The sequence below is a fragment of the Hyaena hyaena genome, unplaced genomic scaffold (assembly GCF_003009895.1).
Source record: "Hyaena hyaena isolate Hyena2069 unplaced genomic scaffold, ASM300989v1 scaffold_23, whole genome shotgun sequence".
Classification (NCBI taxonomy): domain Eukaryota; kingdom Metazoa; phylum Chordata; class Mammalia; order Carnivora; family Hyaenidae; genus Hyaena; species Hyaena hyaena.
Window position 1 is genome coordinate 2,562,700 of NW_024080655.1, and position 69,772 is coordinate 2,632,471.

The following is a 69,772-nucleotide window of genomic DNA, read 5'->3' on the forward strand; positions in this document are numbered from 1 at the left end:
GTCACTTTCTTGCTTCTCACAGGCACCCTCTCCTCTCCCTCCATTACAATCGACTGAGTGGCTGGGGGCTTTCCCCAAAACCAAAGAATTCATTTAGGTTTGCTTCAGCTTTCTGCCATGACAATGTCCCTGCCGCAAGGATTTAAAAGCCTAAGGTTACCAGGTTGAAATCGGAGGGAGAGGCAGGAATATAAAAAGCCACAACACAAAATTAATAATATCTAAAAGAAATCCTGGTACGAGTTCGCTCTTAATGCCACCGTTGGTCCTCGTGACCTCCTACATTACTTCTCTGCTCTCCTGTTTCCTGTACAGACTTCCTCGGCCCTTCTACTCAACCCGGGTCTTCATTTAGTACTACTTTGTCTATCTGGTTAACAGATCCAACTGAGATACAATAGGGACAGAGCGACTTCTCAGCATTCCACCTCTCTTGCTTTTTGTTGGTCAAATAATTACCTCACCATGGTGAGATGCTACTTTTAGATTCAGAGAACCTCAGAAAGCGCTAGCCTTACACGTGTACGTAATCTAGCACAAGCTTTTCACATAAGCTGCTTTGCCAGAGACAATGTTAAGCATGCAATGTTGGGTCATTCCTTTAGACCTTTAGGGTTCCTTGTGATGATGGGTGTGGTTTCTGCAGGAGCTCAGGGGCAGAAGATCAGGAGAGGCAAGGTAAAGGGAATGGTGGGCTGAAGGGTGATGATCTCTAAACTGTAGTAGAAATATATCCACAACCTACTGCACAAATTCTACCCCACCCCATTACTATTATGAAGAAAATTCAGTAGTGACCACCTGAATCCAATTCTGGTGAGCCTCAAGGATTTCTCCTTTGGGACTACCATTTGTCTTCAGAGCTGTTCATGTCATTAGTCCGACAGGATTTACTCTGCACACTTGTGTTAAGGGACAACAGGGAAATATCAGGTATGATCCCCTTTCTTTCTCTACTGTCAACATTCAGAGCGTTTTGCTGGGGACACTAAGTGCCATTGGGCAGCTGACAGTCTGTCTCCTTGCAAGTCTTATTTGCAACACTTGAAGCCTCTTAGAAGTTGAATAGGATACGAGTTCAATAACCCTTAGGTTGTGTCACAGCATATGTTTAAAGATCTGATCTGCTCATGAAACGGAAGAATTCCAACTATTGTCTTGTAGCTTTAACTTTCTTTTTCAGTTCATCTATGTTCTGCTTTTCTTTCTGAGATTGCTGTAGTTGAATCAGAAGCTGTACTGCCAAGAAACAAAACTTAAACTTCTTATTCTCTGGGTGTCACACCTTAGTCCACTCAAGTTTCTTGAGGGTAGAGCCATGTCTTGTTGAACAAGTGGTGGGCCCGGGACTTTCAGCACTGAAGGTGTGGAGGCCTGGGTGGTCATTAAACATGGGGTGGCACTTCCTCCTCTTTGCCTTGGTTGAAACTACCTTCTTTTGGTTTTCTTTCTGCCCCATAAGCCACTTCTCTGTGGCCTCTGTGGGGTTAGGCTAGGTCCCAGGCATTTTTATTTTTTTCATTTCCGCACTCTTCTAGTCTCAGCCAGAGTGATGATTTTTGGATTATATGCCAATGACTCCCCAAGTTTATATCTCATGAGGTCCAGATTGAACTTTAAACTGTTTGGGTGTCTAGCAGGGGTTTCATACACATCACGTCTAAAACAAAACCCTTGATCTTTTCCAATTGCACCTTCAAATTGTTCCTACTGCATCTCCTCTGTAGTAATCATGAGACCTATGCTTGTTTAGAGCCCTAAGACTGAGTTTATGGTTGATTCGTCTGCTTTCTTTACACCTCCACATCCAAGTCATTATCAGTGCTGTTCATGCTTCCTCTAAAATACATTCCCAGCTTGCCTGCTTCTTCATTAGCGCCATTGTGACCACCCTCAGGCAAGGCCACCGTCATTGCCAGCCTTGATGATTGATCAGGATAACCTCCTAACTGCTTTGCTCTTGCTTCTAGTTCTACTCAGTATACAACAGCTGAATGATCATTTGCAAACGTAAATCAATTCTGCCTTACTTAAACCTTTCTCTGGTTGTCCTTTGCACCCGAAATCATATCCAACCTCCTTGCCATAGCCTGCAAGATACAGAGTTCACTCACCCCAGCCTACCTCTTTGGCTTCACCATCTGCCTATACGCTCTGCTTCATGCATTCTAGCCTCTAAATACTCCAAACGTATTATTGTCCTGTCAGAATCTTTGTTTAGCTGTTGCTTCTGTCCGAAACGTTCCTTCCTCTGATCTTTGGCCTGGGTCTTTCTCAACATTAAGGCATTAGTTCAAATGTTGCCTCTTCAGAGAAATTTCCCTGTGTCCTGTACCTAATACTCTGGTGCAGGACTCTCCGTCACGGCCCCCCTCCTTGTTTTCATAGCACACATCACTATCTGAAATTATCTTATTTATTTCCTTGATTACTGTCCATGTTCCCCATTGCCAAGTAGGTTACCTGAAAGCAGGAACATAGTCTTTCAAATATTCCATTGTATCTCTAGCATCAGGCACCTAGTAATTGCTCAGTCAATAGCTGGATGAATTCACTGAATTGTCGAGTGTTGGATGAGTGAGTGTTGAGTGCATTGGCAGTGCATGTGCAAATGGTGCCTTTGTAGAGATCCACTTGTCTCCTTCTACAACCCATGGTCATTAAACATCTACATTTTCTCAGTAACAAAGTCTCAAGGTGACCACCATCTCTACTTTCCAGGTGGAATTAACTTACCCTTATTAAATAAAAAGGCTAGCTTTGAATTGACCCACACTCGTGAGCTGAACAGGCTAGGTTGTTACCATTTTTACCCATTTTTAACCATAACAGTCTCAGGATGCAGAAAAGCTAAAAAATTAAGCATCCTTTAGAGTATGTTTTTGGGTCTGGTTTGATGGGAAGTGAAACATGGGCAGAAGGATATTCAAATCAATGCCTTCAGTGTTGCTATAAAGATCATAGGGCTTAAAATGTGTTAATAGTATATGAATGAGATGGACTGGGACTGCACAATAGGCAGTTTATTTCACTTGTGGCTCCTGACTTCATTCAAACTGGCTCACTTCAGGTCAGACTTAAATTTGAGAACTGAAATTTTCCCATCGGCTATGGCGTCTTCCTCACTCATGCATGTTACTTTACCCACATGTGTCCTTACCTGTATCCTTACCTTTCCAGGAGGCCCTCTGCTCCCAGACATACCTGCACTTGGCACAGATGGGAAAGATCTTAAATCTCCGTGGAAAACTTTGTTTCAATTGTGTTTTGTATGTTCTGTAAAAAGAAGAAGCAGAAGGATTTATCGAGTACCCTTTATATCTTAAGCAATGGTTTCACACGATGTTATCTCATATAAGAGATCTAGAACAATTAATAAAATAATTTTGAAAAAAATCTTTCTATCCCCTACGTCTGATGGCATTGCTGGTAGTAAGAGGCTACCAGAGAAGCAGACCAGCATTGCCAACAGATAGCATCGCCTCTAGTCCTGACTAACGAGGTTGCCTATCAGATAAAAAAGGGGCTGGCTATCCAGGTCAGTGAAAAAGGCTTCTTATCAGAAATCTGATCCTAGTCACAGGGGGATATGAGATCCTACAGGATAAGCACTGACACGGAGGTTGAGGGTGATGAATCATCTTGGGAGATCCCAATCTGGACACATTATTTGTGAAACACCGAGTTCCTGAGAGCCCACTCTGAAGGAGGCTTTCTGCCAGTGGCTGGAGATGTCTGTGAATAATACCCAAGGGTCCTTGTCTTCATGAAGTTCACTCGCAGGATAGGATCCTTCTTTGGGGGATGCTCAATGTTGAATATGAGACATCTGAAAGAATATATAGGGCTGATCCTGTTAAGATTGAGCCCGGAGAATACATCTGAAGTTCCTCCAGGGAAGACTTAGGTCTTACCCTTAAGGAACTTGTAGTCTCGGAGGAAGGACAGACAATACCTACTTGTACTGCAAGGCAAAAGTGCTAACAGGCTCTGCTAATGCCACAGTAATTCAGGGAGGAGAGGATCTTCAGACTTGGGGTGGAGGCGGTGGGAAGATCCAGGAAGACGTTTTGGACAAGGTGGCAATTAGTTAAGCTCAATCTTGCACCAGGGGTAACATTTGGGGGTGTGGAGATTTATGGAGTGGGGAGGCTCTGCCTGGTACAAACCAAGACTGAGTCAGGAGAGGAATTGTCTCCAAACAGCTAAATAGAGACAGCCTGGCAGATGAAACTTCACGGTTGAAGGGTTGTGTGCAGACCGCTCTACACTCTTGCTGTCTCCTGCTCTGCGAGGGAAAAGAGTTCAGGACTTCTGGAAATATGAAGGTTTAAGGGAGCGTTAAGACTTATCCTCTAGCTGGCTGATAGCCTCAGCAGGGAGGACTAAATCATTGGTGGCAGAGAGTGGTCACTGAGAGAGGAACAGCCTGGAGGAGAAGCAGGGGTGGGTGGGGTGGGTGGCTTTATGGAGGTCAGGATCAAGACAAAGGCATCATTAGCTTCTGTCTCCAAACAAAAATTCAGGGTGAGCTGATGAAGAGTTTAGGATTCTTGAGAAAGGTACTGAATTTTGTAACCTAGGCATTTAATTACATGAAATATGTGTTTATATAGTTTTAAAAATAAGGGTTATGTGATGTCTACTCTTGCATTTAAGTATTTTGATAAAAACAAGTCTTTTTTTAACAAATAAGAAGTGGGAAATTCCTGGATAAAAGAGAAGGGCTAAAGAAGAGAAGACCCAGCATCTGGAACAGAAAGGGAAAGCCATCATCCTGGGCCACATAGTTGTGGAATTTCTTCTACCATGTGTCATAGTATCTAAATATTGAAATTGGTGTTGTTGCCTTGTTTAAAAGATAATGGAAAAAAGAAAAAAAGTTTAATGGAGTAATTTATGCAGTGACTCACATCTCCCGATCCTCATCTGTGAAATGGTGAGATGGTGACAAAAGCTGTCACCTTGGCAAGGACAATGTGAAGATTAGATGAGATAATATCTGTAAAACACCTAGCGCTCAGCACGAAGCAGGCTTATGAAATGTTATTGCCCTTCTTTTCCTGTCTGCCTTTATGCATGCAATCAGGAACTCAGCTACCTTTCAGTTCTGACACTCATTGGAACTTTTCCTTTTATGGTCCCTTTTTCCTTCAGGCTTCCCCATCTGCTAAAACTGTTGTCAATCGATTCCAGCCTTTCCCTCCTTCCCTTCTTTCTTCCCTTCCTTGTCAAGTTCCACCTTGAAGACTCCCTTATTACTACAACCCCCTAGCTGTCCCACTGAGGTGGACACTCCCGATCATGGTGACCATCTTTTAAGATTACTGGAGTCAACTATTCTCATTCTTTGAAACCTAGAATCTGGGATTATAATGCTTCTAGTTTTGGAAATGGCCAAGTCTGAGTTTCTTGAGCCTTTTGACTTGGGCTGGAAAGGAGTGTTCAATGGGCTTACAGTACGTGCCTGCGGGGACATGGCCAGGCAGAAGCCATTGGCCTTTTGGGCTTGAGCATTAGCTTCCCTGCTGCCCTTCCTCTCTCCACCTGCTTTTCTGACCTGCCATCCCCACCATCAACATGGGAACCGCACAGATATCCTTTCTTTCCTGGTTAGAGTCTCATTAACATTCAAGCAGACACATAAATATTCTTGCTCAATTTCATGCTTAGTGAGCTTGTTGAGGGCCCACTGGCTGCCTATTGTAAGGTGGATTGTGGATTTCTCATTAATAGCCATTCAGTGCTGCCTCCTCACCTTTAGGGATGAGGCAGCAGGAAAGGGGGAATTATTATTAACTACCGTTTATGCCAAGCACTTTACATAAGTTATTTAATGTAATCCTTACAAATTGGCAATAACCCTATAAGTTGGGTATCTTGTCCCCATTTTACATACAAGGAGATAGAGGCTCAGAGCAGTAAAAAAGCTAAGGAAGTGGCATAGCTAAGACGTGAAGTCTTTCTCTTCAGAGCTCATGCTCTTTCAAGTCCTACTGCTTATTCTTCTGGTAGTTTTGAGGGGTGGGCTGGCCCTGTTTGCATATAACCCCACCAATGTTGAAGCATGCAATTTGGAACACCACTTCCCCACGCTGGCCCTTCTGCCCTAAGGCCCTGCCACCACCCTATACATTTTCAGAATGAATACCACCTGGCAGGATTGGAGGGGCACCGTGTGGTTTTGCTTGAGCTCAAATATGGCCTCTATTGATTTATATATCTTACTGCTTTCCTCCTTCCAATCTTCCTCTCCCAATATCCAAAGCATTTTTGTATCTTAAGATCTCACTGGATCCTCAAAATAACCCTGCAAGGTAGGCAGGGCCTAGCTTATTATTTTGAGTGTAGAGATGAGGAATTTAAGGCTCAGTCGACCTAAATGAGCTGCCCCATTTTACACACAGCAGCATTTTGGGTATAGTGTCTCTTTCTGGTTGCTAAGCCAAGTCATTCATTCTCCAAGGGGGTTGACTTGCTTGGGGTTGTCAGTTGGGGGCCAGCTTTCTGTAGGAAGGTTCTTTTGTACTTAATTGGCTCAACAGGTCCCAGGGAGGGGGTTCCTGAATATTTGGAAAGACTTCTAGACCAGTTCACCCTTTGGCCTTCCCTCTCTTGGTCACACTTCCTCTATGGACTTCTTTTCTTTTTTTGTGTGTGTGGGGGAGTTTGTACATATGTGGTTTCCTTCTGTCTCGTGCCACTGGGTGGGTGATGGATGGTCTTCCTCTCCATTGCGAGGGTAATGAGCAGTGTTCATTCTTAAGAGAAAATTGTAGACAGGAGAATAAGCCAGGGTCCCCTGTGGGAACAGCAGTGTAAGAGGAGATCAGTATCTTGCTGGGGCTCATTGTATAGCTCAGCTTGGGCCTGGAACAGAGGCTGCTGTGGGAGCAGATGGAGTCATTATTTTCTTTGTAGCTGAAGGTGCAGTGGGAGTGGCAGGTGGGAAGGTGGTTCTCTGGGGCAGCCCAGATTGGTCTGGTTGGAGGAACCAGACCTGAGATCTGAGAAAACAGACTTTAGTGAGTCTTGGAGGGGAAAAGGAGGAAAAGGGTGGACTTGGGTCCAAAATGGACCAAACGCAAAGGCTGGACAGAGGCATGCAGAATGAAGGGGACCTAACATGAAACAAAGCTTACTGAAAGGCAAGTTGTGGCATGTGGGAGTAACTCAAGAAAAGCTAATTTCCTTTTTGGTGGGGCAAAACCACAGCCAATTCAAAATCAGCCGTATACTTTTCATTCACAATAGAGTTTGTGCCATCCTTGCTCCTTACGTCCCGACTAAGGTAGACAGGACCTGACAAAGGCATCTGGTGTCTGAACTTGGAGTCAGTCAGATTGGGGTTTGAGCCATTGGTGAGTCTGGACAGAGTCATTTCACTTCTTCTTCATTTGAAAAATGGGGATCATCCTTTTTTTTTCAGGGTTAGAGCTATACATATAAGTGAAATAAGGTCTTAGATGCTCAGTAAAGGAATGATAAAGTAGTTAAGCTGCACTCACATGGACTGGCTTCAGTTGCTATTGAGACTGGAGGGAGACTGGTTTATGAGCAGCCAGAACTCTGCCTCTAGGGTCTGTGTTGAAGGCTGCATCTCGGGCTGGGTATTTCCGGGGTGGCAATCCCATAGGGACTTAGTGTCAGGAGTCCTTATAACCAAGTCTAGCATCCGATCTTAAGGGCTAGACATCCACCACGAGGAAGATTTTTGAGTGTGTAGTCCTGAATCCCTGGAGGTAGGATGACCCTCCAAGCTGGGAGCAAGCTCTTTGCACCCGGACAGTTTTGGCTCCCAAGACCTCAGCATCTCCTGTGGCAGCTGCATGGATGCTATGACGACAGGCTTCTATGGCATCTGTCCCATGAACCCATAGTCCTCGGACCCTGTTGCTACCCTCCAGATTTGTCACACACTTCCTCATTCTCAGGACACTCCTTCACCCAGGTCCAGGTGCCTGAAGGCAGCCTGTTGGATTATGCCTCTTAACTCTACCATGACTGGGATGAAGGGAATTGAGAAGCTGCATTCTCCCCACCCCCCAGCAGAAGGCGATTAAGCTGGCCCTTGGGGAAGCAACATTCCTGTTGGTACTTTTCTGAGACAAAGCAGCAGGGGATGAGGGTTCTGGGCATTTGGGGGCTCTCTGATTTGTTTTGTGGGGCTTTTCTGCTGCTGGTCCTTCTTCTAGATTCTTCCCCAAATCCTTTCTTCCTCAGAAATGACCCAGGCATCCTCCCTGTAATCAGGGTTGGGGGGGGGGGGTGTCTCTGCTTGGGTCTTCCTCTCACCCTTGTCTCTTCTGCCTGCGGAAATATCGCGATAGCTTCCTCGGTGGTGCTCCTTCCTCTAGTCCATTTGCTGCAATCCACTCTCCACATTGCTGCCCAAATTTGTTTATTCCAGCAAATATCCATCATCAGATAACCATCAAGTGCACAGTGAGTCCGCCAGCTTTGGTCTCCTGGCTTAGGGCCTAATTAACAGCCCCATTTCTGACTCTGCTTTTCTTCTTGCCTCCAACCAAGCTCAATAGCCCCAACCATCGCTCCTGTGGTCAGAAATCTAGTGGGTGCCCTCAAACCTCCAGAGGCAGGAGTATAGCAGGCAAAACCACTGCTCTACCCGCTGCCACTTCAGACCCGAGTGTCTTGGCCACCCCCCCGCCCCGTCATGCTCCTGGACTTGTCTTCACCTTTACTGATCCCCAGACATTTGCCTCTTAGCCTCACCTCCTGGGGCTGCTTGGGAATTTGATCATCTCACTGCCTGTTTCCCCTTTGACACCATTTGCTCTCTGACCATTTTTTCTTGTATCTTATTCCAGGGAAAGGCTTCTGGAATGTCTTTCCTTCTCATTGCTCACTTTGCAAATGGCTGCCCACCTTCCAGGCCTAGCTCAAATGCTACCTCCTCTGGAAGCCCTCTTTGGCTCTCTCGGATAGAGCTCTGTGCTGCTCCTCCCGGGCCACCTGCCGCTGTAGCCCACATTTACTCCCACTGCTGCAGTTGCCTGGGCTTTGTGGCTTCCACTAGATTGTGAGCTCCCTGAGCCCAGGAGCTGTGGCGAGGCTCATCTCTCTATTACCTAACTCAGGGCCTGGAATGCGTGTAGGGAATGAGTTCTCTTGTTTAGCTGAATTCTTCCTCTTCTCCACCTGGGTCTGAGAAACTGGAGGGAGCAGGAGATGTGGGAAGTGGGGTGGGGGAGCAGAGCGTTAAATGAAAATAAATAGCTAATTCTGCCTAATAATGCCTGATTTCCTGATTTGATATTCTGCATTAATTATAATTACTTGCTAGGAGATGGGGTATTAATCACCATGTGCGGTACTTCTGCAGAGTTGCAACATGGTGGCCGGCTGCCTGGCAGCTGGTATGCTAAGAACACTTTGATGAAGAAGGAGCAGGGGTCCGTCAAAATTCCCGGGCAGTGCCCTTATGCCTGTGCTAGGCTCTGAGAGGGTACCAAGACTGGTTAGAAGTGGACTTTGGCCCCAGAGAGCCTCCCGGGGGAACTGACTTGCACAAAATCTAAAAAATAAGGTCAGGTCTGGTTATAAAACTCTTGACTGGGAATCAAGAGGATAGGTTCTTCTTCTGACTCTACTACCAGCCGGTGGTTTGCAAGCTCTTCTATGGGTTTCGGTTTCCTTTCTTATGAACACCAGGGCAGGGGGATTGAGCCAGACTCCCAAAACATGAAAGGTGGAAGCCCTCTGCCCGAAAATCTCTTCTTCTCCCATCTGTGCCTGTCAAAATACCACCCATGCTTGAAGACCAATCGCCATGCCTTGGTATCTGTGAACCGGTCATTGTTTTCTCGGGTGGAGAGGGATGTTCCTTCTTCTGAACTAATTCCATTAGTAGTTGGTGTGTGGTTCCCTTACCTGGACACGCTACTGCCCCAGGGCCTTTGTACTCACTGTTCCTCCACCACCCCTACCCTCCATGGAATGCTTTTCTCCCAGATAGTCACACAACTGTCTGGTTCACTTCTTCAGATGACTACAGGTGACTCAGTGGAATGTGATGTCTTCCCTGACCATCTGATGTAAACCAGCTATTCCCTCTCTCCATGCTGTGCTTTATTTTATTTTTATTTTTTAAGTGTTTTATCTATTTCTGAGAGAGAGGGAAAGAGACAGCACAAGTTGGGGAGGGGCAGAGAGAGAGGGAGAGACAGAATCAGAAGCAAGCTCCTTAGGCTCTGAGTTGTCAGCACCAAGCAGGATGCGGGGCTCGAACCCACAAACTGTGAGATCATGACTTGAGCTGAAGTTGGATGTTTAAGTGACCGAGGCACCCAGACGCCCCAGAACTAACTACTTTGTACTGGACATCCGCTACAAGCCAGAAAGTGTTTCAGGGCTCGACTTACATTTTCTCTCTTTTAGCTTTCACACAACACTTTGAGGTATCAATCCCTCCCGTTTACAGATGGCAAAAGGGAGGCTGAGAGCATTTAAGTAATTTGCTCAAGATCACACAGCTAGGAAGCAATGAAATTGGGATGAGAGTCCAGGTCTGTCTGGATCGAAAGCTCTTTCCGTTTTCCATGCCGCTGCGGCCTGGAGGGTGGGGAGAAAGGAAGCTGCCTTCGGATACTCACTGCTATCAGATGTGACATTACAGAAGGCGGCCTTGCTCTGGGAACCGCCCAGTCCTATTTTCCATCTTGCTCATCTTCCTTCGCTTTATGTTCCCCCTCCTAATTTTTACCAGGCCTGGAGGGACCTGAGACTCCCTCCTGTTTTTCTAGGATAGGCATTTCAAATTCCAGGTGATCCCCTGGAGTTCGGGAGGCCCGTTCTTCTCAGTTGTTAATCTTCAATTACTGGGTTGCCAGGGAGGGATGGGGGGGCTGGGTTTAACTATAGTGACAGCTTGTCTCCGTGACGCAAGGGCTGCCACTCCTGCAGCCACACACAGGCTGGAGAACTCAGGAAACACGGGGCTGTGTCTTCTCGTTAGGTTCACCCTACCGTTTGAAGTAAGGTCCCATCAGTGGTGTGTCCCTTCTGGGGCTGCCTGAAGACAAAACAGAGGAAAGGTGGGGAGGAGCGGGTGTCCCCATGGCGGGCGGGGTGGTGGTGGTGGTAGTGGTGGTGACGGGGGTGGAGGGGTGGAGGGATGGAAGAGGCCGTGCTAAAAAGACACCTGAGCCCTTCCTTTCTGGGACATCTCTTCTTCCTCGGGACACCTACTCCGATCCGGGATGCTAGGCGGTCCCCCAAACAAGAGAAAGTAAGGGCCACGTGGCAGCAACCTTGCCTTAAAGTAGGTGAGGTCATACCATTTGTGGTTGTTTGGAGTTTGGGGATTTTCTAGGGCCCTCAAACATTTGTAGTGCGACTGTCCTTTAGAACCAGCCAATAGAGTTAAGTTAGAATCGGAGTTAAGCTTTCTTAGTCCTTTGGGAAGGCTGATGGGCTTCAAAGGGAAGTAATGGGAGAGGATAAGAGCTTCAGGTTGGCCCTGGTGACTTGGGGATGGAGATCTGTCTGGAGGGGGGCGGCTTGTGGGTCAAGCTGGCAACTTGAGTCTTGTCCTGGGCTCTAGGACTTATTTAACCCTCTGTGGCAATGCTTGTGACTTACCTGTGCAGAGTAGACGGTCCTGGGTGCCCTCCCAGAGCACCCTGGGCCTCGGATCTTGTGTAGAAAGATCACCCTGACCCTGTGGGGGCAGGAAGAGGGCTGTGATTGCTCTCTCTGCCCCAGGACCGTGGGGGAGCAGGACTGGGGGTGGGGGCGGGCAAAGGGGGGCTGGACTAGATGTCTACTGGGGTTTCTTCTGACTGTAACAGTTTCAGGGTTCATAGAAGGAGGCTAGAGAGAAGGGCAAAGTCTACACCATCTGTCTATCTGTTCAGTTCCTACTTTCCAAAAACAGGTACTGGATGGACACAGTGTGATAAGGAGTCAGGCCCTGAAGACTCTAGAAATTGAAAAGGGACACTGGTGGAGGCCAGAATGGGCAGCAGGTGGTGCTGAGAGATAGCAGATCCACTATACCAGGAATGGCCCTGCTGGGAACTGGACCCAGGGCAGGAAAAAAAAAAAAGAAAAAAGAAAAAAGAAACCAGACCTAAGGACCTGATGGTGGCGACCCGGGCAGAGGAGGAGAGAGGGAGAAAGGGGGTTGTGAGCTTTCTGGACCGGAAGCTGCTTACTTGCCAGCAAGCTGCCTTAACGGCCCAGTCAGCTTCCGGTTTTACAGCCTGACAGGGAGGGTCTAGAGAAGAGACGGCGGGGCTGTAAGACGGCTATGTGGGCGTGCATGTGCACGTGCGTGCAGGTTGCACGTGTGTGTGCGCACGAGTGTGTGAAGAGCCAGGGCTGCTCCATAGGGATGTGCTCTGCGCAGCTGGGCACTGGGTCCTGGTGACGGATGGCATTCTTGTCCTGGCATGGGACAAAGAGGAATAGATGCTGGGACACAAATGCTGCAGAAGTGGGGTCCCTGTAGGCTTGGGAATAGGCCCTGGCCACCGCCTTCCCGCCCTCACCTGTGATTCAGCACACCCCTGTGTTCAGACAGTCTAGTCCCTCCCACCTCCACCCCTGCGAGCTGAGCGGGGCCACAAAGGCACCCTGGTTCTTTCCCGTCACGGCACTCCGCTCGACCTCCCTCAGCCCATTCTTCCCTCTAACAATGATCCTCTCCTCCCTACTTCTCTCCTTTGCTTCCTTTTTATCTGATTCCTGTGTTGTAAAAGGAATATATGGTGGTTATAGGAAACTTGGGAAAGCTCTCACAGAAAAATGCACAAGAGAATAAATTCAGAAGCTCACTATGCAGAGACAACACGGCACTTCAATCTGGCTTCTTTTCCCTGGTCTGGTGTTGGACACAGTGACGCCAGTCTATACCGTGTATATGGTAGCGTGTCAAGCCTTTTCTCTTTATAGCATGTGCATTTCCCTCTGCCATGAAAGATTCTTCAAACAGATTATCAATAATAATCTGTCCCGGGGCGCCTGGGTGGCTAAGTCGGTTGAGCGTCCGACTTTCGCTTAGGTCGTGATCTCGCGGTTCGTGGGTTCGAGCCCCGCGTCGGGCTCTGTGTTGACAGCCAGCTCAGAGCCTGGAGCCTGTTTCAGTCTGTGACTCCCTCTCTCTCTCTGACCCTCCCCTGCTCACGCTCTCTCTCTCCTAGAAATAAATAAAAAACATTAAAAAAAAAAAGAAAAAAAAAAGAATCTGTCCTAAGGAGTTGCCACTATTTGTTTGATCATTCAACTCTTATCAGGCAGTTATTACATTTTTACAGTTTCTCATCACTGTAAGTTATGCTGGAATGAGCCTCATCGTACATGACTCTCTGTATTTTGGATAATTATGCCCTCCATTCATTTCTGCCTGGGAAGTGTTTCTACCTAACTGAGGGTAAATTCTAGCCTAGAGAGCCATCTACAAGGCTAGTTCTGGACAAAACTGCCAAAAATGTGCACACTTCTTTTAGTGTCTGGGGTATCCAGTGCTTTCCTGGGACCTGTCCTTCCTTGGGCAAGGAGCTAGGGAGACCCTTTGGAGACGGGGTCTGTATGGCACCAAATATTGCCCTGCACCACCCCCAGCCCCCAAAACCCCCAACCCAACAAAATCAAAAGCTTTCTGACTTTTGGTTGAGGTAGGTTCTCTTGGCTCTCATTGTGTTGAAGGTGGGTTAGCGAATATTATCTATGACCCGTCTGCCTCGGGCCCTGACCAGGCCCCAAAGTCTTCTGTGCAGCTGAACTGATGGACCACACTGAGGCCCAGGCCACACACAGTCTTCACTCTCAACCCATGCTGTAGGCGGAGACTCTTTTCCAGTCCTCCTGAGGAGCTGCTGATGGAGCAGAGCCTCTAGCGGACCCTGCTTACAGGTCAACAAGGGAGGGGCCTGTTGGCTCTTGGGGAGAGAGATATATACATTGTTAGCAAGGCTTGGGGTCCAGATCTAAAGGGTGGGATGCACACAGCCCCGGGCCGGGGGGCTGTGGAAGGGTCTGGGAGTCCTTTGTACAGAGAAGCGCTCGGTCCGGGTTCACCAGGGAAACGAGACTTTGCTGTTTGCTATTTCTGTGCTTATTCTTTTGCTCTTTCTCATTCACGGGACATATATTGAGTGACCACTATACATCCAGACCCCAGGCTAGATTATGGGCAGGTTTAGGAAAAGAGGGTGACCTCGTTTCTCTTGAAGAAGCAGATAGTTGGATGGGGGATTGGCAGGCACACAGATTCCTCAGGTAGAACCACGAGATGACCATGGGGTTTGTAGGTGCAGGTGGTTCTTTCCGCTTCATGGGGTGGCGGGGGGGGGGAGGCTTCTTTCGTTGAGAAAGCATCTGATTACAGTAGGGCCTGGAGTGGGAGCCGGGGTTTGAGTTGAAGAGGCATGGGAACAGGTATTCCCGGTGGTATGGGCCAAGGCAAGAGGAGGGGGTTGAGCCAGGGTGCTGTGGTGGGGCTGGGGTGCCCGGGGACGCTCCAGAGATAGTGTCCTCGGCTGTTGTTTTTGCAGTTTTTCTGAGGATGCACTTTCTCATAATACAGGAATGTGCCAGTGAGGGGTGACGAGGGTGAGGGGCAGAAGGGAATGTGGGAGGTGGATTTAAGCCTCAGTGACGAAACCCCTAGCAGCTGGCAGCCGGCCTCACGAAGTGCTTTCTGGGGCCGAGCCCCCTGTGACCTCTGGCACCAAGCCCTACATTGGAGGAGGTTGTTTTATGCGTAAACCGCAAGCGCTCAAGTAGCACTCCTACTCCGCTGCCACATTCTGCACCGGGAACATTCTGGGTGTCCCCTCGAGTCCTCTCGCTGACCCACCCAAGCCCCGTTTCACACGTGGGAAGCCAGGGCTTGAGTGACACCGTCTCACAGATGAACCCAGGTGGCTTCTGAGGCCCATATGCTAGTCGTTCGACGAGAGTGCCTCTCGATCTGGTTGGGAAAAACAAGGCCAGAGAAGCCAGGAGAATTACGGTCACAGTAGGGGACTTTCTGAATCCAGTGTTCTTCACACCCGGGGCAGGTGGGTGTGGGTGGGAGAGAGGAGGTGAGAGCAGGGTCCGCGAAGAGACAGGAAGTGAGGAAAGGGGAGGACAGCAAAGAGCTTTTTCCGCACGTGACAGTGTTGCCAAAGGCGGAGACCCTGTGGCATCTGTTCCGGAAATATTCAGTCTCATTGAACAGAGGCCACTTGATTCTGGACCTCAGAGCAATGACAGTCTCGATGTGCCTTCCACGGAAGTAGCATTGCCTGCTCTGTGAGGAAGGCAGGGTGGGGTGAACTACGCAGCCTGGGAGGAGGTCTTCTCTGAGGTGACAGGGTTGCACCTGTGGCTGAGAGCGTGGTTTCAGGCACTCGGCTTGGGTTCGAATCCCGGCTCTGCCACCCGCCAGCTCTGTGGCCGTGGGTAAATTATTTCATCTCCCTGCACCTGTTTCCTCATCTGTAAAATGGGGATAATAGTACCTACCTATTGGATGCGTGCAAAGATTAAATGAACTAATGTGTGTAGGGCAGTCGGAATGGTGTTGCCTACCCTGGAGTAAACGCTGAATGAATGAGCTTTGCTATAATTCCACGACTCCCCCCCCACCCCCCCACCCCCGTCTGAGTGCTTGCTTCTTGCAGAAATACCCTCAGGTTTTTCAAGGTGGCTGGCTCGTCTCAGCCTTGCCCTTGCCCTTGTACCTGGAGTGCCTTCCACCCTGCAGCCCTCTGTCCTGAACTACCACAACAGAGTATGAAAGCTCTCCTAATTCCAGGCTCCTAGACCCAAAGGTTTCCTTAAGGTCATCCGTGTAAATTCTTTGGTCTTCAGGGAAGGAGATGAGGGACATGACTTCCTGGTCAGCCCTGGGGCTTTTGCTGCTCTAGACCTTAGTCCCTTGATGGGGCTCCCATAACTGCAGACCCTTGGCATCAGACGTGCCATGGGGCGCTGTGGGTAGGAGGCCTCGGGTTGGAGGGAGGCCACCTGGGTAACCAGCAAGGTCCAGTTAGGTCAAGTGGGCCCCTGGAAATGCTGCTCACGTTGGTTTTATAAGGCGTGTTAGCATGCTGGTGGGTGGGGCCCAGAGGAGGAAGAGAGTCACTTCTTTCTTTGTCTGGGGGAGAAAGAAGCTATTGAAGTCAGTGGAGGAAGAGACCTGGCATTTTAGGGCGGGATGGAGAGGCTGACTGAGGGCAAGAGCAGCTTTGAGCCCTGCTGGGCTGGTGGGCCGGAGGGGAGGCCAGGAGGGAAGTGCTGGGTTGTGGGGGTGGGGCCAGGATGGATGGGGAGGTGGCGGGGAGGTGGCTCCTCTGACATGGTGACGTGCTCACGGGAAGATGAAGAGGAGTGCCAGGGACCCGCAGGGGTGGTTAGCAGGTTCTATTAGGGCTCCCCCCCGCCCCCGCCCATCTCCACCCCCAGCGGCTTAGGGGAGCAGCCGCGATACTCTTTGCTGCAAAAGGGCACTTGCTCTAGAGTTTGCAGAGCTCGAGGCCAGAACATGGGAGGCCCCTGGAGTTAGCATGGCCCAGAGGTTCTGGGTCCATAGGTCTGGGGCGCGTCTGGAAACCTGCGTCTTTAACAAGTGTGCTGGGTATTTCTGCGGCCAGTGGTCCACGGACCGCATTTGAGAAGCCTGCTTCTGGAATCTGTAGTGTCGGACAGACTCTTTGGGGACGGGCAGCGGGCCGCTGCCTGAAGGAATGACGGGAGTTTTATTCAACACCTCACGGAAGCTGTCATTTGTCGCATTTGTTGACCCTGTGTTTCCTGCTCTGTGCCAGGCCCCCCAGGAGCTGCGGAGGCGCTCTGCCCCCCAAGGAGTTTGGAGATAAGCTGGGAGGAGTGTGACTTAGAAGGAGACAAGTGCCATAAGAGATGGACTGACAATGACCAGATTTAGGGCAGAGTGTTGGGGGGGGAGGGCAGGGCGGAGGCGCTGCTTGGGGAAGCCGGGGCCTGCACGGCTGAGGAGTCGAGGCTTTGTTCTGTGGGAGGCTCAGAGAGGTCACACTCAGTCCCATGGAAGTCAAGTGACTTGCCCAAGGTCACACAGCTCGTTAGCAGAGTCCAAACCCGCTCATGAGAAATCTCTCAGGGAACTCCCGTAGGGGAATGATAGGATTAAAAGTGCTTTGGGGACCTTCCTCTGGCATGTAAGATGGATCAGGAGTGAGGGTTTTTTTTTTAATTAATCATGGAGGATGGGCGGGGGTGGGGGGTTGAGGGTGACTTTCGGGAATGATGGAAAACGCCCCCATGCTGGGGCCTTGGGCTGTAGCGGGGGGAATCCAGTGGTGTTAGACTTCTTTGAACCGCCCCGTAATACCTGGTATAGGATGAGCAACCCTTTGCTGAATGACTTTTTAATAGGATCTGAAGAGAAATCTTGGTCTCCCGTGTTTATTGGTGGTGACAAGAACAGGTGGCTTGGGATAGGGGAGCCCCCTCCCCCCCTCAGGCGCTGTTGTGCTTCTGAGGTCAAAGCAGCTTTTAGCTCTGCCTGGGACACCCACCCCTCCCCCACCGTCTCTTGCCCCAGTGCATCCTCAGTGGTCCACTGGGAACTCTAGAAAATTCATGCCTCAAGGTTCAGGCCCCAGGAATCCAGTGTCTAGGTGGAATATGCATGGGTGAGGGAGAGAAAGAGTGCCAGTGATAAAGAGCTGGGCTGCTCACTTCCTCCCTCCCCTATGAAGGCCCTGGCAGCTATGCGGCTGTATGTGGAGAAGGGGGCAGCGAAGTTTTCCTCTTGGCTAGCTGGAGCCTCTTCTCCCCTTCCAGAAGAGCCTTGGTCATGCAGGCAGTACCGTATGAGGACAGCAGGGAGGTAACTAGTGCCCTGCTCCTACTGTCCCTGGAGGCAGGTGAACTTGTTAGGGATGGCTGGGCCAGGCGGGCGCGAGCCTGGGTCTGGGGCAGACCTCACTGCAGCCAGAGAAATCGGCTCTTCTTCCAGCTCTGAGTTGAGTTCCAACCAAGAGCCAAAGTGGTTGATTTGGGTTTGAAGGCTGCTGTTAGCTACCAAGTAGCAGGGTGACCTTGGGCAAGTCGCTTGAGCTCTATGGGGCTTAGTTTCTTCTTCGGAAAACATTTGAACAAAACCTAGTAGCACTAAGAGGGGAGCTTGGGGCTCTTTTTCTCTTTTCTGGAGAGGATGGGTCCCCCACGTAAGCTTGGAGATGTGCTGTGGGAGCTCGGTAGTGAGGGGCTCTGGCCACTGGCGGGGGGGTGGGGAGGCGGTTGGAAAGGTGGTATGGTTTCTCCTAGGAGTCTCACCTTCTGATCAGGGGCCTAAAGAGGAAAAAGAAAAGGAAAAAAAGAACTTGCAGGTTTTACTTCTGACATGCCAACCTTGAGCAAGGGTCCGCTAGCTTCAGCCTTGTGCCACACTATCCCTACCCCTCCCTGTAAGGCTCCTCCCTTGGAACTCTGGTGGGGAGGCTCAAGGAAGGGTCAGGAGCGGAGTGCCTGCGAGACCCTCAAAAGCAGAGAAAATACTTTTGTCTCACCCAGGACATGTGTTGGTATAATAACTGACTTTCCAGCTGCTGCTGAGTTTACTCTGCAAATCTATCCTGTGCACCACTTCCAGATGCATCTCAAAGCCTTGCTTTTATGATGAACCTCCCCCCATACCGCCACGTACACCAAAACATTTTCGATTCCTTGCAAAAGCAAAACAAAAATAACCTGTTCTGGTTCACAGTGCCTGACACTGAACTTCTAAAACACTCACTGTCTGTCTCACTGGTTTGGCACCTTTCTACTCTGCAATCTATAATTGTCTCTTCGAGGTTTCCAAGGAAGTTGGAAACCGATCGATTCGTTTTCTTATTCATCGCCTTGACAGACACGTATTGAGACTTTATTGGGTGCCAGGCAGGGTGCTCTGCAAAAAATGCCTCTTGTGCTCGAGGAATAGGTCTCCTCTAGAAACAATAACAGACACACAGTGAGTTAGAAAGTAGTGTGATTGACGGACACCCTGCAAGGGGGTGCAGGGGACGGGAAAGGTGCCGGAGGCCAAGGTGGTTGGTGGTGCTGATGGAAGTCTCGTAGGGGGGACATTGTAGCCGGGCTCACCTGAAAAAGTGCATGAGGACTTGCCCGGGTGGGGCGGCAGCCAAAGGGGGACTTGGTGACTAAATGGAATATTCAAAGCCATGGGGGGTAGGGGGTGAGGGGGGGCATCAAAAGGGAATGGTCGATATCTGGAGCATATGGCTTCTAAATGAACACAGCAAACAATAAACCCAAAGAGGTGAAGAGGGGACCACATTCTTAAAAGGGCATGTCTTCCTTTCCCAGAGCTCAGGTTCTGAAGGCAGTGGGGGCCCTTGAGGGGCGTCTTTAGTTGGGTGTTGGGGTGGGGATTGTGGAGGTTCATATGGTACAGGCTTCTTAGTGGACCACATTAGCCATCCAGGCCAGACATGATGAGGGATTGAACTACCTTCAACGGTGGGCTGGGAGGGGCCAGGAGGGGCCCAAATGGCAGGAGTCAATGTGACAGAAAGGATCTCGGCCGGCTCTGCCTCTTTGGAGCTTCTCATCCTACCTCTTAACCCAAGTCATAGAATCATAGAGACAGAAGAGAACCTGGAGGTCATGTGGATGAACTCCTCTCCCCTTACACAGAGGGGGGAAATGGAAGTGCGGTCAAAGGCCATGGCGTCAGCCAAGGTTAAGAAGAGAAATGGCTGCTAGAATTGCGCGGGGCCCACGATTACGTGCCGGTTGGATCTGGAGGTTGACTCTACCTACTGGTGACACATTTGCATCTGAGGGCCGCCTCCTCTCCAGTTCTTGAAAAAGAGTGAGGCCTCATTCTATTATGTGGGTGGGTGTCCATCTGAGGCCTGGTCACAGGAAGCGGGAAGTTGGATAACGTTGAAGTTGCTCACCTGGTGATGCTACGAAGAAGGTGCCATCTTGCTTCTACAAAGAGTGAGGCCCAAACTCGATTTTAAAAGGTGACTTTAACAGCAAGTCCCCAGAGCCCTTTAGCTCTGTCTGGTACTCGGCATAGCAATAAAAAGGACAAGTGTGAGCTTTTGAAACTACTATTTAGAAATACAATCTGAGGTTGGCCAGATACTTCCAGAAAAACAATCTGGGAATGAAAAACATAATAGTTCCCTGACGGTCCGCTGCTAGAGAGTCAGGAATTTCAAAGGGACACCTCAGCACCCTGCCATAGTCCTGGTGTGCTTTGGAAAATACATTCTACAAGCGAGGTGGTCATCAGCTTTCAAAGGTACCTGAAATAGTGCTGCGGTGTGAGAAAAAAATCCGGGCTGGCATGTGGCTTATGAAGGTTTTAAATGCCTGTAAGGCGTGAATGAACAGACCTCTCAGAATCCCTGGAGAAGGGCTCTGGCCCACCCAATGATTTAGTTTCTTGATTACCGTAATTATGAATCCATAATGCATGTTATAGGAAGGGAAAAAGGCAGCCGGGTCCTGGACTATAATAGTCTGGGTCGGTGTAAGCTGGGTGCAGCCTCTGACATGTTTCTTAATAGCAAAGGCGTTGGACACACTGTAGACTGCTTACCTAGGCTTTAACCTGTGTTTTTTCACCCCGCGTTTTCCAACCATGTTATAACATGACAAAGAGAAGGGGAGCCTGTCCCCATCTAGGCCCCGCAGGGTTTAGAAGCTGTAGTGGAGCTGGGGTTACTGGAACAGACCCACAAATGGGGGATCTGGGGTTAGAGAACCCGGACTCGCCAGCGGGGTCCCGTCGCTAGGCCTCAGTTTCCTCATTTGTAAGACGGATATTTGTTAAAAATGAGAGCTCCTTCGGCTTCAAGGTCATTTGACAATCAAGTGCAAGCGTTCTTTAGTACTTGCTGTTTGACAAGGCGGAGATGAAGACAGGAAGGGGGGTAGGTAGGGCAGGCCAGCAAATGGGTCTAACGAGGTGAAGTGTCTTGTGATGCTTGGGTGTTCAGGGAGTTGTGTGGTGTTTGTCTCTCGGAAGAGGAGAGCTTTTTGTTTGGTGGGTTTTGACTTGTCCTGTTGACACCACAGCAGGCATTATCCCCTCTGCCTTCGCCCCACTCCTGGGAATGTGTTCAACGTTCCATCATGATAATGGTTTTCTCCTTTCTTTTCAAATGTGCTCTCTCCCCCACGCCCCTGCATGCTTCTGGTAACCTTCTTACTTCCTGCTTCTCAAGCACGGAGCCCTGCAGCCTCACTCTCTGTCAGTCCCCGTGCCGGTGGAGTGTCCCCTCTCTGGCAGCAGCAAGGGACAGAGGGGCCCCTGAGGAGGCCGAGCGAAGGGCTGCCACGCCCGTCTGCAAGAAGAGCTAATGGATCCGAGGAGACTGGTCTGACCAGTCAGAGCAGAAGATGGTCCTGCTTGGCACTGAGCTCCCTGAGCCCTTGGGCTCGACATCCTCTTTCTTCCGTCTGATCCCAGCCCTTCCCCGAGGGATCCCAGGCATTGCCCTCGGTTCAGATTCCTTCCAAGCACTGCCCTGGGCTCTCTCACTCTGTGGCCTTGCTGGGACAATGTCTTCCTCTTCCTCATTTCTAGGTCCCCAATTATCTCGCTGATCAAGACATGTTTTCTTGGCTGTCTGGGGATTGTGCTTAGGTAGCGCAGTCTAGTCTCCTATTTCTAAAAAGCAAAGCAAAACAAAACAAAACAAAACAAAACAAAACAAAACAAAACAAAACAGAAAGCAAACTCCTCTTGCCACAACATGAGTGATCATATCTAGCAATGCTCACGAGATACCTTTCTCATGCACGGTACTTAACGATTCCTCTCTATAGTAATACCATTTCCCCCTGGGCGAAGCTGTGTGTCATAGCATGTAGCAACTCCTGTCTCTTGTCTATTTATGCACTGACGGGGTCCATGTCCTCCAGCCAAAGGTCAGCAGAAGCACACCTCTGGTTGAACCAGCTTGGTTTATTGACTCACTGCAGCAAAGGAGAAATGCACCTTATGGAGAATCAGGGCAGTTTCAGTAAGAAGATGTTAGAAAGGACTTCCAGGATTTGGGCTTAAGTGATCTGGGGAGGAGGAGGGCTCAAGGAGGCGGGGCTTTTCTTTGCTTTTGATGCTGGCAGAAGAGACGCTGATAAATCTTACCTAGAAGGCAGGCGGAATGAAGTGAGATTCAGACCATAATTGGGATAGAAGCAGCACACGCTCAGATTAGCCACGGTACGATGTCTGGCCATTGCTGTGGCTTGGAGAATACACAGGGCTAAGTGATGTTGCCAAGTCGGGAGCTGTCACGGGCTGCCCTGCCCTTCCTTAGTCCTCCTTTTTGACCCAGGGCAAAGGAAGTACCTGAGACACTCCTCTACGATACCCAGGTCTTCACCATTGCCAAAATTTTGCCGCTTCGGAGGCTGTGGAGAGAACGTAGCCTGTAGTTGGATAAGAGTTAGTCTCTCCTACTCCTTCGTGGCAGGGAGAGTTTCTTAATCTTCTGATGTGACAAGGACTGTGTAGGAACTTTGAAGACTCTGAACAGAACACACCAGGCAACTGTACCACAGGCAGGGACCAGAAACAGAACTTGTTAGCTCTCGTAATTGGCCCCGAGGATGGGGGGTGGGGGTGCTGGGTAATCAAATCTAGGCAATGGAAATGTGTCCCCAAACCAACTTCTTCTTTTTTTTTTTTAGTGACCTGGGTGACTTCTTCTTGTAACCTACTTCTAGAGTGTTCTACTTGAGCCTGTAGCGTTTACATAGGGGCAGCCAGAGGCTTTGCTGCAGTGTAGACTCCCCTGGGCTATCAAAGAAGAAATTAAGGGCTATGTGATCATCATGACAACTCTGGTTAATACATTTAAATTTAAAATGGTTGGTTTGGCTTTCAGAGCAGCAGCTGTATCATTGATGACATCCAGTAGGGTCAGGGGAGGTTGAGGCCATCTTTTCCAGCGGAACCATCCCTACTGTGGGGACTGCAGTTCGCAGAGCACACACGGAGAGTGAGTCTGTTGCTCCCCCTGGCATTTTTCCCAGGTAGTTTGTGTTTGTCTGTCTTTGGAAGTTTCTGGACATTTCAGGGAAACACGATCTGTGGGAAAGCTGGTAATTTTAAACATCTGAACCAGGCTTCTAAAATTTGTCCAGAAACAGGAAAACTTAGTGTGTGGCAGGTGGTATGAGCCTGATGGTCACATAAAAAATAATGTCCCAGTGGGGCACGGACCATATTGGCAATGTCTTTTATCCCAACAGGAGACAGCCCCGTATTTTTTTTTTTTTTTTTTTTTGCCCTCAGGGTGGGAAGCTTTCCCAAATGAAGCTAAACAGCTTTTGCAAAGCAGGATGGAATATCTCTAGAGAGAACAAACTGTTGCAGCAAGAAAATGCCCAGTATTAGTTTCCATTTCTGATGGTGTTGTAATGACCTAAGCAGAAGTGTATTCCTGGTCAGGCTCGAGGTCCAAGTTTTTAAAAAATTTGTCTGGAATGAATTATGTGAGTATTAGAAGGACTTGTAGATGAAAGTCAACCTTCTGTAGTACTTAAAGGAACAGTAATTGTTATCTATCGTCAGCAGGAATTATGGGCTGAGGAAAACACGAGCGAGTTTTATTTTTTTCTTCAGGGGCAGAAGACCTCAGGGGCTCAAAAATAACAGGAGTTAGATAGGGAGGTCATGTTGAGACGACCTTTAGTTAGTTAATAGAGGGTGTCAAAGTATAATCCTAGACAAGGTTAGTGGTAGAGGGAAAGAAAAATGGTGCTGCAGAATCAGAATTAATGTTGTTTTGTGTCTCAGGTGGAAGTTCAGCACTTCTCTGGTCCGCAGCCCATCTGTTGTCTCAGGCAGAAGCGCTTCCTTTTCTGCAGGCAGCTCACTCTTGAGGTTTCATAAGAACCCTCAATGTGACGTCTTCCAATGGAACGTTCGGTGACATCTCTCACCGTCTCACAAAGCTGGTGATCGGCGGCTTGGCCTTTTCCTGCTGTTTTAGTTGTTAACAGTACTTGATAAGGTCTTTTAAGGCTCCAAGGCTGTTTTTGTCCAGATATTTCAAAATACCAGCACCCCGGAAGTCCTGGCGTTCAGGTCCCCCAGAGGTTGCTTAAGTGGGGCCTCACCTGGGGTGAGACCCAGGAGTCCTCGATGGATGCTCTATTATGGAGTCCACAGTCCTCGGCCAAGGCAGCAAGCACTTTAGCTGAATCTCATTGGAACCTCTATTTCTGTTAAAACCCTGTCCCCAACATTCAAAGCTGGGTTTATTGACTCATTGCAGAGAAAGAGAACACACACCATGGACAACCGTGGGACTTCTCAGTGGGCTTTTTTTCTTTCCCTTAAGTCCTCCTTGATTGATCTGGAAGCTTTGATAACAGAAGCTGTGTGTGGTGTTCCTCATTGTGTTTACTGTTGCAGCTGGCACAGAGGGGGCGACTCAGCGGATGCCATTTAAATTAGCAGCTGGGTATGGACTGAAGGGATTTTAACCCTTTACCTGGCAGAGCTGAGAAATCACTGTCCTTCCTCTTTCTCTGGAAGCCAAAGGGACGGAAAGGAAGATAGACTCATCAGCAAGGAAGATGAAGATAGCACTCCAGAGAGAGCAAATCCCAACGTGGAACTTCCTTTCTGGTTGTTTTCCAAGAATGGGAAGTTGGACTTCTACCTCCTGGACTGAGCTGGGACCATGGAGACTGTGGGGGGTGGGGCTGTTATGGGAGAAGGGAGGCCGTGCCTGAGAAGGAAGAGAATTCCCAGAGCTGCCTTTCTGGCAGCTGAAGAATTGATGTGATAACGCAAGGATCATTACGGTACTTCTCACTTGTTCGTCTTGGCTTCAGTTGCTCTTTTACCTCCTCTGTTCTTGAAAATCAACAATGCCATAAAACATTTGTGGCACTTACATGCCAGGCATTGGGACAGGGTTATAAAGATGAGCAAGGCGTGATGCCCCAGGCTCACTCTTCCGTGATTAATGGGGTTGGGGGCAGTGGCGGAGAAGTGGCGACCGAGGTATAACTTCCTGTTCCAGACTCTCTGAGTTCTGGATGACTTTTGGCTCCTTCTTTGGTTCTATGCAAGTACATAGACAAAGAGGTGTCATTTTGCTCCTTGAAAGCCACAGTGAGGCTCCTGATAGTTACTTGTGGCCATATGGAAGGAGAGGAGAGACCCATATACTGGAGATGTGGCCTCAGCCGGCCATTTCCAGTGGCCCAGCACCCAGGGGTCTATCTGAAGGAATAGGATGGAGACAGGGTTGGAACAAGGGGTAGAGAGGCTCAGCCGTGGTTCAGGTTGAGTCAAGGCCAAAGTCATTAGGCTGGGAGTAAAAAATGGGGCAGCAAGAGTGGTCTGGCAGCTAGAGGAAGATGGCCCTGTCCCAACAGCCCACAGGGCACCTGAGCCTGTCCCGATCCTCCCCCACCCCCCTGAAGTCTGGAGAAGCTGAGCCTGGTGGTGGGGCACATCCCTTTGGCCCGAGATGGCTACTCTCCCCATGCTCTGCAAGACCCTCGCAGGGCCCCTGGGCTTCACTTTCTCCCAGGGCAGTCGTGTCCCTCCTCTCCACCTTCTCTCCCTTCAAATCCATCTTCATTAGTAACTATAAACGTCAGAGTCAGAGCCGTTAGAAGGCTGCTCCTAGATAAATAATGCTTTTCATATTTAATTTACGAGTAGTTCTGCAGCCTCTTTGGGGTGTGCTGGGTTAATTAAGAGCTGAATTAGATGGAGCTGCATCTCCCTATGGAGACTCAATTAAACTCTTTGTGACCGAGAGAGAGAGAGAGAGAGAGAGAGCGAGGTGTCCATTGGAGGATCCCCCCCCCCCATCCGTGGTCATAGCCTCAACCAAGGGCTGGTTGGAGGGGAGCTCAGGACGCTTGTAGTTCAGCCTTTCCTTCTTTTATAGTGTGGAGCCTGCTCCAGCTCCCGAGACAGGTGGTCCAGTGTGTGGGAGGTGCAGGGTACTCAGCACGGCGAGCCTGGTCCGCTTTTCTGGCTGGCATGGGGTTAATGCCCTGTAGCCAGGTAACCAGCCTGGAACTGGGCCAGATGCCCATTGGACACTACTGGGAGCTGGAGGTGGTGCTGGGGGAGCTGATCCCAAGTCTTGGGCCAGGACTGTGACTCTGAAATTTCAACCCCGCATTCCCAGTCCCCTTTGCTGGGACTGAGCAGATGAGGGCTGTGTTTGTAGCGAGCATTGCATCAGGCAGTTGACAAAATCTCACAGAGCTCTGCTCCTCCCTGGGACAGCTGCGGTTCTCGCTGCTAGGGGAAGCTGGTATGGCAGGGGCCCGGGGAGGGGGGCATTCCCCCACCTCCACCCCCACTTTGTGGGATCAGACTGCAGGGCTTCAGAAGCCTGGTCCACCTCTCCCATTAAGGGGTGAGTTGACAGAGGAGGACTCAAAATCCTAGGCTGCTGCCTGCTACCCACACACTCAAATCTGCATGTGTGTGTGCGCCTTCACCTGCACACACACCCCTCTCACGGGCTCATAGATTCACAGAAGGCTCTTAGGCACCACCAATCTGGCACCCTTCGAGGGCTTGTGGGGACAGATATACAGCCCTAGATCACAAGCATACTCTCTCAGTCTCCCGTTCACGCTCGCTGTACAGAGAAGAGTGTCCCCACATCCCCGGAGACCCTGTCACATAGTGTGTGCTCAGATAGAGTCTGCACACTTCCAGAGTGATAAACACTGCCAGCACCCCCTGGGTCCCCAGACATGGTCGCCAAGCGCCAGACCATTGCAGCCTGTCTCCTGACCGCATTGCCACATGCTCGCTCTCCTGGTATAAGCCTCAGGCTGTGAAATCAGGCTCTCCACCAAAAATGCTTGGACATGCTTGTGCCTAGGCAGGCGTGCGCGTGCACAGGCACACACATAAAAGCACTTCAGCACCGGGCTCGAGCCCAGACTGCTGCTTTGTACGAACAGATGGAACGCTCTTTGTGACTGTCCCTCAGCCCTCCTGAGCAGTTCGTTGTAGGATCTGGAGCAAATGGAAAAGAAAGCAGCGTGAGTGGGGCTCAGCCCTCCGCACAAGCACGCATGCGGCGCCGCTCTGCTCTGCTCTGCAGACGCCGAGTGTGTGCCGTTTGCTCCCTCATCCATCACGCCTGCCACTGTGACATGTTGTACTCTGAGCACCTGTTTCCCTCGAAGGCCTCCTCCAGCAAACCAGGCCGGGACGTGGCCCCTCCCTGCCCCTCTGCCTTCACCAGACCTTCGTACCGTAGCAAGAGGCTAAAACTCGAACGGGTGGGGCTGGGATTCCGAGACGTGGGCAGAGGGGCTTCTCCGGCGCGCTCTGCATTTACCTGGCTTCTGATTCATAGCTTCCCTTCCAGTGTCACGGCCGGGTTCATATGCCGGTGTGGATTTGGCTTCTCCGGTTGGTCCCGTGGGGCTTCTGCGTGGGCACAGTTTTGTCCTTCCCCTAGATGCCTTACAGGTGTTCGCCTGGGGATGGGCTCCCCCAAAGCAGCGTTGGGGACTTCAGTTCTCACCTGCGGGCTGGGAGGGCCTCAGAGATTGTCTGTCTCCTCATCCTCATGTACAGAGGAAGAAGAGGGACTTGACTGGCCACGCAGCAGCGTGAGGGGCAGATGGGCTCCAGACCCAGGGCTCCTGGCTCCCGTCTGCCTTCTTCCCTGCCCTTGGCTGCACACGCCATGGCTCTTTCTCATCTTCGCTTTGCTTACCTTGTCTCGTCTTTATCTCATATCAGTGTATCTTGCCTTATACCACAGATAAGTTCTTCTAAATGTCTGTGAAGAGGGATTTCCACATCAAATCATGCTATAAAGTGCATCTTCCCTCCCTAGGGGAGTTTCCTCTTTAGGTCCCTAAGTTTGTAGAGCTCTAGTTTAAAAGGGGCTTTCCATATTTCCTTTGATCCTTGTAAGAGCCCTGGCGACGGCAGAGAGGGCTGAGAAATGACCCCAGAGAGCTACATCTTCTGCCTCTCGTCTGCTTTTTGGTGGGAAGTCTCTGTTCCTCTCACCTGATCATGGAGTTCCTTGTGAGACGGAACACTCAGCTTGGAAACTGAGTTCTATTTGGTGTTCTCCAAAGCATGTTCCGCAGAACACTGGTGCTGGGAAATCTCTGTGATAAAAGGTTCCTTGATCAAAACAGTTTGAGAAGCGCTGCATACGGTTTCTTCCCCTGGCAGACCTGCCATGCATATTAGCGCATCAAAGTCTCTGGGAAGTCCTGCTATGAAAACCTGCTTAATCCTGCTTTTGCTGAAACGTATTTGGTATAGAATCCCTTATTTCTGGAATGCCTGCTGTGTGGAACCGATGATGGGAACATTGGTCTGGTTCATTCTCTGTTATTCTGGATTTTCCACCCCTCGAGTTTAAGTGAGGCCCACTGCGGTACTCCCCTTACTGGGCTTCTCTCCCTCTCTCCCTTGGGCACCCGCATACAACCTCGGGGGGAGGCTGTAGCTGTTTTCTCTGGCTCCTTTAGAAGGGGCAAGAGTGGGGGGTGGGGGGGCTCACCGTGGGGCTGGTCAGAGTGACCTGGAAAAGGTCAGGAGACTTAAGATGGACAGCAGGCCATTGGAGGTGAGACCAAGCCACCCTGGGGCAGTGGAGGGGAGGCCTGGGTCCAGCTTGCAGGCCCTGAGGGTCTGGCTGTGGCCCCCGGTCTCATGCACTACGCAAACCCCAGCTGCTCCCTTCCCAACCCCCCTCTGTCCCGTGTGCTGAGCAGGCTTGGTCACTTGTCATTCTCTCGGGAGCTGTTAGACTTACCTTAGGGGCCATCCTCTCCTCTGCTCCTTGTGTTTATCACTTCAGTCATAGTTCAGATTTCTTTCTTTCACCTCCTGCCCGGACCCGCAGCTGGGGTGCTATGAGAAATCAGGTTTTCCTGTCACCTCCTTGCCCCTGATCATACTGTTCAGCCCCTCCCCTGCAAGGGCCCGCCCACCACGTCCTGTCCTTCGGGTGCCTGCCCTGTTGGATGATGGGAGCCGTGCTCACTTTGTGACTCCGCAAGTGAACCCAAGACTGGCCCTGCAATCTGTCCCTAGAGAGGAGTAAACGGTCTTGCATCTTTCCTGATACGCCTCTTTAAGTGCATAAAGGCTGAGCAGCCCTCTGCTAGAGCCCCGTGTTGATCGATCAGCACTTAAAGCCAGCCTGGGCTCAAGGCTTCTTTGGGGTAATGTCTGCCCAGCCCTTCCCAGGGTGTCCGCAGTTGGCGTTTTGAATGCAAGGGCTGGAGCCCACTTTACTCTGGTGACTTACGATGGTCAGCCCACTGTTCCCTCCCTGTCTGGCTCGGCCACCTCCTCAGCCTGGCCCTTCATCACGACATACGAGAGGGCAGCAAAGAGTCCTGGATGTGACACCAGACAGTTTGGTCTTAGAGAAGCTACTTTATGCCTCACAGAGTCTTAGTTTCTTAGTCCTGAAAATAAGGGAGACTAGGGCCTTCCTCACAGAGATCTAGTGAGGGTGAATGCAGTGATAGGTACAAACAGCACTTTATAGACTTTAATAAAATAAAGGCAGCTTGTCAATTCCCCTGGCTGGGAATGGAGGAAGCCTCCTAGAGGGTTTCTGTGCAGATGAAATGTTGATGCTTGGCCATTACAGGCATTTGGTAAAATTGAACGTCTTTTGATTGCTCTTTCAGAGCCTTCCTTCCACCTGACATCAGTCCCTAGAAAACCTGGGTCTCCGACTTGGACCAGAGTCAGCCTCAAGTGTCTGTGTATTCTTTTTTTTTTTTTTAAAGCTTATTTATTTTTGAGAGACAGAGACAGAGCACAAGTGGGGGAGGGACAGAGGGAGAGGGAGACACAGAATCCAAAGCAGGCTCCGGGCTCTGAGCTGTCAGCACAGAGCCCGACGAGGGCTCGAACCCACAAACCATGAGATCACCACCTGAGGCTAAAGTCAGATGTGTAACCGACTGAGCCTCCCCGCCCCAGAGCCCCAGCTTCTGCTCTCCTGAAGCACAGGCTGTTCGCGTCTAGGACAGTGCTTGTTCCCTTGGACAATGACCCAGGGCCGGGATTGTGACCCCCCCCCCCCCATCTTGGGCACTTCTTCTGTGTCGAAAATGTGGATGATCCATCCCGAAAACACAGTGCCCACTCCCTGCCCGAAAACAGGGTCTTTCTCAATTTGTCAGCCCTGGGAATCCCAGAGTCGCCAGCTGAGGCTCTTCTTGGGGAAGCGGTCGGTGGGCATGGGGGCACGCTTGGGTTTTCTCTCGCGTTTCACTGCAGCCTTATTCCCCCATCTTGCCCTTGGACACCCCACCTTCTAGTAGCCTTGTCCCCTCTCCCTCCCTGCCTCCTCCTGCTGGTTTCCGTTTCTGGGCAAAGGGTATGACCCAAGGTCCGCACAGGGCAGCTAGCCCCCCCCCACCCTGCTTTGCAGGTGGGTCAGAGGCCAGCCCTGCAAGTCCAGCCCTGGTGAGGAGGGTGGCAGTGTGGGTGAGCGAGTGCTGTTTGGAGAACCGGAGCCTGCGTGGGGTTAGCCGGGGCCCCGGAAGAAAAACCATGCAGATGCTGGCATTGGGTCTGTATCTTTACTACCTCCCTGAAATGAAGGAGGCAGGGGTCGGCATGGCGAATAATCAGACAGGCTTATTTACCATCCTGTGTGTAGGGTTCTGTCCCCAGGACGGGAGAGTTTCTCCCCCACCAAGCGTCAGGCTGGGATTCTCAGTGCGCTGACGGATGGACAGACTGGAGGGTGTGCTGGGTCAGACCAGGATTTGAGCTCCCAGTGTTCTGTGTTGGGGTCAGTTGGAAGGAGGCACGTACCCGGTCATGTGGACCTCTCGTTCTGAGGCCATGTTCCGCAAGTCATTTGACAGCATAGTGGCTGCTTACCGTGAGCCTGGTCCTGAACGGGGTCTGGGGTTCCCAGCGATGAGGAGTAAGCGAGGGCTCTGACCTGTGCTTCTAGTCTAGCCGGAGAGGCAGACACAGTGGGAAGACTTTCAGTGCAGACACTGAAAGGGGCAAAATGGTAACAGACGGAGGTGTGCAAGGTACAATGAATTCTACTCTTAGGCGGGAGCTGGGGCAAAAGCCCAGAAGGGGAGGTGACAGGAAGCAAGACATCAAAGGTGAGTAGCTGCTCTCCAGGGAGAGGGAGAGGTAGACACAGTGGGAAGGCATCGGGCCAGGCTACGCTGCCTTGGTTGACCCAAGGCAGGGGTGGCCTGGGGCAGGAGGCCACGTGGTAGAGCAGTGGGCCAGCCTGGACCCAGCCCTGACCGAAGGGCAGCCCTGGGGGCTCTATCAGGGTTAGCCCAGGGTCAGAACAGCTGCCAAGGTCACCACTGAAAGCCAGAGTGCTCAAGCTAGTATTTTAAAAACGCAGGTGGAGCACGCAGGCTTGCCTGTGGTTTATTCTGGTCTCTGGGCTGCTTCACAGGTTAGATGGGACTTTGGATTTGGCCTTCTGGGGGGCTGCCACCCATCAACAGGCCCTGGGGTCCCTGGGCTGCCCCAGAGCGCCAGAATGAGAGCAAACCAGCCTGCCTGAAAGAGTGTGCCATGAGAGCTCCCAGCCCACTGCCTCCAGGAATGGGCCTGGCGTGGAAGGGCCAGAGGTCATCGAGGGAGCGGCAGGAGCAGGGCTTGGCTGAGAGGCTCCAGCAAGGCCCCTGTCCCCAGGCCCCTTGTTGTCCGGCCGTCAGCAGCAGGTGCTCACAATTCTTTCTGTGCAACGGTAACATTCTCCCCCCATGTCGAGGCTCGCTTCTTTCCTTGCCCCTCCACGCAGGACAGACTTGAGGCCAAGGCCTCCGCTGGCGGTGCTGGAGTGCGCCTTTGGGCGCGGGCCCCTCTGACCTGGCTTTGACGGGTCTCCTCATTCTGTTGCCGCCTCTCTCACATACACCTGTCTGAGCCCCGCTCTGCTCGCTCAGCTCTTGCCTTGCCTGACGCTGGCCGTTATCTGCTGCCTGCAGCTGTCCCTGGGGACCCAGGCTTCCTCCACCCCCACCCCCCGCTCTCCTCCACTCCCCCCCGCCCCACTCTCCTCCACTCCCCACTTTTGGCTCCAAAGACCTTGCTCATCTCCAAGCAGGGCCTGAAATCCCTGTTCCAGAAGCCCTGATTTCTTGTTTGTTTGCAAGGCTGAGCAGACATGTCACTGGCGGAAGGCTTACTAATTGGGAGGAAGTGGGGAAGGGGGTGGCAGAGAGATGCTTTTCAGGGAGTCTGTTAAACAATAAAGCTAATAATGATGATAACTGGCAATTATTGAGTATCTACTATGTGTTTGCTACTTTGTTTGATGCTTTATTTAATACATTTATTTCCCTTGCTCCTCTCAATAACCCAAGGAAGTATATACTATTACCGTCCCCATTTAAAATGGGGGTCCAGAAAGGCCGAGAAGAGTGAGCTGTCTACCTGCTTCCTTGTGGGGAGGGCTTCTGGCCCAGGAGAGCACTCTCTACAGGCTGGCGAGTGCCTCCCTCTGCCCCTGCGGAGGCCTGCTGGGGAGGGCTCTGGACCAGGTCGGGAGGTCTTGGGTAAAAGTTGCTTCTTGACTACTTCTTGGTGTCCTGTTCTGGGTCCCTGTTGGAAGGTTGTTCTTGGGACCTGACACCCTTCCTCCGCCCCCAGTATGTCCCTGCACTATAGGGAGTGACAGCAGCAGCTCAGTTTGGCCACTGGAAGGAGAGATGGCATTTTTTCCTGTTAACACGTTCTTGACTTAGGTCCCCACCTGCTCAGTGGGTGGAAGCAGGTGTCTGTACCTCAAAAACCTTTCCCAGGGACCCTATTTCAGAGGGGTCACCCCTCTGCCCCAGTGTCCTCCCTCTGTGGCAGGAGCCGGATCCCAGGCCTGGGGCGCCTTGGCCTCTCCACACTCATGTGCCGCCAGTGGGCCAGTCCTGGCTCTTTGGCCCAAGGAGGGGGGCAGGGAGCTGCCGGGGCAGTCTGTACCCCGCAGCGTGTCTCTCTGCTGTTTCTACAGCCTGGCTTAGGGCCCCCTGGGCTGTGGTCAGAGGATTTTGCCCTTTAAAAAGATGTCTTTCTTTGAGAGGGCGAGGAGCCGATCATTGATGTGAAGAGATCCTTGTAGGACAGATGTGTTCTGGGCTTGCTCGGACAATGGATGAGCAATAGCAGTTGAGCCACGTTGGAGAGGGCAGAGATAACTCATCTCCAGGGGAGGTGTTTTCTGGAATGCCCAGAAAACCAGGTGGGCTGGCTGAATAACTCTGGATGTTCCCCCCACCCCCATCCCCGGCCTCTAGGGGGCTGCTTACACCTAGTGAGAGCCTCCCAGGGTCGAGGCATGCAGTGAAGCTTGATGATAATCATAACGGGTCTTTTGGAGCCAGCATTTCTAGTGTGGATTTGAGCAGGGGAGTGGGTAAGGGTGAGTTTTAGGGCCTGGGGAGACTCACCCCTGTGAAGGGACTGCCCACAGCTTTCACCTGCCAAGGAATGACCTTGGATGGGTGGGAAGTTTCTTACCCATACAAAGGAGGCAGGGCCTGGCCAGTGGGGGTTGCGGGGGGGGGGAGCGCAAGGAGGCATCCTGGGGTGGGGATGTACCAAGTGGCCACAGGAGCGGGAGTGGCCACAGGAGCGGGGGCTCCGGGCACCCGTCTCTGTGATGAGCTCCCCCTTGGAGTCGTGGGGTGCTTCCCTATAAAACAGAGGTATTACTATTTGTCCCTCCTTCCTGCCTCCACTTGTGGCTACTGAGGGTGACGTGAGCCACGGATTTGACGCTCAGAGCAGACCCACGCCAAGGAACTTGGGGACCCTTTTCCTTAGCAGAATGCACCTCTTTCCTCTACGTTCCACCTTTGATCACGGTGTGGCCCGGTCTGTCACTTTCTGGCTCGTCCCCAACCCGCTGCCCCCACACTGGAACGTGAGCTCGTTCAGGGCAGGGCTGTCCCCTGGCTGTGGCTGCCTCCCCTGTGCCTGGCATACAGCCGGTACACACTACACAGAGGTGGTCCTTAATGGTGCCCAGAGAAGTCTGCCAAGGGCAACGGACTTTGGCCTCTTATAGGGATCAGATCTAGGAGCGAGGGAGGCAGGACATCCGTGTGATCCTATAGACAGGAAAGATGGGGTTCAGAGATCCAGTGACTCGCCCAAGGCCACTGAGCTTTCAGGCTAGACCTGCCCAGGTCACGTCCAGCCTGACCTGCGGCAGGGTCTAATGCGGTGGGGGGAGGGGGTGTGTGCACAGGCCCCAAAAACCCGGAGCGCAAAAGATCAGGTAAGACAAAACCAGGTAAGACAAAATCAGGTAGGTGACATTGTTGAGACACCCTCCCGAACTCCCATCTTTTCTTCCTTGTGGTGACCCTTGGAGACCTGAAGGTGGCCCCAGCGCCCCACGTGAGCCCTCCTACCTCTTGGCCTCAAGATCTAGAACTCAGTTTTTCAAGCCCCTCGACGTCCTCCCTCTCAGTCACCCCCTTCTGGGAGGCAACCGATGACTTTTTGTAAGGCTCTGCCTAGAGGATGACATTCAGTGGTGGTGAGCAGTTCTTTTTAAGACACCTGCGTTGCTCCAGACTCAGGGCTTCGGCTCCTCAGCACCTCGTTCCCCCCACAACCATTCTGACGGCTGGGACGCATCATCGTTTTCCATTTCGAAGATGAGGAAACCGAAACACAAAGCGATGAAGTGACTTGCCTGACGTCCCACAGCCACAGCCAGGAAATGGCAGAGCTGGGATTTGAACCCAGGCACTTGTTGAGAAGCAGACGCTCAGTGGCAGGGGGCTACAGCCCTGCATTTCTCTGTAGGGGGCTGCCTCTTGCTGCACCCCCCCTCCCTGCAGCCAAGTTGGGCAGATGTCCTGGGCGCACCTGCTGGCCTCCTTGTGCTGGAGATGCCATGGAGGGGAGCACGCGAGGCAATGACAGCAGAGCAGGGAGACTGGGCTGGGTGGGGGCCTGGACAGTAGCCCTCAGCTGGAGGGCAGGCCTACAGCGCCCGACCTTGTTCAGAGACCCGTGGGGAGCTGGGCTGTGATGCCGGCTGCTACTCCGCAGCCCTGGCTCTGCCGGCCTCCTCACTCTGAGGCCACTGTGGGTGTTGCACATGGTGGAGCCCAGCCTTGAACTTCTCCCAGCTGGGCCGCCACAGCCACATGCTGTCTGGCAGAGTTTGAGGTGTGGAGACAGGCCGGGGCCGCGGCCGTTTGACTTTGGAATTAAATGCACCGAAGCAATGGACATAATGGCTTGGGACTCGACAACTCTGGCACTCATGCCATTTGTTTTAATTTTTGAGTAAGCGACTCCCATGGGTCAAGAAAAGGGTTTATTGTGAAAGGTCTTCCTCCAGCTGTGTGTCCAGCAGTGTGACTCCCCTTCCTGGGGGCAGCCGTGGTTTCTGTGTGTCCCCAGAGATGATCTAAACACACACAAACAGATATGCATAGAGAGCATATTAAAACATGTTTGCGTACTATCTGGAAAATGTTTTGCCCACTGCTCTTTTTCATTTAATAGTGTATTTTGGCAATCTATATTGGTATACAAAGAGCTTCCTTAGTCTTTAATCATGGTGGGTAATGTACCATTCTATGGATGTACTGCCATTTAAAAAAATGAGATATAACTTACATACAGCAAACCGCACAAATCTTAATCGGACAGTGCAAAGAGCGTTTGCATATGTCTACACCCACGTGATTGCAACCCAGAGTAACTTCCATTGTCCTGAAAGTCCCCTTGTGCCCCTTCTCAGTCAATGCCCCCACCAAGAAGTTCCCATTATTCTGACTTCTAACTTCTCAACTCACCTCAGTTTCCTTATCTTTAAAATGGGCACAAAGTTGGAACGGACTCACTTGCCTGGCACATAGTAATTTCCCAACAAAGGATGGATGTCAGGCTTATTTAAATCCCTAGTCGGTACTCTTTCTCTCATCTCTGTCGGGGCTCACCAGTGACCTTCAGATTCTCTCTCTCTCTCTCTCACACACACACACACACTCACTCACTCACTCACTCACTCACTCACACTCCGTCTAGCCACAGAGATAGACCAAGAGGGTCATTGTGCAAAGCCCAGGCTATGTGAATGGCTCCATTGTTCCAGGGCTGAGTTCCCAGAGCCAGCCGGTACGGCACTGACCAGGGATGGGCTGTCCCGTGGGAGGTGCCCCTGGGCCCCCGACCAAGGGCTGACCACACCTGGCAGGACACCCATTTCCCCGCCTTCCCCAAAGTGGGGAGGGAAAGAGCCTCCGTTTGACCTAGGGCTGGTCAGGGGATGCCTAGAGCATGCCTCGGTTCTCTACTTGGCCTCCTGGCTCTGGAATGCCAGGGCCTGGGGCACCTGCACGTGTACATTCTGAGCTGGCACCTTGGCTCCCGCTGGGGGTAGATGAGGCTGAGGGTAGATGAGGAATGGGGACAAGGTGAGAAAAGGGAAGCGGACCTTGAATGCTTACTTACCGTTTCTCCTTTCCTGGTGTGCGTGAATGTGGGCACCCTGAGGGTCTGAGGGCTGCACTGGCCCTCGGGGAACCACCCAGAAGCAGGCCTCCCCTGCCAGGTGGCTCACACCCCAAGAACTGGTCCAGGAGGCAGGACTCGTGGGTGCCTTTGAGCCGGACTTCCTAGTGCAGGACTTCCGTGTGCTGGCGTGACGGCGAGTCTGCACCTCCCTGCTGGGCTGTTCCCAGTTTCCTCAGGGGTGACAGTCTTGGCATCTATCTCCTGCCCTTATGCCCTTTAGTGCCCACCTGCAAGATCCAGTGCAGGGCCCACTCTCTCTCTCTCTGCTTATCACCATCGGCCAGCAGGGAATGTGCCAGAAGGCTTCCTACTTCCTCGGCGCCAGCCAGGGCTGGGGAAGGGGTTGCCGTGGGGGCTAACGTGAAAGGAGCGCCCACGAGGAAGAGGGAATGGGGGCTTCAGGAAGAGGGTGGATGAGGGATATGAGAATAGAAGGCAGAACAGGGAGGGGCTGGCCTGGAGGCAAGTGAGGGGGTGGCGGTGGGGGTGGGGGGACCCTGGAGGGTGGGGGCAAGGGTTTACCAGACAATTTCTTCCTGTCTCAGTTAAGAGGCCGAACTGGAGTCCCTGGGTATGTTCTAGGCAGCCCACGTCCCTAGAGTCTGGGCCAGGTTCCCGGTGGCCTCCCTAAGTCCCAGCACATCCCATCAGTTGCTCCCTGGGCCCAGACACCTGCCTCCACGGAGCTTGGGCCCCGACCTGTGCCTTGCCCGGCCTCAGCTGGGCCATGTGCCCTGTGTGAACTGTCCAGTCCAGGGGCCGAGGCTTCTGCAGGGAAGAGCAGGGGAGCGAGCCCAGCCCCGCCAGGATCCTGTCTTCTCTGCGCCAGCCTCCCTTGCCATGGAAACAGCCCAAGAGCGGCCTGGGGGTTACCCAGGATGGGAGTTTTAATTGCAGCCCGTGATCCTGTTCCACCCGCGGGGGCTACCCTCCCCGCCCCCCACCTTCCCAGCCCCAGGGCCCGTGAGATATTCCCCGAGCCCTATGTTTAGATCAGACACAGGGTCTGCAGCCCTCCTTAGGCCCTGTTTGCGTTTGGTCAGTCTGTCTGTCTGCTAGTAGCTCTGTGGCTGAGTGTCTTGGGTGGGGTACTGTTGGGTGGGGAGCCTGAGGAGGAAGTTTCCAGACGAACACGGGCCCCGTGGCCATGTCTCTGCTCCCCCAGCAGGCAGGCTCTGGGAAGCACCGGGGCAAGCGTGGGATCCCGAGAGCACCACCCGATTCTCCCCAACCTGGGCCACACTCAGCCAGGGTTGTGTGCGGCAGCGGCCAGCAGAGTGGCTTGGGGGACGTCCACGTCTATGCTGGACCTCTTCCTCAGAGGGCAGCCGAGGCAGGCTCCTCCCTCAGCAGGAAATGGACATCTGGCCTTCTCTGACCTCTCCTTCCTCCAGGAAACTTTGGGGGACTTGGATGAGACTGGCCTTGACCAGACCCGGGCTGGACGGCGTGAAGCCGGAGGAAGGACGATGGAGCCTGGGGGGACCGGCTGAGGACCAGCGACACAGAACACTCCTGCCTCCCGCCCACCAGGCCCAGAAGGGCCAGGGCCCTGGGTTGGCCAGGGTGGTCTGGGCGGCAGGTGTGCTGTGGCTTGGCCACTTCCCAGAAGCAAATCACCGCGTTTCCCCGTCGCCTCCCCTCCGGCCAAGATTTGTTGACATCCTCTGATTTACTTGGGGCATTTTGTTCTGTAACCGGAGAAGGAGAGGGACTGTCTGCTGGGAGTGTTTTCCAGAAGGGAAGGAGGCATGAAGGAACGGTGCCCTCCTCCCCGGCCCCTCGGTCTGCATTCAAGGCCAGAGGTTAGACAGTGCAGCCACCAGTGGGACAGCCTCTTGGTCGGGTAATCCTGGGGCCTAAGCAGATATGCTTCAGGGCCCTGGGGACCGACAGCCCCTGTGTGGGGGAAGACGCTGCTTCTCCCCACCCTCTGACAGCCATGGGTACATCACTCGGCCTGCATTAGCTTCCCCACGAGGCAGTGGGTGAAGGGGTTCCTTCAAGCAGTCTCATGGCCTCGGGCAGGCTCTAGAGCAAGAAGAGACACACAGGACAGATGGCCAGTGGTAACCGCAGCAGACAGGCTGGTCCGGGAGTGACACAACATCCTTTTGAGGGATTCACAGAAACCCTGGGGCGGGGGCAGTGGGGTGACTTTTCAAGGGGCTTCGGCCAAGGAAGCCAAAAAGGCAAGAACAGGAACTCTGAATATTTGCCAAAATGAGCTTGTCTTTTGAATCCAGGAGCTGGCTGGCAAGCCAAAGCCCAGCAACCTCCGGGCTCAGTGACCCATGGGGAGCTTATGAGGAAGAAGTGGATCCTATATATCTGAGGGACCAATCATCTGACCCGAGGTAAGGTCCTCAAATATTTGTGTTATTTCAACCACAAAGAAGTTCAGGTCCCATGATCTATCCAGAAGAGGAATTCATCCAGAACAGGGCAAAAGTAGAGGAGAAGAGGTCTTCTTCGGGCAAAGTAAGGGGACCCAACGGAAGGCTCAATTCACTTCACTGTGTGGCCTTGGGTGAGTCACTCACATTTTCTGAGTCTCAGTTTGCTCATCTACGAAGTGGGGGAGTTGGTGAGCTTGCCTCTTAGGGTTCCCCCACCTCTCTCTTGAATGGGCTTCCTCCGCAGGAGGCCTTCCACATCATCTGTAGGGAAACTGAGGCTGCAGAGGGAAACCGAGGCTGGGCCCGTCTACCTCTGCCCACATATCCTGGTCAGAACTTTCTCTACAGGTGCCATGGGCTCCGAGGCCTGCAGTCCGGGGAAGAGCCAGGAGCCATCTTCTCTGAGCTGGCTGCCTTGTCAGCATCACCGGTGAGACAGGGGAAATTGAGGACCCCAGCGGCACATCCTAAATCCAAGCCCGAGCCATCAATCTCCCAGAATAGACTGAAATCACAAGGTGGGTGGCCCAGCCTGCCACTGGATGGACAGGCAAAAGATATTAAAAAACGGAATTCTTGAGCCCCCAATTCCCTTAACCAATTTTCAAATACCCCAGAGGCCTGCACGCCGAGGAGAGAAAAGGGCATGTTTCATATCAGAGTCCTCCAGGAGGGTCTGGGGGCCCTATTTCAGGAAATTCCTCTCTGTCTGGGCCGCTTGGCCCCTTCCTTTTCCCTGAGCGCACCCCCACCAGCCAGACTCACGGCTCAGCAGAGCCGTTAGTGTACTCAGCTAGAGCGCTCGCTCCAGGGCTGGCCGCATTGCTCGCTAGCGCTGCAGACCTGGGCGAGCTGCCTAAACTCTTGGGGCCTCAGTTTCCTCATTGGTAAAACGGGAATGGGAACACCCCCTTCATCTCATCCATGTTTTGTGGATGAGACAAAACAATCCATGGAAAACAAATAGCAGAGTGCCTGGAGCTAAGACCTCCAACTTTAGCCATTCATATTAACCTTCCTGTCGTGTCACACATTAGCTCAATGTGGCTGCTGCTGCTTCTCACAGGCTCTCCCGGTCTTTTGGCTTCTTACACCCTATCCATCCCTCCAGCCTCAGTCTGACTGCCACCTCCTCCAGGAAGCCCTCCCTGAACAACTCTCCAAGGCTTCATCCTCCTCTGACTTTCATGGCTACGTATTTTGTACTTCATCTCATTTGCGGCAATGGCTCTTTCCCACTTCACCGTGTAGGACCCAAATTCCCTGAGCAAAGGCCTCTACTTCTGTTTTCTCCCTCTTCTTTTCCCCTTACTGCACTCGCCACACTATAGGGCACATAGTAGGTGCTCATGAAACAGTCATGCTTGTTATCAACCGGGAGCTTTCAGGGAATTGGAAACAGAATCCTGGTGTTCCCAACACCAAGACCTGTGTCTATTTTTAGAGTTTAAATATTCTTCAAAAAAAGAAATCCAAATTCCACTCCATCTTTACATTACAACCACACCAATCTTTTCATGTCAGCCAGATGTACGTTTCCCTCCTTTCTACCCGAAATACACCAGAATTTGAAAAATGAGGCGCTGGATCTGAGAGTGTGAGATAGAGAAGGTGTTCTCTAAACCCTGACTATTCTTGTCAGGCCGAAGTCTTGGGGAAGGATTAACTCTGGGTGAAAGGGAACGTTCTGATGGCTCAGCGCAGGACTGTTAGAGGTTGGTTTTCTACAGAGGGACAAATGGGATTCTGAAACACGAAGCCCTTGCTTCTAGAAGGTCAGCACTCTTGTTAGGCATCCAAGAGCACTGCCACTCCGTGGGGGGCAGGCTGGGAAACAGATCTGGTCACCTTGAAATCAGGACGGAGGGGTGGCGCTGTCCTGGCTGCCTTGGGAGGAGGGCAGGCAGGGCAGAGGCAGGGAGGGAAAGCCCACTAGAGGCGATCCTGGACCCCTCTGGGTCACACCTTGCCTTGATGGGGATCCGCTGCCAGGTTCGAGGTGGGGCAGGGGAGTTCACAATGAAGGATTTGCAGTTGTGACCAAGGTAAATGGCCGTTTGGTCTGACGGGGCCTTGGGGGCAGAGGCCTTCCTACCATCTGGTTCTAGGTGGAGAGAGTTTCTTGACGGTGTGAGTCCTGATATGCCAGAGGAGCACAGGACCCACATTATCGCCATGGCTACCCTGAACACCAACCAGCCAATAACAGTAACAACAGGGTGCAATTATTAAGCACTTACCGTGTGCCAGACACTGTGCTGAGTGCATTTACATGCAATTTGCCATCTGGTGTTCCACAGCAGCTCCGGAAAGTGGGGACTGGTATCTCCATGAAGACAGGCACAAAGCCTTTCTCAGGGCGCCTGAAGTTTGCAAGTCCCCCATGGCTCTCTGGCTGGTCGGAGAGTGATGGAGAGGCTACAGCCGCAGACCAGAGACTCAGATATGGTTGCAAGGGAGGCCACTGTTTTTCCTGGCTGGAAAGATGACTGTTTGGTCAGAGTTGAAGAGACGCAGGAGTTCGGGCACCGCAACCACCCAACCCTCTGCGGATAAGGAAGCAGGCCTCCCAGGTGACCGGGCCCTGGCACCGTCAGGCCGGGTGGCAGCCGGGCAGGGAATGTCTGCCGTCCTCTTCCGCCCTGGGTCCGCTGATCACGTGGTGCTCTGACTGCTTACCCTGCTTCTCCATTCCACTCCGAGAGGCCAGGGGTCCGTTTGTCTTGTCACCAGTGAGTCCCTGGTGCCCACATAGGCCTGGCTTGCGGGAGATGCTCAGTCAATATCTGCGCGGAGAACAAGGACCGAGGGGCTTGGCCTCCGGCCCTGGCCCTGAGGGCAGATCTCCCCTCCGGCTGGGCGGCAGTGGCGGCACGTTTCCACCTAGGGGTGCCAGTGGGAAGTGGGTGGGACTGCGTCCCCAGCAAATCCACCTAGGGGCGCCCCCCGCCCAAGAGGCTTAACTGGAGCAGGGCAAATTATTCATTTCCACATCTGAGAAGCAAAGATGGGGGGGTTGATGGGCTAAGGGTGTTGGGGGTATTGGCGCCTAAAGGTGGTTGGCTTCCGTTCTGGGGTCTGGAGTCCCTCCTTTGCGCTGGCTGGGGAAGGGGTAGAGGACATGTGGGCTCGGGGCCAGGCGGCTCCAGCGGACTTAATGGGGGGGGGCACTCGGTGAGCACCCTCAGTGGGAGGGCTGGAAGGGTATAGGAAGAGGTGCCAGTGGGCAGCCTGCGCCCTCGCCCGCCCGCCGACCCTCTCAACCTCGGGGCGTGGGTGTGGCTCCCTCCGGGGAAGTGGGTGGGGGTTGGCACCGGAGCCGGCCGGCGGAGGGGGCGTCCGGGGCGCTGGAGGCTGGGGCAGCGCGGGGCGGCGCGGGGAGCGCGAGGGCGCGCGCTGGAGGGGTGGGGAGGAGAAGGGGGCGGGCGGCCGCCGAGGGGCGGGCGGCTTCGGGGGGGTGGAGCCCGGACCGCAGCGCCCGCCGCTCGCTCGGCGCTATAGCCGCCGCCGCCGCCGCCGCCGCCGCCGCCGCCGCTCCCGGCTCGGGTCGAGAGGCGGGCGGGCGGGCGCTCCGCGAGGCTCCGGCGCCTGCGGCTGCTGCTCTCCTCCGGCGCCCCGGGCTGCGGCGCGCTGGGTCCCGGTCCCTGGCCCCGCGCGCCTCGGGCCCTCGCGACCCCGTCCCGGGTCCCGCGCCCTGCCCGGGAGAACGCTCTGCGCTGGCCAGGCCGCCCCGGGCTCGTGCCCCCAGGCCATGAAGAGGGGCCCGTGAGGGGCGCGCGGAGGCGGTGGCAGAGGAGGGAGGAGGGAGGCCGAGGAGGAGGGCGCGGAAGGCGGAGGATGCCGCCGCCGATGCCGCCGCCGCCGCCCGCCGGCCCCCGGCGAGCCTGACTCCAGACCCGAGGATGGAGCCGGCGCTGGGCGCTGCAGCGGCTCCCGGTGCGCCCCCCACCAGGTATTAGCCGGGCCCCGGCGGGCCCCGGGCGGGCGGGAGCGGACCCTCGCCGCAGCAGCGGGAGGGGCGCGGGCGCGGTGGGAGACGCCCCTCCGCCCGAGGACAGTCGCTACCGGCTGTGCGGGCCGGAGGGGGAGGAGGACGGCAGCGCGTTGGGCGCTGGAGGGACTCCCCGGGCCGGTGGCGGGTGACCGCCGCGACCACCCCAGCCCTCCCCGCCCCCGTTCGGGGAGGGCAGCAAACTTGAGACGCGCGGCGGCCCGGAGGCGCCCAGCTTCCCGCGGCTGCGGAGCGCACTCGGGGGCTGCCCCGGCTTTACCGTCCCACAACCTGCCCGGCTCCGGGCTGCCGAGACGCCGCGAGACCCCGAGGTCCCACGCCTCCACCAACTTTCCAAACCAGAGCTGCATCCAGAGGCAGGGGGCTGCCCGCCGCTTCCTGCCGCCCCCCCCCCCCCCCCCCCCCCCCCCCCCCCCCCCCCCCCCCCCCCCCCCCGCAGGGCACCCATAGGGCCTGGGCAGCCAGATGGCGCAGAGCCCCCCATGGGAAGGCAGAACCGCCCTCTTGCTCTTCTCTGGGTAGGATCCCCGGNGCTGCCGAGACGCCGCGAGACCCCGAGGTCCCACGCCTCCACCAACTTTCCAAACCAGAGCTGCATCCAGAGGCAGGGGGCTGCCCGCCGCTTCCCCCCCCCCCCCCCCCCCCAGCTCTGCTCCTAGCCCGCACCAATCACTCTGTGATGAGCAGGGCACCCATAGGGCCTGGGCAGCCAGATGGCGCAGAGCCCCCCATGGGAAGGCAGAACCGCCCTCTTGCTCTTCTCTGGGTAGGATCCCCGGAGCAGCCCCTCCCAGGCTCTAGGAACCCAATGCTTGCTTTGACAGTAACAGCCCAGGGTGGCCCTTGCTGGGAAACTAGGGGTTAAAAGGTAAGACCTGAGGATCGTCCTAGGGTGGCACCTTGGCCTGATTTGCCATGCCCCAGGGTGCCCCTCCCCCCATCCCAGGCCTGCCGTTTCGCAGGATTAGGTACCTCACCTCTGGTGCAGGTTTCCTTCCGATGGACTTAAACACCGCTCCTAAGCAGGAGGCTCCGAAGGACAGACTTGAGCCTGGCATCTTTTGGGTGGCTGGTAAGGCAGAGAGCAGAGAGGACCTAGGATTAGGGGCAGGGGAGCAGGCACTCTGGCTGGGACAGTAGCTGCTTTGGCAAGCCAAAGGGAAGTGTAGACAAGCAGGTGGGGACCAAGGTACCAGGTAGCTGCCTTCAGGGCTTTCCCAACCCCTTACAATTGGGCCAGCTGCCTTAGGCAGAGACCTTACCTGGGCAGGCCGTTCCCAGGCTCCAGTCCTCAGCAACCGGGGACACTCAAAGGCATCACCATGACCCTGTTTCTTTTTCCAAGTGTTCTCACCGTCATGACTCACACATTGGATTCACCAGGGAGGTATCAAGCCTCCAACCTGTTCTCTTCCCTCCCTCCTGGGTCTTCAGGGAGCTGCTGGGGAAATGAGGGGGCGGATGTGCCTTCTGGGCCTCAGCCCCCTGTGGGAGGCCAGGAGCCTGGCACTGTAAACTTTCATTTCCCCAGAAACTGTCCCCATTAGGCCAGGTGGGCTGCCCTAGGCCAGGCCAGAGTGGGGGCTATTGAGAGGAAATCTCTGCTAATGATCCCCCCAATCCTGCTGGGGCTTTGGAATAATAGTCATGCACCCCACTCCCCTCCTGGCACATATACTTAACACGGCCTCCTCATCTTAAAGCAGAAACACAGTTCCCCCCTAAAATCCAAATTTCCCTCTTTGCTAAACATTGCAATGCTTTTGGCCAGAGGTTTCCTCCTCGGCATGGGAAGTCAAGCTCCTCTTGCAGACCGCTTCCCTCCTTCCTGGCCTCTCAGCTACCTCTGCCATGTTCAGGGCCCAAGCAGGAATGATGCAGATGCCCCGTACCCCTCTGCCCCCCACCCACAGGGTCCTAGTTCCAGAGAAAGGGTGGTGCTCCTGGTGCTGAGATTGGGGTTGTGTGTGCGCTGGCTGCAGACGCACAGAAGTGTACATCTGTGCTCCACCGAGTCTGCGGAGGGCCCAGAAGCCAGGCTCTCATGGTGGGGGGAGCAAGCTGTACCCCCCTGAGTTCCCCTTGCCCACGCCTCTGCCTCCTTCCCTTACCCACTGTGGCTCTCTCTTTACTTTTCTAACTCACTCTGCACTGGTGCGGGGAGGGAGCATTTGATATTCATAATCTGGTTCAGAGAAGGTCCCGAAGCCCTGAGTCACTGTATGGTTTCCATGGAAACAGACTTGTTCTGAGGACTCGGTGTAGCGCGGCGGTGGTGGGGGAGAAGGGAAACATATAGTAAAATCGGGCTCCACAAGTGTGGCAGGAGTTGGGCCAACTCTCTTTGTTGGGGTAGGGGAGAGGCTGGGCGAGGCTCTAGGGTCCTCACAGGAGGGGCAGCCTCTCCCCACCCACTGTGGTCCTCCCATCAGGAGCTGCTCAGCTTTACTGGAGGCTCTTGGCAGACTGCTGCTCCTCCCATGGGCCTCCTGACTCAGTGCCGATGCGCATCGCTATGCCTCTGTTTCATCCTCTGTGAAATGGGGAGAAAAGGGCACCTGCTTCGTAGGGTTGCTGTGAAGGTCATTAATAATGGGGAATGCGCTCATAATGGAACCGTAGTAAATGTTCAGTAAGTGTCATGATTAATTCTGGGGGTTGGGGGCAGCACCCCCTGTGCGGTCACCTGGCTCTCTCCCCTCTGCAGGTGGTCTTGACATCTGGTAGTGCTGGCCTCTTGCTTTGGAAGAGCCTCCCCCCGCAGCTGGGAACCAGCCATCCATTGCTTCCTCCCACAAAGCATTTATTTAGATTGCTGAGGGCCCGTCACCGTGCTAGAGAGCCCTGGCTCCCATTCAAACCCCACCTGTCTAGGAGCTTGTGGGAACAAATCCTCCAAGTCCAGATGGAAGGGCAGCTTTCTGCCTCAGCCTCCTTGGGACTGGGCCAGAGGGAGAGGGACAGGACAGCTCCACGCTCTGAGGACCAGAAGAGCTTGGGGTGGGGCAGTTTTTCCAGATCCTGGAGAGGCCTCTCCCTCCTGATGAAAGAGGGATTGGGAACTCTCCAGAAAGATAACGGACTCTGGCCTCCTCCTGCCCCCAGGTTAGATCTTCTATTGGTGAAGTGTTCCCAGCACATCCTACAAGTCTGGACAGCTCAGGGCTGAAGCCTGAGCCACCGGTCAGCTGGGAGAGGAGCCTGTCCTTATCTTGCAGCATCTCAGGGACATTTGGGGCACCAGTGATGGCTCAGTCAGAGTCTGCCTCACCAGCCCTTCTCTCTGTTGCTACCATCCTCTCCCTGGCCTGTAGGCAGCCCCTCCTCCCCTCCTGTAAGGTGGGCTTCAGCTCCAAGCTCCCTAAAGGCACTCCCTGCCTTACTTCTCACTGCTGCTAGCTCCACACCAGCTCTGGAATGCCCTCCCCTCTTCCCTGGCTCTCCAGGTAGCACCAGGTGCTGCCCAGCCCGCAGGTCCAACCCCCCCCCCCCCCCCCCCCCCCCCCCCCCCCCCCCCCCCGCCAAAACCGCAGTTTCCTGCCGAGGTTCTTCCACCCAGGTCTCTCTGGACCACTTTGCTGTCCTCATTGGTGTTCACAACACCTTCCGATTTAATATCCTCTGCAAATTTCATTAACAGACTGTTTACTCCCTCTCTCAGGATCATTAATGGAGATGTCAGATAAGATCTGACCCAGTGGTGGGTCTGGGCAGCCCTGCCCCCACTCCCAAACCCGATCCCTCCGCCCCCTCCCCCAGGGGTCCCCTCCTCCACCCAGGACCCTTGGGACCTGCCCCCTCCTGCTTTCGGCCCCATGACAAGTGCTTAGGGCCAAGTCCGTTTGAATTAATTTTGTAAGATTACTCGAGGCGCTGTATCAAATGCTTTGCTAAAAATCAAGATATATTACCCTGCCTGCATTTCCTTCATCTACCAGTCTTGTAATTCTATCAAGAAAGCTATCAAGTTTGTCAGGCATGATTTGTTCTTTATAAATCCCCATGGTGCCACGTGGGGCACAGAGTTCCCGCGTTTTCTAAATGTTTAGAGATTCCCTCTTTGTGTTCGCTCCTTGATTAGAGCTGGAAGGCTGTGAGCTGGGGTTCGTACAGGGAGCTCATCTCCTCCTCTGGGATGGGGAGCGGGGCACTGCTCTCTCCTTCCCTGGGTCTCTGCGGGAGCCAGTGGCTTGTTCGGTGCCCATCAAGTCCTTGCAATGTGCTGCGGGCCCCAGGCTGGGCACCTAGGGTGGAGAGGGACCGAGGGCCTGGGGCTCTCCCTCGGGGGTTTTGGAGGCAAGATGAGGCAGAAAGACAAGTCTGATGCTGACATTTCATAGGTATCGTTAATTGAGTGATTGCCTTGAACCAGGCACAATGCTAACATCTCATTTAAGCCCCTCACCTGTCCCGGGAGGTGGGTGTGGGCCCCCCCTCCCCGGGTACCTGCGGCTCAGGGAGGGTAAGCCTGTCCAGGAACCAAAGCCTGGGTTTCACCTTCTGCTGTGTTGCTTCCTACCACTCAAGGTATAAGTATAGGGTCAGCACGGCTAAGTGGGGTGGTTCAGACAGAGCTTTAGGAGGTCAGAGCAAGGAGGAGGGGAAGCCTTCAGGCAGAACCTGGGAGAGGTGAGGACCACACACACAGTGCCCCATAGCCTGAATCTAGTTCCCCATCCTGCCGCTTCTGAGCTGTAGGAGCAAGTCACTTAACTTCTGTGAGCCTCCGTCACCTGTGACACGGCCGTAGTCCTTAGTCCCAAGCTTGGGGAGAGGGTCAAACAAAGTGGTGCATGAAAGTTCATAACATGGCGCTAGACCCTTAGCGAGCAGCCATTGTGTCTTATCAAGGTCCCTGTCGATGTGGGGGTGAGACACTCATCCGACTTCATGTTCCCAGCGGGTGGCTCTCCCTATCACTTTCTCATCCAGGAGACAGACGGGTGGCGGGTCGAGACACACCGGCATCCTGGCATGGGGTGGGGGGCATCCGTGCAACCAGCTGTGGGCTGGCAGTAAGTTCCGGGATTCGGGAGCAGGGAGACCTTACCCTGGTCTTGAGCCCACACCCTAAGCCCCATTCCAGACCATCTCAGGCCAGGAAGTAATAAAGACATTCTTCGGTGTCCTCCTGGCTGCAAAGGATTTGGACATTCCTGAGCTTTCTGGCCCAGCAAACACACACTTCCCTCTCCTTGCCTAGCCGGAGCGTTTTGGCTGCGTCTCGGGTGCCAAACTGCACCAGGCATGTGCACACCCATTGCGTCTCTTCTAGTCTTCTTGATAATCGTCCTTTTGGTTATTTGTCTGGGGAGGGCGAACCCCCCCACCCCCCCACCCCCCTACCCCTGGGTAGTGGCGAGATGGCATAGAGCTGTTCGGTGTGTGCAGGAATGAGGCAGGCAGGGCCATAGGCAGCCGCATCCCTCAGCTGACGCCCCAGGCACCTGCTCCTTAGAGACGGTCAGCAGGTGTCTGATGAGCCCATGTCTGGGTCAGGGTGGATGCCTGGGTCCCTGGGGGCCACCGGGGCCCCAGCATTGCCCGCCCCTGCCCTCTAATCTCCAGGTGCTGGGTGATGCTCTTACTCTCCGGCGAGGCCTGGAGCCTTACGTTTTGTGGGAAGAGCTGAGCTCGGACCTTGACCCCAGCACAGACTCCTAGATAAACTCCCTCGCTTGCCTGCGCCTCACTGCTCCTCACCCGTGACTGAGGGGACCTGCAGGGCGTGCCCGCTTCATGTGAGCCGGGGCTGGGGCCACCTCTGGGGATCTGCTCCTGCGGCCCCTCCATCCTGTGTCAGGGGCTCAGGTGAGCCTGTCCCATGTCCCCCCCTCATCCCCAGGGGCCGGCTGGGGTCCAGGCTGGGGTCCAGGCTGGAGACTCCCCGATCTGCCAGCCCCTCTTGCAGCAGCTGCTGGTGCGGGAGGTTTCCCATCCCTGAAGCTGGGAGGATGGGCTGAAGCCCGGTATCCAGGGGGTGGGGCTGTGGCTGTTGCGGGGGGCGGGGGGGGGGGGGGGGGCGGACAGGAAACCGGGGCCTTTCCGCCCAATGTCGGGGCAGAAGGGTCCGCCTACCACAGGCCAGGCTGTGGTAGGACCGGCCTGAGGGAACCGGGCCCTTCTGACTCATCCTCCCCCCGTGAGGCGCTGGGCACACTGGAGCCTTGTGCCGGGAGGCCAGTCCCTCTCCCCACTGCTGGAGAAAACTTTCCTCAGGTCGGGCCAGGACCCCGCCAGCCCGCTGGGCCCGCAGAAGGCCCGGGAGGCAGTCCCTGCAGCCCCGACAGCAAGTGTCTTCAGCCACACAGGCCGCGGGCGCTTCAGCGGGGAAGGCTGTGGTATCTGTTCTTACTCCGGTGCATATTTTCAGGCCAGTACAGCCGGCCTGTAGGTTGGAGCTGTCCCTGCAAATCACACTCGCGGTTCTTCCTCAGTGAGGGCCTGCTCGGCGCCCGGCACTGGCTCTTGATATTTACTGACGCTCTGTCTCATAGCCCAAGTATTTGGAAGATTCTGTGACTGTCTTTCCCGTTTCATGGATACGGACGACTGAGGTCTATAGAGGTTAAGTGCCTCGCTCGAGTTCTCGTAGCTATAAAGCCATAGCGGTGGGATTCAAGCCCAGGCCTGTCTGGCCCCACAGCTGGGGTCCCAGCCAGCACCCAGCCTGCCTCCTGGCACAGCTGTGGGTAACTTTTCTTCCTTCCTTCCTCCCTCCCTCCCTTCTTCCCTTCCTTCCTTCCTTTCTTTCTTTTTAAGTTTATTTATTTTGAGGGAGAGAGAGAGAGAGAGAGAGAGAACATGAGGAGGGGAGGGGCAGAGAGAGAGGGGTTGGAGAGAGAGAGAATCCCAACCAGCACAGAGCCCAATGAGGGGCTCGATCTCATGAACCATGAGATGGTGGCCTGAGACAAGATCAAGTCAGACGCTGAACCACTGAGCCACCCAGGCGCCCCTGTGGGTAACTTTTCAAGGAGGCCTGTGGCGCCCGTGGGTGTCTTCAGTGTCATGATGTATGGACACTGGGTGACCCCTGGAGATACCGGAGCTCATAAAAGGCAGCCAAGTGTCTCTGCTGAGGGTGGGCGGCCCGGAACCATGATTGCAAGAACTTGACCAGTTCAAGGTGCCTAAAGGATGTACTGGTTCTGCCCGTGGGGTCTGGGGATAGGCATGGGGCCCAGGGACTCCAAAGATGGTATACAAACACCATGTTTGTGTTGGTGCAGGTTCCGGGGAGAGGGTCCATTGCCTCACGGTGTTTCAACTTGAGGTCTGACCCCTGTGCTATGGCCTCTGATCTCCCTTGGGCTGACCCAGACCATAGGGGCTGATCCTGGACCCTGTGAAGTCTTCTCTGGGAGGTTGCATTGGCTGAATTACGTGTTGGCATACTGCTCACCTTGAAGGATGTTCTAGAACACATGCCCGTGAAACTTGTCCTCGGACTTGGTGGGTATGAGGTCTTGAGGATGGCAGGCTAGGAGACCACTCAAGAGAAGCCCTGTGTTGGATTCAGTGTCAGGAATAGTTGAGCACCTCTTGAGCAGATGTTTTCATTTTCATCTCATGGCTCCTCTGAAACATGAAATATTTCCCTTTTCCCATTGGCTGCCAGGTAGCTCTGATCCAAATGCTGGCCCCAAAAGTGTCTTGACTCTTGTCTGCTAATCTGGCTTCTAGTTCTTTCAGCCTTTCCTATCCTTGTTTTTCACTTGCTCATTTCGTCATCACCTCACTCTTTTAAGGAAGAAGAAAAAACCCCTCAACCTTGCTCTTTTATATGTTTTTGTCTTAACTAAACAAACATCTATGGTGGGTCAGCGCTGGCCACCGCAGACCCAGGGATTAAGCACTTCCTTTCTGCAGTCTCTCCCAGAGGTCTGTTTGCCAACTCCTCCCTCCGTGTCCAGTTCCCCCTGCCCCTTGCTCTAGTTTCTGGGGCCTCCGAGCCTTGGGCCCCCCCATCCTGGTTCCTGAGGCTGGTCAGAAAGACATCGTTCAGGATCTTTATTCTCTGCTCCCCCGATCTCCTCGGAGCTTCACAAACTGTTTTTAGGAAGAAAAAGCTGGGAGGGGAGTCATGTCCCCACCTCGGGCTTCAGTTACTCCCCGCAGCCCCGGGTCCCCCTGAAGGTCTCCCCCTTTCTCAGCTGTTGCCGTGGCCAGGCAGCACCAGCTGACTGCTCTCCTTAGCGGCCTGCCTGAACAGACAGAGCTGAAAGGTAGTGACTTGGACCTTGGTGCGTTGGCCGTGGGGGTGGGGGAGCTGGCTGGCAGTGCCCCGGGGACAGAACAGGAGGGGCAGTGGGCTGCTGGTGCAGACTTCAGTGCCCCACCCCTCCAGGTCTTGCACGGGTGGCTTTGCCGTAGCCCAGAAAGTTCATAAACTCAAATGGAACTGAGAGGCTCAGTGTAAACTGCCTTCCTCCCACTCCGGGTACGTAGCCCCTCCCGCCGGGGCATCTACAGTTACCCGTTCAGCGAGAGCTCTCTCCGTGGTTGTATATGCATGTATATAAATACCCCTCCCCCCCCCCCGCATCCTCTTTTTACAAACAAGCGGCGGATAGTATATACTATTGCACATGTGTTTTCTGGCTCTAGCTTTTTTATCTTGGGCGATAGCCCCACACCAGTATATACATAGCTGTGGAGGCTTCTCTGGTGTGGTCAGTTGGAAGGAAAATCCTGGGGCAGGGGAAGAATGCTGCTCATAAAGGGGGTAAAGCCTCCAAGGTGCCCATGGGTGGGCTTTAGGGGGTCCAGGAGCCTTCTGACTGTGTGAGTAAAATTGTGGGTACAAATGAGTCTTTCTGGAAAGAGGGACTGTGTCTTCCCAAGGGACCTTGGCCCAGAAGAGGCAGATGCCATGGCTCTGGGTTGCCTGGGATTTCACAGAGCAGGCGGCCTCGGTGGGGGGGGGGGGGGGGGGCTAACTCACCAGAAGGCAGAGCCCCTTGGCCCTCAGGCCCCACCGGGGTTTCCATGGACCAAGTGGAGGGGGATGGGGCCCAGCCGCCAGCCCTGATACCCTCTTGGAAGGTGACTGGGGCTCTCCCACTCCCAAAGGAGCATCCCTCTGCCTGCAGCCAGGGTGGCCCTGACTCTGGAAATGCATGAGGCCTTCCTAGGATCAGAGAACCCTAGTATCAGAGCTGGGAGGCCCTTAGTGTCACTGGATCTTTGGAAAAATTGAGGCACAGAGAGGCCAGGGGGTGGGTCCAAGGTCACCCAGCCAGGGAAAGCACGGGCTGTTCCTGCCTGGGATGTTTGAGTTCAGTGTTCCTTCCCCTGCCAGACAGGAATGAGACTCGGAGGAGAGGCCCTCTGGATGAGGCGAGGCCGCCTGTTGCTGCTTGCCTCTTGGTGTCAGGGTGAGGAAGAGAGGGTGCATGGAGCAGAGGCCACGGCTCAGGTGGGGGTGTCCTCAACGCACCTCCCCGCACCCTGCAACATCACCTCCCGCTGGCTGAATCCTCACACCGGCCAGGAATTCCGAACACAGCAAGGACGCGGCGCTAAGAGGTGTCGCTACAAGACATGGCCACTAGAGGGCAGCAGGCAAGCCACTGCGGCGACTCAGCGGTGGAAAGTTCTCAGGCTGGGAGAGGAGAGGAAGGAAGGGGCGGTGGGCAGAGATCTAGGCACCCTGCAGTCAGGGCGAGTGTCTACCTCATCCTCAGAGTCAGTGAAATCTGTTCTGAGGGGCTGACCGAGACAAAAAGCAAACAAGACAGGGGCGCCTGGGTGGCTTAGTTGGTTAAGCTTCCGACTTTCGCTTAGGTCATGATCTCGCGGTTCGTGGGTTCGAGCCCCGCGTTGGGCTCTGTGCTGACTGCCAGCTCAGAGCCTGGAGCCTGTTTCAGAGTCTGTGACTCCCTCTCTCTCTGACCCTCCCCTACTCATGCTGTCTCTCTCCTAGAAATAAATAAAACATTTAAAAAAAAAAAAGCAAACAAGACATTTAATGATAATAGTTAACGTATTTATTGAGTGCTTACTTTCTGCCAGGCACTGTGTTAACTAATCAGTCCTGACAACAGCCTTGTTAAAATTACACTCATTTTGGGGGTGAGGAAACAGAGGGCCGGAGAGATTAAGAAACCTGACCATCCATGGGGCTCGTGGCCAGAGCCCATAGTCCCAAGCATGAGGTTGTTATTCTATGTGCCTGGCATTGACTAAATGCTTTAATTCTTACAACCACTACTATGGTTATACCCACTTTATGGGTAGAGAAACTGAGGCCCAGAAAAAGCTAGTGAATCCAGGTCCACACACCTGCTATGTGATACCCAGAAGGGTGTGGCTTGAGCTCTGAGCTCTGAATTACAGTTCTCTAATGCAGAGGTGTTTTTCACTCCCACCGGGTGCCCTAATGTGTCCCCTAGTCTGACGGTGGCTGACCCTGGAGTCTGAGCTTTCTGCTGGGAGTTCACCAGCTCCCCTGCCTTCCAACAGAAGTTACAGGTTCTGGGCTCCTGCGTCTAAGGTTTGTCTGGCTTTTGCCTCCCGAGAGGTGGAGGAAGGCCATGCCAAGGGCTGCTCAAAGCCCAGGGAGGGGCCGTGGGGCTCGCAGTCTGGTTTGGAGGACAAGGGCATTGAAGAGTTCCTCGCAGTGGCCAGGGCTCCCCTGGGAACTGCAGGGCCTGGCCCGGGGGCCTCTGGTTTCCAGGGCAGATGCCTCCGGCATACCAAGGACACTTGGCCGGCCCTGAGCCCAGCTCTGCCAGGCTGGTAGGAGACACGGGCACTTCCAGGAGGGTCTGACTTTCCTCATCTTCCTGTTCCCATGCCCTCGCTTTGCCCTCCTGGGAGACAGGGGAATGGCTTGTGGCTGGGCCTTTGAACACAGTCCGCTCGTTGGTGCTCAGGCTAGACCTGTGAAACTGAGCCCCACTTTCTTAGGGGTTTATAACATCGGGATGCTTCAGTTACCTCTGAGTTTTTAGCCAAGGCAGCCATTTCTAATCCTGGGTTGGGATTAGAACTTAATCCTTAAATTAATCCTTAAGTTTCTCTGGGTTGGGGTGGAAGGGGGAGACACTTAAATGGTCCCCTCTGTGGGTGAATTCTCCTTTTGGTACCAGAATCTTAGAGTTAAGTGAAATCTCTTCGAGACTTCTGTTTCCTGTCTTGGTGGGGACCAGAGGGGGTTAAATGTTGTGGGTCAGGGAGGAGGATTCGAGCATGGGCTCCAGAGCATACCACCTGGACTGGGATGCTGGCTTTGCTTCTTCCTGGGAGTGTGAGCTTGGGAAAGTTATGGAATCCGGCAGAGCCTCTGCTTCCTTATCTGTGAAATGGGGATATGGCAATTATCAACCACACAGGGTTCGTGTGAAGGCGTGAGGAGCATTGGCCCGGAATAAACATCGTGAATGCCCAGGAAGCATGTGCCTTCCTTTGTGTTTTCTCCCCTCCGTGCTTCCCAGAACGGCCCGATCTGCTCTGACAGATCTTTATGAATAAGAACAAAGGGTGTACATGCTAATGAAATGGCCTTGCAGCTGCACACCCTTAAATAACTTAAAAATATTACGTAGCAAGGGCGCCTGGGGGGCTCAGTTGGTGACACGTCTGACTTGGGCTCAGGTCATGATCTCATCATTTGTGAATTCGTGCCCTGCCTGGATCGGGCTCTCTGCTGTCAGCACAGAGCCTGCTTCAGATCCTCTGTCCCCCTCTCTCTCTCTGTACCCCCCCTCTCTCTGTCCTCCCCTCTCTCTGCCCCTCCCCTGCTTGCACTCTTTTTCTCTCTCAAAAACAAATTTTAAAAAACATTTAAAAATATTACATAACACCATTATTAATGGTATTCCTTACCTGTTCTTTAAAAGCATTTGTCTTGGAGCACTTACACAGGGTGGGGATGCATCTTGCAGGAGGATCTAATTCAGTGCAGACGGGCAGTTCCGTTTGGGCACCTCACCTAACCCCGTGGATGGAGTCAGCGTTCTCTGCTGCCAAAGAGCGAGGCAGGAATGGGATGGGGTGTGGTCAGGGTTGTGGGTTTTCTCTGATCCCATGGGAGGTTCCCAAAAATCGAGACTGTATCCTTCCCCTATTTATTGCCACCTGGTGACACGGTACTATTCCCTGTAGGTACTAAGTGGAGTTTTATATTTAATTTTTTTTTTAATGTTTTTATTTATTTCTAGGAGAGAGAGAGAGAGACAGCGTGAGCAGGGGAGGGTCAGAGAGAGAGGGAGTCACAGACTGAAACAGGCTCCAGGCTCTGAGCTGGCAGTCAGCACAGAGCCCGACGCGGGGCTCGAACCCACGAACCGCGAGACCATGACCTAAGCGAAAGTCGGACGCTTAACCGATTAAGCCACTCAGGCGCCCCGGAGTTTTATATTTAAAATAGGACTCGTAGGCCCCAGAGCCTCAGATGGCCCACTGTCACCTCTGTGCCCTTCCCTGAGGCACCCAGACTCCTTCAGGTCTGTTTCTTCTCTGCTAAGCTGATGGGAAAGGGGCCAGAGCACTGGCTGAAGAGTCTGACACAGGGAGATTCAAGTCCCTGCTACTCTGTACTTGCCTATGCATATTTGCTTAGTTTTTGAGGCTGAGTTTCTCCCTCTAAACAATGGGAGCAAAGACCTTGACCTCCCAGAGGGGGCCGTAAGGAAGAGCATGGTGTTCAGAGTTGGCCGAGGCGGGTTTGGGGAGTGAGGATCCACAAGCCCCTGCCCCAACGGAGTCCCACCAAATAGTGGGATGTGGGAAGAATATTCACGAAGCACAAGTGCACCCCCTCAGCCATGAGCCAGTAGATCAACAAGACCAGACAGCGAAGGGAAGGAGCATATGGCCTAAGTCTTACAGATCCTCTGTGGCCTTCTAATGCCCCATCTCTCTCTTGCCGATTCACCAACGGGCTGGAGACATTAATCGGATGCATGTTTGAAGGCCAAGTATGTGGAAGCTGAAGGAATAAGGTCAAATCTTAGAGGGAAAGAGCGTGGGCTTTGGGGAACCTGATAGATGTGCATTAAACCAGGCATGCGAGCTCAGGCAGGTTCCTCCACTGTCCGTGCCTCAGTTTCCTCCCGTGTGAAACGGAGCTAATACTGGCTTCCATGTGAAGCCCCTGTGAGGAATAAATGAACAAATGCAGGCCTAGCACTTGGGAGGTACTCAATAGATGCTAACCGAAATAATGCTCGCTACAGTCTTGATGTTTTAACTCAGAATCTGTGAACAGCATCAAGGTCAGGAATACTCCCTGGTCCATTTCTGCTTTGAGTTTTAGGTAGCCACTCTCCTCTCCGGTGTGGTTCGAAGAAGAGCCTCCCTCCCTGGCTGTCCCTTCCGTGTGGGCTGTCTAGACAGAGCTGCCATTTCCAGCTGGAGATTGGAGGTGAGCTCCCCAGCCCTGTTGACTTCACTAAACCTCTCTTGGGGAATCACTGAACGAGTTAGATTTTGAAGGGTCAGGTCGTTCTGTTGATTTAAAATGCAGAATCCATCGGGGCTGTGCGCTGGCCTAATTTTCTGGGAGAGCCTTGACTCTGACACTGTTCCTTTGTCCGGTGCTGAGCGCTCTGTCTTGTTGGGTCAGTCTGGCCACCAAAGCTGAACAGAGCTAGCTAGGCCTCGGGGTACTGGTGGCCAATGGATTTCTTTGAAGCTCCCTTGGGTGATGGCTTCGGGGGTCCTCCCTAGGGCGGCTGTCCGTGGGGGGCATCAGCTCTTGGTCAGCTGGGGGTACAGGCCCGCCCCTCGGGTCGTGGTGTGAGGGACAGGTGACTTGTTAGAAGGGGGTGGGGGAGGTGGGTGGAGGGCCCAGCACTCAAGAGGGCCAGATCCGGGAGATAAAAGATGGAGCTGGGATATTTAGAGCCCTGAGTCGGTGATCTGGGAGAGCAGCTGGGGCCCTTGTCACCCGGTCCTGGAAGGCAGTCTGTGGGGGCACAGGACACAGGGCAGAAAGGGTGGGAAGGGCAGTGATGACAGATCAACCCCTCCTCCCCCCGCAGAACCCCTCCCCTACCTCTCTCTCCGCAGTCCGCTGGCCACGGGGCATCTGAACAGGCTGGGACCGCCGCCTAGGCCAGGAGATCCGGCCCCCGTGGACTCCCAGCTCGGAGCAGCCCCTCTTTGGTGAGTGGTTCACTCTTGGAGCAGCCCCAGCCTCCGCCAGGGCCTGGGAGCTGAGCCGGCCTCTCTTGGGGGTGACTTCCAGATGCTCGGGCTGGCACCTCACTCCAGACCCGTGGCACACTCTTCGTTCTCCCTGCTCTCCTGCCCCCACCGCGCCCGCTTTCTCCATTCCTTCAGGCGTCCTTTCTATTCCACCCTCCTCCTTCCTCTCCTCTCTGTCCTGCCTGGCTCTCTGGGGCCACTGCTGGGTCACAGTGGGGTCTCTGAGCTCCCCCTGTGCACAGAAGGGCTGAGAGCCTAATGGCAGGGGCCCTTGAAGATGGGGGAGGGGTCTGGAGGAGGAGCCAGCAGACTCTGCTGTCGGGGGCGGGGGCATCTGCCCCCTGCCCGGACCCTTTGCCCCTGTGACCAGAAACAAACCTGGAGGGTACTGGAGGCTGGGAAGGGATGCTTCTCAGCAGCCCCAGGCCTGTCCTGTTCTGGGCCAGTTGGCTCTCATTGCCCGCTGGGGATCCCAGGAGTCCTCAGCTAGAGTAAGCCGGTCACCTACATCCCTAAGTTGGGGAGGTGAGCTTGACACAGTTGTCTCCCTTTCCTGGCCCAATGGGCATAGGTGAGTGGATATGCATGGTGTACAGGGGTCCTTTCGACGCCGGGGCTTGGGTCAGGAGGAGGCATCTGACATGAGCACTTTTTCCTCCCGAGCAGGAGATGGGGGGAGAGTACCCCGCAGGGGACCAGGTGCCTGCTCACGGGGGTGGAAGATGCAGGCGGGCCCAGGAGATGCTGGCGGGGGTGACAGGCAGTGGCAGGGGAATGGCCTGAGGCTGGACCTGGGGCCCTGAGTGTGAGCCAGGGAAGCCTGCTTCTTGCACAGTGTAGCCCCGCTAAAGAGCTCAAGGTTCCCGATGGGAATCCCGTGCAGCATTCTGTAGGTTAAACCCGGGGTGTGGGGAGTCAGTGGTTCAGTCCCTAGAGGCTCCCAGGAGCCCCCAGAGAATGTGAAGTCTGGCCTAGAAGCTGCTCAGCCCTTAGGTGCCCATGTGAGCCTTGGGCAGGGATCAGGAATAGGTAGGTCCCAGGGTCCCCTGGAGGCTAGCCCTTCTGAGGGAGCAGGCTGGGGCCCAGCGAGACAGCCAGGCCTGGCCGCCCCCTGAGAGCTGCCCACCTCTGCCCGCAGACCCCGCATGGTGGAGAAGCAGCCCCATGAAGGTGCCCAGCCATGCAATGTTCCTGGAAGGCCGTCCTCCTCCTTGCGCTGGCCTCCATCGCCATCCAGTACACGGCCATCCGCACCTTCACCGCCAAGTCCTTCCACACGTGCCCGGGGCTGGCAGAGGCCGGGCTGGCAGAGCGGCTGTGCGAGGAGGGCCCCACCTTCGCCTACAACCTCTCGCGCAAGACCCACATCCTCATCCTGGCCACCACGCGCAGCGGCTCCTCCTTCGTGGGCCAGCTCTTCAACCAGCACCTGGACGTCTTCTACCTGTTCGAGCCCCTCTACCACGTCCAGAACACGCTCATCCCCCGCTTTACCCAGGGCAAGAGCCCCGCAGACCGGCGGGTCATGCTGGGCGCCAGCCGCGACCTCCTGAGGAGCCTCTACGACTGTGACCTCTACTTCCTGGAGAACTACATCAAGCCGCCGCCCGTCAACCACACCACCGACAGGATCTTCCGCCGCGGGGCCAGCAGGGTGCTGTGCTCTCGGCCCGTGTGCGACCCCCCGGGCTCCGCCGACCTGGTGCTGGAGGAGGGGGACTGCGTGCGCAAGTGCGGCGTGCTGAACTTGACCGTGGCCGCCGAGGCCTGTCGCGAGCGCAGCCACGTGGCCATCAAGACCGTGCGGGTGCCCGAGGTTAACGACCTTCGGGCCCTGGTTGAAGACCCCCGGTTAAACCTCAAGGTCATCCAGCTGGTGCGAGACCCGCGTGGCATTCTGGCCTCCCGCAGCGAGACCTTCCGCGACACGTACCGGCTCTGGCGGCTCTGGTACGGCACCGGGAGGAAGCCCTACAACCTGGATGTGACGCAGCTGACCACGGTGTGCGAGGACTTCTCCAACTCCGTGTCCACCGGCCTCACGCGGCCCCCGTGGCTCAAGGGCAAGTACATGCTGGTGCGCTACGAGGACCTGGCCAGGAACCCCATGAAGAAGACCGAGGAGATCTACGGGTTCCTGGGGATCCCCCTGGACAGCCACGTGGCTCGCTGGATCCAGAACAACACGCGGGGCGACCCCACCCTGGGCAAGCACAAATACGGCACCGTGCGAAACTCGGCGGCCACGGCCGAGAAGTGGCGCTTCCGCCTCTCCTACGACATCGTGGCCTTTGCCCAGAACGCCTGCCAGCGCGTGCTGGCGCAGCTGGGCTACAAGATGGCCACGTCGGAGGAGGAACTCAAGAACCCCTCCATCAGCCTGGTGGAGGAGCGGGACTTCCGCCCCTTCTCGTGACGGGGGCTCCGGGGGCGGGGGCGAGGGGCACGTGGTGTCGGTTTTGATAACATGGACCGTTTTTAACTGTTGCCTTATTTCCCCCTCCCTGTCTCTGTGTCCCTCCTGCCCCCTGCCCGCCCTCCACTTCCTTCTGCCCCTTTTTGTCTCTGAAATTTGCACTATGTCTCGGACAGGAATCGCTGGGGCAGAGGGGGTGCGAGTGGGGCAGAGCCCCCACCCCACTGCGTTCAGACACACGGATGTTGGGGCTCCGCGTGGATGGTGACAATGTTTACAAGCACCACACTCACACGTTCACATACGCACACATACACACACGTACATGCACACACACACACACACACACACACACACACATACACACACACGGGCGCCCACGAGGAGAGATACATACCCCAACCCACAGAACGTCTGAGGCTTTTCCCATGGACCAGTGGTCAGGGTATGGTAGTTTTTGCACTGTCTTACTTCCAGAAGGTAAGAGGTTAAAAAACAAAAAAGGCCACCTCTCTCTAATTTATGAATGGTGTCTAATCCCTCCCCATCCTGCTTCCTGCCCCCAATGCCCACTCCCCCACCCCCTTTGGAGCAGAGAAACTGCCCCCTCCCGCTCGCCCTTGCCTGTCGGTGAGCAGGTTTTTACTGTGAGGTGAATGTGGACCTTGTTTATTTTTTCCAGTCCGTGGCAATGCTGTCTGTCTGTCTGTCTGAGTCTCGTGGCTGCCCCTGGACCAGCGATGGCTGATAAATCTTATATAAATCTTATGGGTTTCTGATTGATCTTGGGGTCCATCAGTGATATTTCTTTGTGCCAAAAAGAAAAAAAAAAAAAAAGAGTGGATCAGTTTGCTAAATGAACATTGAAATGCTTTATCTGTGTTTTCTGTAAATAAAAGCGTGCAATAATATCTGGGCGTGATTGTGGGACATTCTGAACCGGCCAAGGGCAGGCCTCGGTGGGGCCAAGTGTTTCTGACTTGGGGGGGAGAGAGAGAGAGAGAGATGAGAGAGAGGAGAGAGAGAGAAGGAGGTGCAGGAGAGGATTCAGTGGCCCGTCTCCGGCTTTCAGATCTCCTGCCACCCTCAACGTCCTCAATATGGAGTTCGGTGGTTCATTTCCATTCAGCCAGTCCAGACCAGGCACCTTGTAGCCAGGGGTCAAGTTCAAACTATTTAACAAGCGGTAGGGCTTGCAGAATCGATGTCCAGGAGTCAGGATGAGGTCCTAGTGACCCCTTTCTGGGCTAGGTGTTGCCCCTTTAACTGTTGGGTCTGGGGCCAGGAGAGCTGGGGAGGGGGACCCTTTTGGGGGTAGGGTGGCTCAGGGCCGTGGCTGCTTATCGGCTGACCTGGAAGAATTCCAGCATTTTAACAAGTCGTGCAGGTGCGTTGGTTTCTATGCTGGTGGATTATCAGCTGTGTTTATTTTTCTTCCTATCCTTGGCAATCTAACGGCTTCCTCCAAGCAACTTCCCCAGCTCTTACTTCAAGAAAACAGCTGGCCCCTGGGGTGGAGGTCACAGCTCTGTTGTCCTGGACAATGAAAGCCCTTGGGGTTAGGCCATCCCAGTGGTCCTGGGCTTCCGGAGGAAACTCACTTCTGGGCTGTGCGTGAGTCAGGAGGATATGGATTCAATGGCTGTAGCAAATAGCTGAGATAATAGTAGCAGCCTCATCGAGAGGGGCTATTTTGTTATTAGCAGTGTGTGCAACATAAGCCTGTCAGGGCCGATAGGGTGGCCCCAGGCTGTGCGCCCAGGTATGAGGGGCCCTGGCTCTTAACATGTTGTTGCTGCGCCATTATTCTGAGCCCCAGACTGTCTCGTCCAAGATGGTTCACTAGGCCATAGGAAGGAGAAGAGCATGAATGGAGGCCACAACTCTGCCCTTTGCGAGCAAACCCCCAAAGTTACAGACATCACTTCCGCTCGTGTCTCATTGGCTAGAGCTTGGTCAGCATGGCCGCCTGTCGCCACAAGGGAGGCTGGGAAGGGTGGTCAACTCTGGGCGGCTGTGAGCTCTGAAAGGGGCCGATGACACAAAGGCTTATCTCCCTGGGCTTCGGGTTTCCTTTTTGCAAAAGGGAGACAGTGTGGTTTACTCCCTCAGGCTTCACAAACAGTGGGCTGGTTTGGAAAAGTCTGTCAGGACTGGTCAAGGGGCCCGGAGCTTTTGAGACCCTCTTTTCAGCCCGGTTCACAGGTTCACAGGCTCTGCTTTTTCAACCTGTGGGGAGTGAGCCAGCCAATGAACTGGCTTCCTGGGATCGGCGCTCTGGTGATCGGCGCTCCGCTGTTCCAGTGACCCCCCGGGAAGGCCTGTGCCGATTTGTCCTGTTACAGTAAATGGTGTGGTGGCACTTTTCTCCCAAGGAGGTCCCTTCTCTTTACTTTCCCACTGCCCTGCCTTGGATTGTTCCAGAGCTGGGAGGTCTGTCTCTTCTGGATGGGTGGCTTCCTGGCAGAACCGGAAACCACCAGAACTGCTGGCCTCGTTGGAGATCCTTTCCCCCCAACGGCCATGACAGAAGACTTCCAGAACGCTGACTGGAGCTTTAGAGGAAAGTGCTATTTGGTGATGGAATCACTCATTCATTCAAGTATTTCTGAGTCTTTTGTGCACAGGCCCTGGGGTTATGAGTACTCCTTTGAGAAAAACAGGCTGGTGGGAGGCAGGCAGATAAAAAGATGGTTAGGGCATTGATGAAGCATTGTGCCCGCAGGGGTGTGCCCCACAGGCAGGGCTGGGCCCCGTACAAACTTGGTCCTGGAAACCACAGGCCACTGTACTCAGTCACAGGTTTATCCCCTAGGCCTCACGGAGTCATTTGATGTGTCTTGGGTCTTGGGGGCCTGGCGAAGTCAAGGAGGGCTTCTTTGAGGTGGTGTTACCTGAAGTGAGTCTTGGAGAGGCATGCACTGGCCCTACGTGGGGGTGAGAAGATCATTTCCAGCTGAGGGGGGAGCAGGTGCTTCAAAGGCACAGAGGTGAGATTGTGTCAGGCATTTAAGCAAGGTAGGGCAGGGATGTGAGGGTAGCCCGGGCTCCACAGCCTGTCTTCAGCTTCTCAAGCTTGGAAAATCCATTTTACTAGTTCACCCAGGGCAGCTCAGCCTTTTGGGGGGATTTACTTATGATGACCAAACACACATGACAAAGAATCGGAAAACAGAGGGCTCGTCTGTTCTTAGGGACAAGACCAAACTCTTACAGGGCTCCTGGAGGTCCCATGTGCCCTAGTTACCCCGCCCCAGCCACCCACTCTTCCCTCTCTGCTCTCTTTCTTTCAGTTGCTCAAACACACAGAGGTAGACTGTTGAGGTCGTAGCCCCTAACTTATTCGCACCCGACCCTGGGCTCAGCCGCATGCTTCACTTTGGCCAATGGGACGATAGCAAGTGTGATGGGAACAGAGACATGGAACATGTCTGAGCTTTGGAAGCTGCCTGGTGGCAGGCTTTCCTGGCACACGAAGGAAGCCCAGCATAGCTTCCAGCCGGGCAGCATGGCCTATGAGGTGAAGAACAGGAGCCACCCGGGCAAGGTCAGTCCTGCCTGGCGTAGGTGACTCAGGTGCGTGAGCGAGTCCTCGCCCAGATCAGCCGCAGAGCGACCTGGATTGTGGGAACCGTCTGGCTGACTTCAGCCCCGAGTTCTGACCCGCAAAATGGTGGGTTAAAAAAAAAAGTGGCTATTGTTTTTAAGCCACTAAGTTTTAGAGCAGCACTTTGTGCAACAAGAGCGAGTGCCAGTCTCTGTCCTCACCTGTGACGTTTGCTCAGACATCTCCTTACATCCGGCTCACTCCCAGTCCCCTCTTTTCCTAATTAATATCCACTCATCCTTTGCATCTCATAGCTTATTTATCGGCACTTGCTTGGGTGGATGAGGTCGGCTTTGCTATCCGGAATACAGGCCTGTATATGACTGACTGTGTGTCTCATATTTGTACATTCTGATTATAGACCTGGAGACACTGCGTGCTTCTCATGTATGCTGTTTGCCACAGTTGGAATCACACCTTTCATAACAGGACCTGGCACATAATAGGTGTTGAATGAACACCGGTTGAGTGAATAAAAAAGTGAATGGGGGGTGGGCCGCCTGGGTGGCTCAGTCGGTTGAGCATCTGACTTCTGCTCAGGTCATGATCTCACGGTGTATGAGTTCAAGCCCCGCGTCGGGCTCTGTGCTGACGGCTCAGAGCTTGGATCCTGCTTCGGATTCTTTGTCTGCCCCTCGCCCCTCCGCTACTCACACTCTGTCTCTCTCTCAAGAATAAATAAAGATAATTTTTTTTTTTAAAGTGAATGAGACAGGTGCTTGCCACTCACTCGCTTGCCCGGGGGGCCTTCCCGAAGCAGTGAGCGAGGCGTCCGAGGGATCTGCAGGAGACCTGAGGCAGCTAATGACCTTCCAGGTGGTTCTGAAACGTGATGGGGGGTTGAGCTGAGTTTTGTTCCTGGACTCTATGTCCGCCCTTTCTCCCTCACCAGTCCCCCCAACCGTAGTCGGCAATTCTTTCTAACTTGACGTTGACTTTCCTGTTTCTTTCTGGGGCTGCCTCATCTGCCCGGCCACTTGCTACAATTTCCAAGGTAAACGGCTACGAAGGAGAATAGCAGTGAACAAACACATGTACAGAATTTTACAGTTTGCAAAGCGTGCTTCCCTTCCTATTAGTCACACCTCTACGGCGCTGTTTCCTGCTGACACAAAGGCGCCTTTTTCTACCCAGGAAATGGTGGTCAGAGTACCACGTAGGCCGGACTGGGGCCGCCCCACCTCTTCTGTGCGTAGCGCTTTGATGGCTTAGGTCCCGAGGAGTTACCTCCTGGTATCATCCCCACATTCAGGGCTCCGCTTCCCTATGGCTCCAGGACCTTCGTCTCTTCAGTTCTTTTCAGCACAGATTTCCTCTGTTTGTGTGTTCCCACCTGCTCACTCGTTTCTCTTCTCACCAGCAGCAGGTGCCCTTGGGAGCTCCCTGGGCTCCCCTTCCTGTCATCCCAGAGGGAAGAGTCCAGGACAAGCCTGCCCTTCCTGGCTCATCCCCTCCCCGGGGAGGAATTTCTCCCTGCTGAATGACTTTCCTTGTTGGGAAGGAAAAGATGTGGAGGAAGCACGTTCAAGCCATACTGAGAGCACACACACATTTCTGTTTCCTGAGGGCTGGAAAACAGGTTGGAATCAAATCCACACAGGCAGGTGGCCAGGGTGGGGACCTGTCAGGGAGCCTGGCTGAAGCTGTGGGCTGAGTGATCACCGGGGTAGACTGGGCGTCGTGTGTACGTGTAGGTGCGACTGGGGAACTCCTGCCCAAGTTGAGGACCTGGCAGGTGTGGGGGCCTGCAGCCTGCCTGCTCAGCGGGCACGCAGACAACTAGCAAGGCTTCACAGAGCCCCGGAGTGCTCCCTCGAAACCTCGGTTCTGCCAACCTGCCGGTCTCCCCTCCATTCCCACTGTTTACATCCGGGAATTGACACCTGCTGATGTCTTGTGTTTGCGATTGGGTGGTACTCGCCTTGGGGCCCACTGTGATGAAAAGCCTGGCTCTAGATTCCAGTCCCATCTTTGCCCCTACTTGCTGTGTGACCTTATGCACGTCACTTAGCCTTCTGAGCCTCCATGTCCTTATCTATACAGAGATAATCATTCTAATTCCTGCCTCAGAGGGCTACCAGGAAGACTGCAGAAGATAATGCCTTTAAGTGTATAGCATGGTGCTTTGACATGCAGGGAGTGCTCAAGTGCTCAAGCAATACTGGCCGTTAAGGCATCAAATCACCATCATCATCACCATTTTGCCCACAGTTCCTAGCAAGGTACTTGGAATATGATAGATGCTCACTGAACACTTGTTGGACAATCTTTTTTTTTTTTGGTAAGATTTTCTAATTGGAACTTCTACCAACACACAAAGTTACACCTGAATAACAAGTTATGGCAGCCAATGCTGTCCTCTTAACAGCCAAGGCCTAGAACTGAGGGCCGATTAAAGGGAGAGACACGAGGGACAGCCAGATATGCCCATAGGATGGCCGCTAAGCACAAGGACAACTGGCCTGCCCACAGGGTGGTACCTGAAGATTCTGGGCACCTTTGGAGGAGTCACCCTCGGGAGTAGAGGTTGTATGAGTTGACCTACCATCTGGGGCCCTTTCTCAAGATCATCTCACTTCCTGGGAAGATGGCTTCCTGGGGATGACCACAAGCCAACTGCACAGCCACCACCTCTAGGTCGGATGGACTTGGCCTTTCCGCCCCCTTTAAGGTCTTTGCATCCATCCTCTTTTTCTATTCACAAAGGGCCATTTTTGGCATGGGGGCCCAGAATATGTTCTGTCTCTGGAAGGCCCAGGGGAGCCCACTGTCTCCAGTGATAAAAGATACAGAGTTTTCTTAAGCCTGAATATTCAAGCTTCCTGGAGCGGGTCTGGGAACAGCCAGCCAGCCACACCCAAGTGTTGAAAGCTTCCTCCTCTGGCAAACGATAGTATCACAGCCGCAGGCAACAATACCTTCTTTTGGCATTGCTTCCGGCTTTCTTCCTTCCTTGGTAACACCTCAGCCTTCAGCAATGTCACCCTGGCCTTGAGCTGGCTTTGGGAAGCCGGATAGGGCTTTGGGACAAAGCCCTTGCACCGAGGGGAGCAGGAGGCGTTTAGAACCATCTGGGAAATGCAGAAAATTAAGGATTCAGGGGACAGGAGACTCAACTTGAGACCTTGTCCACTGCATCTTGCTGGACAAATCGGAAATTTACCCTGAGCCTCAGTGTCCCAGCTATAGCCTGAACACAGCGATCAAAAAGAATGTGGCTTCTGTGGTAACTGACAATGTGGATTACATATGTCCATCCAGTCAAGTTAAACATATTGGCCAAATATCTTTCTTGACTTAAAAAAAAAAGTCTGTTTATTCTAGTGATTATGGAGAAAGGTTAATGATTTCCCTATGATTGTGGATTTATCTATTTCCACATAAGTTCTGTCATTTTTATTTCTTTATGATTTTTAGATTGTATTTTTAGATGCTTACAGTTCTAAAATTGTTGTGCATTTCTGGTGATGTGAACCTTTTATCATTATGAAGCGTTTCTGTTTGCCAGGCAATGCTTTTGCTTTGAAGTCCATTTTGTCTGATGTCAATACAGCAACACATGCCTTCTTTGGCTAGAACTTGTTTAATTTATGATTCTAACTTTTGGCTCATATACATGTCTTGCAGTTGTTGATGTATTTGAATTTATAGCTACCATCTTATTTCATGCTTTCCGTTTGTCTCACCCATTATATGTTTTTTTACCTCTACTTTTGATTCAGTATATATATATTTTTTATCACCTCTTTTCCTCCTCCTCTGATTAGAAAATTACATATCTGTTTCTATTCTTTTAGTAGTAACCTTAAAAATAAAATTCTTTTCTCAGTTTATCCAAATCTAAAGTTAATCAATATCTTTACCCTTTTCTTGAAAAATACACTTAATCCCTTAATACCCTTTAACTCCATTGGCCTTCTTTTTAACTTCTCTGTGGTTGTTGTGATGCATTTTTATTTTAAAACTTAAAAAAATTTTTTTAAATGTTTTTAATTTATTTCTGAGAGAGAGAGAGAGAGAGAGAGAGAGAGCAGGGGAGGGTCAGAGAGAGAGAGGGAGATACAGAATCCAAAGCAGGCTCCAGGCTCTGAGCTAGCCATCAGCACAGAGCCCGATGCGGGGCTTGAACCCACAGACTGTGTGATCATGACCTGAACTTGAGTCTGCCACTTAACTGACAGAGCCATTCCCAGGCGCCCCTGTTGTGATGCATTTTTTTTACATGAAAGCATTATATACGGTCTTCTGTTGTTTTCTAAATAATCAACTCTATTAGGTTATCATTTACAACAATAAACTTCACTCATTTTAAGTATACCGTTTGCGAAGTTTTGACAAATGTGTAGTTAGGCAACCACTATCACAAGAGCTAAAACTTCTCCATCAACACAAAAGTTCCCTTGGGCCCTCTTGTAGCTAGTTTACTTTCTCTGTTCCTAGCTCTTGGTAACCATTGAACTGATTGCTGTCATTATAGTTTACCTTTTCTAGAATTTTATGTAAATAGAATCATATAATACAAATCACCTTTTGTGACTCACTTCTTTCACTTAGGTGACGCTTGAGAGTCCTTCATGTTAAACGTACCAGTGGTCTGCTTCTCTTTCTGTTGAGCATTTTTTGTTCCCTCAAACAAATCCGAATTTCCACCTGGTATCATTTTCTTTCGGACTGAAGAACTTTTTATTTAAGACTCTTTTTTCTTTGCACTGGAGGCTGACTGATGGTAAATTCTCCCAAATTTTGTCCGAGAGTATTTTTGCCTTCATTTTCGAAAGAGCTTTAGAATTCCAAGTGCGTAGTTTTTATTTCAGCAATTCAAAGATTTTTAAACAATGTTTATTTACTTTGATAGAGAGAGAGTGTCCGTACACGGGAGAGGGGCAGAGAGTGCAGGGGAGAGAGAACCTTAAACGAGCTGCACGCTCAGCTTCACGATGCAAGGCTCAATCAACAGTGAGATGATGACTTGAGCAGAAATCAAGAGTCTGATGCTTAACTGACTGAGCCTCCCCCCCCCCAGGTGCCCCTCAAAGATTTTGACTTATTATCTTCTGCCTTGTATTGTTTCTGTGAGAAGTCTTCCATAATTCTTAATTCTCCCCTCCTTTGTAGACAGAATCTCTTTTCTCTGGTTGCTTCCCTTAAGACTTTATCACTGGTTTTCAGCAACTTTGATCATGATGTGCTTTGGCATGTTTTTCTTTATTCTGCTTGGGGTTCATGGAGCTTCTGGATTTGTGGGTATATAATTTTCATCAAACCTGGAAAGGTTTCAGCCATTTTTTTTTCTTCAAAACATTTTTTTCTGTCCTTCCCTTTCTGATACTTTGATGATACACACGCACGCCACCCTGACATTGTCCCATGGGTGACTGATATTTGTTCATTTTTTCCCTGAGCCTTTTTCCTCTCTGTGCCTCTCTTTGGATAGTTTCTAATGTTACGTTCTCAACCTGTATAATCTTGTTTCCTGCAGTATCTAATCTACTAGTAATCCCATCTAGCATATTTTTCCATTTCAGATTTGTATTTTTCATCTCTATATGTGGCCCTTGGGTCCTTTTATAAATTCCATTTTATATCCTCATTGTATTCACATTCTCCTTTAAATCTTTGAACATGTGCATAAGACTTATAATGCTTTAAAAGCCCTTGTTGTCTAATTCTAGCCTCTCAGCTGCTTCTGAGCCTGTTTTTATTAATTAATTTCTTTTCCTCCTGGTTATGAGTCTTATTAACTCAATGCTAGCTTCTTTTGTATGCTTAATAAGTTTTGATTGGACATTGGGTATATCAGCCAAAAGCCAGGCAAAGACAGAAATATCATCAGTAATTTGAACAGGGTCAATTTAATGTAAGTAATTATTAACAAGGCAAATGTGGTTAATTACTAAAAGGGTTACAGGGGACCTCTAAGAAATACAGGAATAACAAATGCAGGAAGCCCTTCTTCCTCTAAGGCTGAGGGACAGTAGACAGGAAGGAATTAAGAACTTGAAAGAGACATCCCCACCCCTGACCCCTTCAGTTCAGACTTTGTTGAAGAGGGTGTCACTGCCGTATGAGCACACAGCCTTGCCAGTGGAGAAGAAATTTGCGGGGGTTGGGGGGCACAGACTTCCAAGGCAACGATCTACCTGCTGGGTGATACATTCATTGGAGGGTGCAGATGGGTCCTAGGTGATCTGCAGTGTTTACCTGTCAGGTGGCCAAAACGCCAGGGTGCCAGTGGCCAGTGCTGGTTCAGGAAGTGGTCTATTAGGTATTTGCAGAACTTGGAGAATGAGTCCCATTAGGCCTCCTAAACAACATTGACATCTGTGGAGATAAAATACACCAGAGCCGGGAAGAGAAACTTCCTCCTCACCTTCCTCAGCAACCGTAAAATACAAGGTCTCACATAGCACCAAATAGTCAACGCCCGCTCCAGTATCGCAAAGCAGGGCAAAGAAGGGTGCATTGAGAGCTAAGAAGCAAAAAACTGGCATATGGACATTGTATATTTTCTGCTTTTGAATGCTGGATTTTGGTGGATTCTTTAATAAGTTTTGGATCTCGTCCTGGCGCACGGTTAAGTTACCGGGGAATCTTCTGATCCTCTCAGGGCTTAATTTTAAGCTTTGTTATGGTGGGTCCAAAGCAGAGCTATTTTAGTGCCACTACAAACATGTGACCCTTGTAAGGACCC

The 69,772-nt window shown here is 53.2% G+C and overlaps 1 protein-coding gene and 1 long non-coding RNA gene across 4 annotated transcripts; one reads left to right on the top strand and one right to left on the bottom strand.

Moving 5' to 3' along the window:
* Positions 1–34,821: 34,821 nt before the first annotated feature.
* On the bottom strand, positions 34,822–44,256 carry LOC120228396. Its single transcript, XR_005527491.1, has 4 exons — positions 44,164–44,256; positions 43,879–43,970; positions 41,130–41,675; positions 34,822–35,378 (listed from the first exon to the last, which is right to left on the bottom strand). It is a non-coding gene; the product is annotated as an uncharacterized LOC120228396 (long non-coding RNA).
* CHST1 (carbohydrate sulfotransferase 1) lies at positions 42,763–60,385 on the top strand. 3 transcript variants are annotated; one of them, XM_039226705.1, is made up of 4 exons: positions 42,763–42,841; positions 56,160–56,273; positions 56,893–57,016; positions 58,197–60,385. In XM_039226705.1, the coding sequence occupies exon 4, from the start codon at positions 58,239–58,241 to the stop codon at positions 59,472–59,474; it is 1,236 nt and encodes a 411-aa protein (XP_039082636.1). In that variant the 5' UTR covers positions 42,763–42,841; positions 56,160–56,273; positions 56,893–57,016; positions 58,197–58,238; the 3' UTR covers positions 59,475–60,385. The 3 variants fall into 3 exon arrangements, with proteins under 3 accessions (XP_039082636.1, XP_039082638.1, XP_039082637.1); XM_039226707.1 differs by having other exon boundaries at positions 56,921–57,016; XM_039226706.1 differs by having other exon boundaries at positions 56,166–56,273.
* Positions 60,386–69,772: the final 9,387 nt, after the last annotated feature.

Excerpts from the sequence above, each read along its gene's own strand:
- CHST1 (XM_039226705.1), top strand. The coding sequence starts at position 58,239 with ATGCAATGTTCCTGGAAGGCCGTCCTCCTCCTTGCGCTGGCCTCCATC.